This window comes from Lipophrys pholis, assembly GCF_963383615.2.
Source record: "Lipophrys pholis genome assembly, chromosome: 17".
Lineage (NCBI taxonomy): Eukaryota > Metazoa > Chordata > Actinopteri > Blenniiformes > Blenniidae > Lipophrys > Lipophrys pholis.
This window is the reverse complement of record NC_137643.1, coordinates 14,226,228-14,293,727: the sequence shown is the minus strand read 5'-3', so window position 1 is coordinate 14,293,727 and position 67,500 is coordinate 14,226,228. Positions and strand designations below refer to the sequence as shown.

At 42.3% G+C, this 67,500-nt stretch overlaps 3 protein-coding genes across 5 annotated transcripts; all 3 read right to left on the bottom strand.

Annotated features, from left to right (window-relative positions):
- Positions 1-11,605: 11,605 nt before the first annotated feature.
- Positions 11,606-13,490, bottom strand: snx10a (sorting nexin 10a). 2 transcript variants are annotated; one of them, XM_080484663.1, is made up of 7 exons: positions 13,389-13,490; positions 13,234-13,276; positions 13,005-13,091; positions 12,820-12,920; positions 12,636-12,734; positions 12,236-12,427; positions 11,606-12,141 (listed from the first exon to the last, which is right to left on the bottom strand). In XM_080484663.1, exons 1-7 carry the CDS (start codon positions 13,403-13,405, stop codon positions 12,048-12,050), a joined length of 633 nt encoding a protein of 210 aa, XP_080340789.1. In that variant the 5' UTR covers positions 13,406-13,490; the 3' UTR covers positions 11,606-12,047. The 2 variants fall into 2 exon arrangements, with proteins under 2 accessions (XP_080340789.1, XP_080340788.1); XM_080484662.1 differs by lacking the exon at positions 13,389-13,490 and having other exon boundaries at positions 13,234-13,380.
- A 3,085-nt stretch (positions 13,491-16,575) lies between these two features.
- Positions 16,576-20,007, bottom strand: cbx3a (chromobox homolog 3a (HP1 gamma homolog, Drosophila)). 2 transcript variants are annotated; one of them, XM_080485790.1, is made up of 5 exons: positions 19,920-20,007; positions 19,118-19,271; positions 17,786-17,942; positions 17,392-17,486; positions 16,576-17,181 (listed from the first exon to the last, which is right to left on the bottom strand). In XM_080485790.1, the coding sequence occupies exons 2-5, from the start codon at positions 19,261-19,263 to the stop codon at positions 17,055-17,057; spliced, it is 525 nt and encodes a 174-aa protein (XP_080341916.1). In that variant the 5' UTR covers positions 19,264-19,271; positions 19,920-20,007; the 3' UTR covers positions 16,576-17,054. The 2 variants fall into 2 exon arrangements, with proteins under 2 accessions (XP_080341916.1, XP_080341915.1); XM_080485789.1 differs by having other exon boundaries at positions 19,810-19,997.
- A 2,061-nt stretch (positions 20,008-22,068) lies between these two features.
- Positions 22,069-29,299, bottom strand: nfe2l3 (nfe2 like bZIP transcription factor 3). Its single transcript, XM_080484199.1, has 5 exons — positions 28,440-29,299; positions 26,814-26,897; positions 25,774-25,881; positions 24,526-25,003; positions 22,069-24,439 (listed from the first exon to the last, which is right to left on the bottom strand). Exons 1-5 carry the CDS (start codon positions 28,932-28,934, stop codon positions 23,667-23,669), a joined length of 1,938 nt encoding a protein of 645 aa, XP_080340325.1. The 5' UTR covers positions 28,935-29,299; the 3' UTR covers positions 22,069-23,666.
- Positions 29,300-67,500: the final 38,201 nt, after the last annotated feature.

Below are 67,500 nucleotides of genomic sequence, written 5' to 3'. Positions count from 1 at the left end.
AGAAACGTAATCGTATAATATCTGCTGAACAGTTTATTTCAGAGTGCAGGCTTATTGAAGGTTCCTAAATTTGTAAAAGGTTGAAAGAGAAGAAGAAACCTTCAGGTGGGACCAGCAACCTGTTTCAGCTAAGATCAAGCTCCAAACTTTCATGTTTGATAAGGTAAATAAATCAAATTAATTTGTTGTTGTTCTTTTTTTTACCTTCTCAAACAATGCAATGCACTTGCAACAGAAAAAAATGCTGAGAGATGATAGTGTTTTGTGGTATTGGTTTATTTCTTGTGTGACATCAGCATGAAACAGGGTTCAACAGCCAAGATTTCCTGCTGCAGGAAATTGAGCGAGAAAATGTTAAAGTAAAGTGCATTGCCCATGATGACCATGGTAATACAAGAACACGCCTTGGAGGTCAATGCCACACAGAAACAAGCGTCAGCAAGCCATGGATACACAACCCTTATTAGCATAATACATTAGCTGTAGCTTTTAATGGGATTTTACATTAAAAAAAAAAAATACAGACTTTTGTTTCATTCTTTGACATGGATCAGGTCCTATGACATTAGTTAACCATATAAGGCCTGCCAACAGAAGGTGGTTTAGGAGTGAGTTAAGTGTATGGCAGTAAATACTGTACATGACCAAGGACGCTGAGGTGAGATGATACATTATACGACGTGTGAAGCAGGAAAGAACATGAGGCAGAAGTGCAGCGAGAAAGAGAAGGAGAGTGATAGCTCTGCAGGGAGGAAGTGTGAGACCATCTGCTGTTGGCTACCTGCTGTTCCCCCTCTCCCTCCACTCACCTTCCCTCTCTTCTTCCTCCCCATTTCCCCCTGCAGTCTATGAAGGCACTCAGTCAGGAATTGTCAGAGAGCTGGCGTACACACGCCGGGAACTCCGTACATACGTTACAAAAACAAGCAAGACGGCTTTGTTTTGCTTAATTTGTGACTTTTTTTTAATGTTGAATTTATATTGTCTATTCTCTGCTTGCTCATTGCCTCATTGTTAGTGTTACTCTATCCTACTCGTTGCTGTTGCCTCTAAACATGCAGACGTGAGACACACACACACACACACACACACACACACACACACACACACACACACACACACACACACACACACACACACACACACGCACGGAGACTGTGAGAGGGCTTCTCTAATGGATTCTGAAGATTCCAATTTCCCCTCTGCCACCAAAGACAGAAAACCCTCTGAGCTCAATTACCCCTGTCTCGCACACAGCAGACGAGACCACAAACACACACATGGACACCCACTTGGGCGCATCTTCAGTTGTAATCATAGACGCAGTGCACATATCCATGCACACCTTAAACCACTATGACATGTTGAGAATCACACAATCAGAATCAGGCAGTAAGACTGAGAGGAGTATTAGTCCAAGCCAGATCTTATGTGATAGGAGATTACAGGACCAGGGAGGAAAAGAAAAATTGAGGGGTTGCTTGGGAGGCAAAGTGTGGGGGAACAGGTCAGGACACGCGAAAAGTGAGGATGGTCGCAACCGAGATGGCATGATGGGAGGATAAGATCAAGTAAAAGATGCCGAGAGAAATATGGGAGCAAGCAACAGTGCAAAGCTAAAGATAAATGTGAAAGAGATACTGTATAAGAGCAGAGTGGAGCGGAGGTGCAGGCCTCTCTGGCTTTTACAGAATCCACTCTTCCAGAAACCTTATTAAATTCTACAATTAGCTGCACGTCTCAAGCTATAAATAGGCTCACTTTTCCCATTCCGTGATGTCAGTCAGCAGGCCGGGCTTCGACTGTGGGGGAAACAAAACAATTTAAATTATAGCGAGGCTCTCTCTTTGTCTGGCCACCCTTTTAACGGGATAATTACTAGTCTATTCATTCGCGCTCGGCCAGGGCGATATATCACCTCACTGCGCTGCGGCCCCGCTTTCTGTGATAAACGTCCTTTACTGAGGAAGAGGGGAGGTGGGGTGAGGGCTGGTGGGGGGGGCTGAGGGTTAACGTGTGCCCGTTGTTTGATATCAGTTCACTGTCTGCTGGTAGTTTCCACCAAAGGCCTTGTCTGCCAGAGTGAATAGCTTCCTGCCAGAGTCAAGCAAGCACAAGAAGCACAGCACCTTGGTTTTCCAGAGTGACACCGACACTCTCCAATAGGGCCTGGCGATGAGGAAATGAGCGAGAGAGCGAAAGAAAGGGAAAGAGAGGGAGCGAAAGGCATCTATTATTCAGCACGGCCCCGACCCCTGCATACGCATGCCATTAAAAATAGGAAATCCATAGCGGAGACAAATGGCTTCTAAATGAAGCGCTACAGGAGGAGAGCGGAGATAGGGACCCCTGTCACATGCGCTTTAATTGTCTCCTGGGGCGATAAGGGGATTTATCAAATTCATCGTGCCAGTAAGGGCTGTTAGGCCCACAACGACAAGCAGTTGAAGAAACGTTGCAGCACATGTTTGTTCTTTCAAAGATACGCGCCATGAGATGGGAGCAGTGAGCAATTAGAGTGATCATAAATTGTGCCAAGCTGCAGCAACTCTGATGCCAATTTACTGTTAGAATTAAGTAAAGCCCAATGCAAGAGTTGAACCATAAAAAAGGCTGAAAAGGTATAAATCTGTTGTGCAAAGTTTCTGGCCAAATAAGTCAAGTCATTACAATGTATTTACTCGGGTACTTTAAATTGTCTTATTGAAATTATATGATCAAAAAGAAATATAAGCATGACGATGCACTTAAACAATCCTAACCCATGTGTTTTTCGTCTTTAGAACCAGCAAATACACTAACCTGACGTGATGTTGTGTCGTTTGCCTTTTTCCTCCCCAGACAACTAACTTCAATTTGTTTATTTAAGTACTCTGATGCTTTTTTTTATCAGAATCAGCATTAACCTCTGCAGCACTCTGAGCCGGCCAGTCTTTGCTCCCCACTCACGTCAATGAGCCTTAGCCGACCGTGATCCTGTCGCCAGTTCACCACGCTTCCCTTTCGAACCACTTTTGATTAATGCTGACGACTGCAGAGTGGGAAAACCCCACTAGAGCTGCAGTTGTGGAGATGCTGTGACCTGGCTGTTTCCTTCTGTCTGGCTTTCATCAAACTCTTTCAAACATTTACCCTGCCCATTTTACTTGCTTCTAACAACTGTTGTCTAATACGTCCCAACCACTAACAAGTGACATGATAATCTCAGTTATCTCAGATAATCTAGACAAGAAACAATCTGTGTTGTTCACTTCACCTGTCAGTAGTAACAACGTTATTACTGATCGTACATTAGCATTCTCACCCAAGCAGCACTAACATGAACTGGCTGAACTGTCAATAGGCCATTTGAAGACGCTGAAGAGCCAAATCTGTCAGAAGACTTGGTTTTGAGACACGGTGATTCCTCTGGTGCTCTGATTTCCCCCCACAGTCCAAAAACATTAATCTGATGCTGATTGGTGAACCTGAATGACCCAGAGGTGTGAATATGATTGTGTGTGATGTCTAGTTTTCTGTCTTTGCCCTGTGATGGACTGACCACCTATCCAGTACAAATGGATGGATGGATGGATGGATGGATGGATGGATGGATGGATGGAAAATGCTTATTAAAGTCACAAAGTAATTGGTCAGTTGTAGACACTAAATTCATCTAGTCATTTTCTATTATTTTCGATATTTTGGAATATTCTGACAAAAAACAAGGCCAAATCACTTGGTAAGTAATTGACTTTTAAAGCATGGACTAGAATTATCTTGTGATGTTTCAGAGCTTTTTAAGTATAGTTTACTAAAATTCACAAGATCAACAATGGTATTCAATTATAGTTTGTGAAGTGGTATCGTCTCCCACCTGTAGCTTCCTTTTTTCCCCATATTGATCAACATAGGATTTAATCCTAATCATCTCTGGTCTCGATCAAGCAACAATAGGAAAAGGATAAACAAAATAATTAGTAATGCCACTTCACACAAACTGAATTTACAAGTGAGAGATAGTTCTATTATAAAGGTGAAAATTGGTTATTTATACATTCTCAAGTGGAATAATACCTGGACAAAACATATGCGCAACAAATAAATGATTTACTCATAATTTGTATTTAGGATGTTTGATTAAAACAGAATGTGCCTTTTTTTTTTTTTTTTATAAAGAAACATCCCAGAACCTCTGCGTCAGACTTCTGTCCTTAGATGAACCAGCAAGGCATGAAAACATGTGGTATACCAATGATACAAGCTCAAACTCAAATTAGCGTATTGTTGACCCTCATGAAATTCTTTGAAAAATATATACAAATACTAAATAATGCAATTTTTTCGAAATCAAGCAAGACTATATAAAATATATATATTTCGCAAATAAGAATAAGAATAAGAATAAGAATAAGAATAAGAATAAGAATAAGAATAAGAATAAGAATAATCTGCATGACTTCTCTATTTTGAACAGGTCATTAATGGGAGTAAAAATATTTACTTTAAAGTTAGTGACATGTCCTCTGCTATGGCCTTTTGAGAGAAACACTAGTTACCAAACATTATAATTGGTATCTTGCTGTTTTTATTTTTGTTTTGGAGAAAGACCCATATTCAGTTTTTTCAAAGTCAGAAAGGCAACCGGCATGCATGATTTTGTTATTGAGACAATATAAATGACCCCATTAAAATTAATGACAAAAGTAATTAGAATTTAATTAGAAATTGAGCACTTTTTATGAGCACTACGATTAACCCTAACTGATGCAACAACTGACCCTAGTTGCGGCGTAGATTACGCCAATGTACCCCCCTGCTTCAGATGCTATTGCATTTCTCAGTGGCGATTACATCAAGGCTGTTTTGAATACACATCAAACTCCAAGTCTCTAGGCAAAATAACCACAAATTAATGAGGTAATAAACCACTAGGGTTTTTTGCAGTCACCACTCCCATTTAGATTTGCATGTGTGAGGCAATTCCTCCTTCCCAATACTTTTTTAGAGAACACTTGTGGTCAGAGGCAGCAAGTATGTAGAAGAGAAAAATGTATTGACAGACAAAAAGCCCATATAAAGCATTTTCTGAAATAAATGGAATTGAAAAATTGTTGAGCTTGTGTGTGTGTGTGTGTGTGTGTGTGTGTGTGTGTGTGTGTGTGTGTGTGTGTGTGTGTGTGTGTGTATGTGTGTGTGTGTGTGTGTGTGTGTGTGTGTGTGTTGTCGTCAGTGATGGATGAACGACAGTCGGCATGGCAGCTCATCTCCTCTCAGGCGGCTGGGTGACAGAGAGAGATGTTACAGCGCAGAGACAGTACAACTGCCACACTGGCAGGCAGGTGTCAGACACACACACACACACACACCCACACACACACACACACACACACACACACACACACACACACACACACACACACACACACACACACACACACACACACACACACACCTGGTCCAGCCTCAATATCAAGATCCCCTTCCTGTTTCTCAGGCTTTACTTGCCTCCCATTTCACAACCCTGCCACCTCTGTCCACCACCTCTGTCTGCCCATCTCCTGCCTCCCCCCCCCCCAACACTCAGTCCATGTTCCCTGTAAGTGAGCTGTCTCTTTGCAGGCGGCGGCCTCCCCATCTTCTTCGCCGCCTCAGACCTGAGCCTGTCACACACCCTCAACCCCCACCTCTTTCCCTCCAAATGCCTCCTGTCCCAATCAATGGGAGCACCATGAATATTTCACACACCTCAGGCAGGCGTGAGGCAAGCAGGAGGAGTGTCCTGGTCGCCTGAGGGGCGGGGGGATTGGAGGAATGGATGGAAGGTGGAGGGGGTGGGGGTGATTTAAGCTGTCAGGGCGCCAGTGTGGTACAGAGAGATGGGGCTTCTCTTCCTGAGTCAGACAGGGCCAATAACTCATTAGGGGGAGAGAGATGTAGAGGTGAAGATGTGGCAGAGAGGAAAAGAGGAGTGGGAGACAAGAGGAAAGCTTCTTGCCACCAAAGCCTGGAGATTTCTTGCTTCTACCACCTCTGCTTTTGCCTTTTTCAGTCATCTTCCTAATGTCTCTCATTTAGTTTTATTTTTCCGCCTCAACCTTCTCCATCCGTCCTTTGTTAAAACCCCATTATCACCAGCACACAGACACACACACACTCACACACACACAAGCACGCACTCACGCACACACGCACGCACACACACACGCACGCACATGCACACATACACACACATCCCCTTTTTCCTTCGGCAACTCCCTCGCCCCTCTCCTCCGCCATCCCCCCCTCATTCTCTCCTCCCTCCTTCCATCTGTCTTTCTTGCTGCAGTGCCCATGCTGCCAGGCAGTATAAATCACATCTCTGGGCTTGGCTGCAATGGGCCTGAAAATAAAAAGGCATAAAAGTGTCGGGATGAGCTACGGGCTGGGGGGGAGAATTCCTTTATGATGGGTCTAAATCCTCCTCCTACCCTTCTTACTCCCTGGTGCACACACACAAACACACACAGATTGCTTGTAGACACATGCACATGCACAAAATACAGTTCTACTCAGAAATTATCCCCTCCAAACAGCATCCATTTGGATCTCTCTCTCTCTCTCTCTCTCTCTCTCTCTCTCTCTCTCTCTCTCTCTCTCTCTCTCTCACGTCGACACCTGTACAACCCTCCAAACACACATACGCTCTGCCACATATCATATTAAGCTCTTTGTTGGCCGTGATCAGAATTGAGATGTCTTCTCTCCAAGCTGTCTTTAAAGGGACAGTTCAGCTGAAACTCCGGCCCATGTTGACGTAACCCTGTTTCAGTCTCCTGCCCTTGCTCACACTTCTCTATTAGCGGTGGCATTGACCCTGTACACCAACTGCATTTCATTTACTTTTTTTTTTTTTTTTACCCTGGAAGTGCAGGCACGATGAAGGATAATAGGATTGTCATCTGCAACCTTATATGGAGTCACTAAAGTTGATTCAAATGTGCACTGGCAGGATGAGAGAGGAAGTATGATACTTTAAGTCATCAGTTCTTCGTGTCCCTGCTATGAGATAAAGACCAAAAGTAAAGCATCCGTTTGAAAAATCATACACCATTTAGAAGTTGCAGGCAATGAAAAGATAATGTCTGTGTTGATAGGGACTTTTATATTTTGCTCGCTTTCAATAATGCATATTTTTTTGACAAAACTGATACATACAGGCAGTTTGCCGAAAGCCTATTTATGTGGACAAAATACAAGAAACGTAAGAGTAAATGTGTACGAAGTACCTAAAACATTTCTTTACTGCCTGAAATGGATTTTACAAAGGTTTTCACCCTGGATTATAGTACAAAGGAGAGTCACTTCACTGTGCATAATGGTAATTGTGGACAATTTATGATCCCTCTAGCCTTCATCTATGTATCGTTCTGAGTAAATAAACCAATAAAAAATGATTGAGGTGGTCTATAACATATTGAAATGAACCCGCAGGCAGAGATGCATTGTTAAGGTTGTCTAAATGATTATAGGAATGAAGATGGAGGTGAGTGAAAGCACGGCGAATGGAAGACTCCATCACCTGCGAAAATTAACCTATAGCTCAGAGTTCTCCTTTAATCTACGTCCTGATGTGCACTTTGTCAATTCTATTAGATCACGCTGTGTGTGGTATGAACGCACACACATACACATCCATCGAGCGATGATGATAATGGTGAACACCTCCCTAGGTGCAGCCTATTCAGACACAGTGGGAGCCATCTCAGACCTAATTATGCTTGGTTTGGCGTTTTTAACTGTATTGATCAAAAACACTGAAACAAACGAGAAATGCTTATCAAGCTGAAAAAGAAGAGCCCTAAGGAATTGGTGCCTGCCTGTGTGTATGTGCTGCATAGGAGTGAGTGAGAGTGATGGCATAGGTCTGAGAGGTGGTGAGATATTGGTAGTTATAAAAAATTGCAATTCTGAGCTTTTGAGTTATTAATTACAGCCTCCTCTCCTTCAACTTTCTTTTTTTTTCTTAACCAGTCATTAGAAATACAGCCGCACTCATGCACACTCCCACACACACTCAAACACCTGCACACTTCTACACTTATATACCCTCATACACAGGCCACACACACACGAAGGGTTATGCACACACTCCCTCACTCCCTCACTCAAATTAGCTCATCCATACCAACACTAAGTGTACAATACCCTGCTCTGATGAGCAAGCTCCCGTCGACCTTGGAACTCTCCAGAAAGACAATGCAAGGGGAACCATGCTGTGAAAGGGGGGAGGTAGGGGTGGGGGAGGAGATAAGGTGGCGGGAGGGATGGAATGAGGGAGACAATAGATGGAGAGAGAGAAAGAGCGAGAGAGAGAGAGTAACTGGGGCTGTTCGGTATAGGGCAGGAGGGCAGTGCTCCCTCCCTTCTCTCCATCTCAGCTCATCTTGAATGCAAATGTGGTTTCTATACGGTTCCTTTGTGCTGCTTCTAACTGCTCCAGAGAGAAGCAATTACAACTGCTCCATTCACTCATAGAGGGAAAGACACGCACGGATAGAGATGGGTAATTAATAAAGAGATAGGAGGAATGAAGGAGGAGTAGAGGAGGCGGTCACGTACCTGTGGAGGGTCTTCAAGTAGCACTGGAGATGGTATCGATTGTATAGACAGTGATATTGATGCAGAGAAGAAAAAAACAGTAACACGAAAGCTGACCTGGGACATAATTACATTATGAAAGGTCAAAGGTGAAAGGCCAATAGCATTACATCAAAAGTGTTATATGGACTGTGTGTAATACAATATTACGTGTTGGCCCTTAATAAATATGCTACATCTATCTTACAGTCGTTATTCTCCTAATCACGGCTTCAGAGAACTGAACCTACAGAATTTATCGGTTCAAAATAACTCCATCCACATATGACATCACCCTCCATTCCACTCCCCGTCTCGTGGACAGACACTTCCAGTGCCAGTGTCATATCCTATTGCAGTCACGGTGGCCAGGCAGTGCTGCAAGGTATGGTGGGAGTTTTTATGGCAGTCATTTGGGCCGCTAATATGTCATCTCCATTAGCCGACTTTTAACACTCCCAGATAGATGGCCCTGTGACATTTATCTGCGCATGGGTCGTATTTTAGCTGTTAAATGGCTGGTGATGTGCAGAGTGCGTGCGAAATGAGTGAGTGTGTGTGTGTGTGTGTGTGCGAGTGTGTATGTTTTAGGCTTGTGATGGCGGGATTGGGGAGGGAGATGCATTGACTTTTAATGATGCTCTGTGCAATAGCACTTTAGGGGTAATAATCACAAATACAATGCAAGTCATCACCTTTGACCCCACAACCACTACACTACGCACACAGTAACGCAGTGCAGAGAGAGAAAGAGAGAGGATAGAGACGAAGGGGAGTCAGTTGCAAGGTCGAGACCCAGGCCTACTTCCTCAATACTTAGACAGCTGAGGTACGGTAAGCCCGGGCCTGCAGTGTCAGCAGAAGTAAAGAAAAAAACACCCAACTACAAAGGAGAACAGCTAATTAACTTAGCAGCTTATAGAGAGATAATGAAGGCTTAACAGAAAAATGGAAGGAAAGGGAGGAAACTAAAGAAAGAATGACGAAGAGTGAGGGGAAGACGACATGGGTGCACAAATAGGTGCTCGGCCAGTGTGAGACCTACGCAGGCTAATTGTTCGTATGGATTTTGCCATTGTTGGCTTTTGTACGGTCAAGGAGGTGAAGCCATTCCCCGCGGTGGCTCTAGGTGAAAGTCTAAATGAGCTAATAATTTTGACTCATAAACTAATACTAATATTGACCGTCACTGACCGTCATATACTGAAGAGCATTAGAGAGATTCCTCCCATAAAATAGCTGTAAATATGATATACCTTCTTGTCATTTAACTCATCACACACAGCGGAACCTTTTCCCCCTACGCATAAAAGTACCATACACTTTGCTGCATCAAAAAGCTGAGAATATGCTCAGTGTCATTTTATGTGCCGCCTACAGGAGCTTGGTCACCTGTCCAAAGCCAGTGAAGTTGACTAATGTGACAGAAAATTAACAATTAAAAATATCACACGGGCCCAGAGCCTTAGCGACGTGGGCTGTTCACAACTCAGTGGACACCCTAATTGCTTTGAAATACAATTGGGTTTGGGCTTTGTTTGGTGTTTTGGAGGTATGAAGCGCATCAATGCACACTGGAAATTGAGTTATAAATTACCAAGCTGAAATAGACATGTACCGTGAATACTCAATATCCAAACGCTAGATGTTTCCCTCGACAAAAATGCAGATGCGTGCATGTACACACACAGGAAAGCACAAGATGCCTCCGCTTGCAGTTGCACTTCATTTTGTCAGAAAATTGACTGGCTCTGAACCAAGCAGTGTGTGTGTGTGTGTGTGTCATGCCGTATGCCTGTCATGGGGGTGCCTTGATAAGGTCAGCCTTAACGGCAAACAGAGATGGAGAGCTCCAACCAGAAACCAGAGGGACTCAAAATGACAGAGGATGAGGAGAGGGGAAAATGTTCACTCACCCAGAACTTACCCACCAGTGTCTGTATGCGTGTTCACAGCTGTCGGGTGTGTTTTCAGACACGCCACTGCACTGTGTGTACGCATGTGTCTGGGTTTGTGTTTGCTATATGGGAACAGCTCTGTGGCTGGTGTGTGAAGTCACTGACAGCTTCATCATGGCTCGCCTGGCACGCACAGCGATACAGCACCATCCAGGGGAAAGAGAGGACAGAGACACAGGACAGGCCAGGTATAATGTTTTTAGCTGGCTGCGTGTCACTCCAGTGGTTGCAGGAGGACGGGGGAGCAGTGGGGGTGGTGGTGGGTCCTGTCTCCTTCAATGAGCCTTTGCTTCTTTCATCAGCTTTCAATTTACAAGCCTGTCGAGCACTCCTGCATAGCTAACCACATAGCCACCATCTCACAATCTTGAAACACAGTTTCAAGCCGTCTTGTTCCTTTCGGGTGATTCCCAAGATCAGTCTAATGGTTAAATTAATTTGAGGCCCGCCTTTAATTAGACCATCTCATCTGGGAAAGCTGTGACACAGGGCTGAAATGTGACCGCTGCTGAACCTTTTCTCTGTGCCAATAACTGCTTAAACGCTTTAAATTTAACAGGGGTTCAGTGTAGTTCAATACACTAACTTTTGTGAAACAGTATTAGGTTGTTAGCATAAACCTAATCTAAACATGGGGTGATGGCAGGATGGTTTTTTTTTTGTGCCAAGGAGGGATATCCTAACTACACACAGGTTCAATTAGTGTGTCAAGAGCAAGACTGATTTGTGCACCAATGACACAGAAAGCACACCCTAACACTACACACTCATGTTTTGCATTGATGTAGAAACATGTTTTCAGATCTTAGCTATTTCGAAATGTGCAGATTCCTTTTCAAAGATTATATAATTCACCAAGTTATATAGATCTAGTTGTGTAGAGGATATTGATTCTGTTATTGTTCACCTATGTTCTGCTTGAAGGTGACATGAGGTCTACACTCCCTCTACTGGACTGCTGGGGTAATGCATGACCCACACAAAGTGGTGTGCAGACACCGGCTTAGGAGCTCAACAAGGACAGGTGCAGTGAAACCCTACATTCTTTTGAAAAAGACAATTTATTTATCCTTTAAATCATAAAAGTTACTTCAAATATTTTTCTTAAAACTATAAATTCAAAACATCCCTTGCCCACTTCAGAATTGCCTTAGTGCATGTTAAAAATAAATACATACAAATATTTAAGAAGTCACCATTACAAATGTAGATTTAGTATACACTTTTTTTAAAACATGAAAACTTTTCTCAAGTACAGAAAACTTAAATCAAAAAGAGAAAACTGAAGCACATCTTTAAAAGAAATATTTAGGTGGGGAAAAAAAATCAAGGCAACTTAAGTAAAACAAAGCTTTTGCACTTTGAGGGATTAGAATATCAGGAGTTCATCAACATGATGGTCTATACGGGAAAAAAGGACGAGTAAAGTTGATCTTGTAGACATTAAGGTTCAGTGACTTGGCTGGAGGACTCTGAAAGACAGCTGCACAGCTACAGATGTCTGTCCGAGGACTGGAAGAAGGGCCGGGTGCTGTGTTGTGATGGAGTGTCAATACTGAGTCCCAGTCCTGATGATGAAGAACTGCTGTGAGAGAGGAACGGGGTCAGTGCAACAACTGAATTATATTTGACAGTTAAAGGGGGAAAAAAAAAAAAAAAAGCTCCATTTGTTATCCTACCTTTCACAGTCAGAGTCACAAGAAGCCTTATCTACTGGACTGAGACAACCACTGCTGGACCGCTGGATTGCTTCAGCCACCGTGTACCTGGTCTTACCCAGAGCACACTTTGCAATCTTTTTTAAGCTGAGATCTGACTGGAGGAACAGATGGAGCCGACTGTCAGATAACAACAAGGGCGTATGAAGAACACTGGAGAAGAAAGGATATAAAAAGAGACCGTGTCCATCAGTGACCTTGATTATATAGAAACAGCTTGATTAGTGTCAAGGGAATGCACTTAATAATTCTTTTTTTTTCTTTTTTTAACAGTCTCAGAAAGAATGAGGCACCATTAGAGGGCAATGCCATGACTGCAGTGGTTAAAAAAAACAAAAAACAATGACAAGCAAAAACTCACATTTCTAAAAACTCCTGCAGGCCTTTCATTCTCTGGATAACTTGGTGAGAGTTTTTCAGACTGAAGAAAGGGTTCCAGGGTGGCAACTTAGGCAAGTCCCTGGTCACAATAATAAAGAAGAATCAACATGTAAGATTATTTAGGGTACTTCCAGTTAAATTAAATATTGAGCGGGCGAACGTACAGGATCAGAGCGTTTTGTTCCAGACACTGACGCAGCCAGACAAAGTCACTGTAACGCCGCCTGACATATGAAGTCTTCTTCCGAAAACACATGCTGTTAGTCTGCAAAGAGTCGTCTTTTCATTAGACCTACTACAAACACTTCAACAAATTAAGCCAAAATAAGATATATGAAGTGGTACTCACATGTATACAGATCTCATAGTCGACATAAGTGTGCCAGAGGTCAATTTTATGAAGCCTTGGATCTTGAACAGAAATGCTAATAAACTCCTACAAAATACAAAACCCTGCCTCAATTAGGATGCAATGGAGACTTTAAAAAAAGAAAATTGATATTTTCAACTTTCAAACTAGGTGCAGCCATACACGTGTGTTTTAAAATAAAAGCACAGATACAAAGTAGGCCACATACCGTTTTGGAGATGTCAACAACACTGTCCATATTAACACGAGACCTGCAAGAGGAGAAAGGAAGAGAGACAAATAAGCCCATTTCAGAGAGACTTAAGTCTGTTGCAGCTCTGCAAATTACAGCATTACTTTTTTGGAGAAAAACAATGGACTTACGCCGAGGAGAAAAGCATGTCCAGTCTTCAGTTCAGAACTGTTTTGTAAAGACTTTGCACGTCATTAATACTTGAAGGACTCAAAAGCACATTTGGAGCCAATGTGGCATAAAACTGCACAAAGAGGCTAAGGAGCAGGATTTAGCCTGTATGGAGAAATCTTGGCTCTAAACACAACATGGAGACACACACAAGCAGGCCTTTTTGCCCTCGAAGAACCATTAATCCAGGCTATTTAGCTCACTGACCATTTTCTGAACTAATTTATAGATTTATTGCACATAATCCCGGCTTATACAATATTACCATTTTATATTAGTAACTCGAAACAATTGTTAGATGCAACTTTTCATCTTATTACAACCACGCTCCCTCCAGTCGTAGGAACACCTAAAGGCTTCAGGAACGTGTTCTGTCCCCTCACACCATCCCCAAATGAACCAAGCAAAAGGCCACAACCTCCAAATCTGGATCTCCTGGGGGTGGTTTTTGGTAAAAGCAACATTTTTCCCCTTTCTACCACCACGTAGGTTTGTTCAATTTGAACTGTTCAGTTGGGTTGTAATTAATATTACATGAATAATATTGAACTGAATGTTCAGTTGGAGTTCAAGCAGAATGAATCATAGTGTACCGTTAATATATGTTATCATGAGCAACAACATAGTTTATACCTTACAATGTGGCACAAGCTTCTTGTGACATTTCATTTTGGGCATATGACAGTAGTCCTGTACAATGATTCGCAAGATCTTATACCATAAAGAGAAAAAAAAAACAAAAAACACTGCTCTTGAAGGAAATCAATAAATCCCACACAGTGTCCCGCAGCCAACGGGGGTGAACAGGATGCTTTATGTGAAATCATAGGCAAGGTCCATTTTTTAAACTATCCTAGCCTCTCAGAGCTGGAGAGCACAGCCAAAACACTTTACAGAAAGCTGCAGTTATAATCACTGTACTCAACCACTGATTTATGAGCAAACACCTATCTAATCTAATCTCAGACTATAATCCAGGTAGACTGGAATCGTAGTCTAATGAGCTGAATAAGACTAAACACGGTCAGGATGCATACACCACGGACAAGTGGTCAGTCCACCACAGAACAAATACAAACAATCACAGACAGCCAATTTAGAGCCCAGAATCCCCTTCAAAAGCTTGTTTTGGGACTGAGAGAGCAATCCAGAGTACCAAGAAAGAACAAGCAAACTCCACTCAGAAAGGCAGCCAACCTGGACAAACTGAACAAAATGAATTACAACAATCTTAATGATGCCAATTTGAATAATACTTCTGATGCAAAATACAGTGGCATCTTAATAAAAAGAAAGGAAATCACCTACAGCTGTCACATTATGCATGTTTTCACAAAGTCAATCTGACCGTATGACTTTTATAGTAATGCTTGTTTGCGTTTTGATGATGTAGCCGTCTTTCATGGCATCACCACAGAGATCTCAGCTCGGGTCTCAGGATTGTGTCTGCTTCTCTTAAGAAATTTGTGTTTTGGTGGAAAAAAACCACCATTTTCTTTGAAATTGTCACCATTCCCATGGTGGTTAGGTGGGCTGGATTGTAGCCTCTAGTGGGCCAGATTTGGCCCACGGGCTTTATGTTTGATACCCCTGCTTTAGAGTAACACAAGAGTTGTCAGTCCGACACACACACAATACTATGAAGGGCTCTTTTTTTTTTTTTTTTTAAAGCAATTTGATCCTACCTTTTTCTGTCTTCACCTCCAGAGGACCTGCTCCAGTGTGAACAACCTGCACCACCTCAGTGTGCTTTGGCCCAGCCTGGACTAATGCAAACAACTGCTGTGGATGAGTGGGACAACGTCCAGCTTTTCCACCCCGGGGCAGCTCAGCTGCTATAAAATATATTCTTTAAAAAAAAAAAAAAAAAGAAAACAACCCCAAAAAACACTTTCTTGTAAAGGCTCAGCCAAGCTTGGCCGAGAGAAAACAATCCCAGGTCCGCGTCGAGCAATGAATGTATGTTGTTTGCACACCTGTCCAATCACAATCAGAGTAAATGCTCTCACCTGGTGGGAGTCAAACTCAGAGCGACGGAGGTCAGTGGCTGAGTGAAGCCTTCATAACGTTTAAATCAATGCTTCGTTTTGAGTCCATCACTTTTTGTTGGGACTCGAATATTTTTAAAGATACTCCAGAATGCAAAGTAGACATTTCCACTTAATGTTATGAAAGTTAATCAAGTTAATGACAGTGATTTTATAAACTGTTATTTCTATTTTAACAAGTCTCCTAAATAAACACAGTTCAATACAAATGCATACAAATAATTTGTCACTCTAAGAAAACCAAAAAGTCTGTATGCCCGTTTTAAATGCCAGTCACAATGCATTATGGAGGTTTATGTTAAAAGTGGCAAAGCTACAATTGAAAATACAAAGTAAAAGGCCCCCGTTTCAAAAATAAAAGGGGGACATTCAATACCTGTACCATATTTATCACAGCAATCTATCAAAGTCATGCTGGTTCTAAACAATTGACTTGCCTCCTTCTAGCTGATTTTAGCTTCTTGCACAGGGATGAATGAGAAACTCAAAAATCATATGCTACATCAGATGTCAGTAAATATGTCAGAGTCTCTTACTGAAAAAGGATCAAACTGTTTTAATCCAGGTACTCCTTGCTAGTAGAAATCTGGACCTCCTTGGGCTTTCAGAACAGCCTTAATTCTCTGTGACATTGATTCAACAAGGCGCTGGAAACGTCTCACTGTTGCAGATTTGTCGGTTGCACATCCATGATCCCAATGTCCGGTTCCACTTCAACTCACATGTGCTGTCATATTGAGGTTTGATGCCTGTAGGGGTCATTGGAGAAGTCAAGGCCAAGAGACCAGTGAACTGATAAGCACTTTGTGACAGGGTGCCTCACACTACTGGAAGTATCCATCAGAATATAAATACACCATTATAAAGGCTGTGAAGAACTGTTAGCGTCAGACTGCTTAGCCATTAGTGTCAACAATAAGTTGTACAGGTACATTAACATGGCGAGTGTTTGTACATTTCACTTGCCAGAAATAAAACCTGTAAAAAGGTCTGCTCTGTCCTACTTGTAAAAGAAAACTGAACAAATGTTCAGTCCGATTCTCCTTCAGTTGTGATTTATATGTTCAGTGTAACTCAGAAATGAAGCAGTTAAAAATAATCGGGCCACATAAAACCTTTATTGACACTTCAAATAATATTTATAGACCGTATACAAAAAGTATTCGTGGAATAAAACATAACTGATGAACGGGGGGGAGAAAGCTTTTTTTACATAACATTGGAAAGGTGACAGAATTACCAGTTTTACAGATTCACGCAGCCATTTAAAACCTTAAAACATATGAACACGTATGAATGTGTGAAGTGGTGGATTCTGTCAAACAGCACAATCAAGATACTGGAAGACTTGTTTTACTATACAACACAATAACGTCACCCGCTCGCTTACAAACTTTAGCAAAAATGTGCAACGATGCGAGTGAACCAAACATCTGCACGAACAAAGTTGTTTTTTTCTCCTTTTTTTTTTTTTTTTTTTTTTTTTAAATCTAAATTGGTAACTAGAAGGCAAGCGAGGAAAGAATCCAGTCCTGAGGAAAGGGTGGAGCAGGGGACTGCAGCGACCAGAGGGACGAACTACTGAGCTTCATCCTCTGGACAGGAATGCCACGTCAGTCTCTCTTCATAAAACGATATGACCACCTGCGGGCAGCGAGTGTTGGCCTCACGGGACGGAACCAAATCTGCTTCATCCGAGTCTTTCCTGAAAGAAAGAAAGAAAGAAAGACGCATTATGAGCTGAACTAATGGGAAAGTCCATTAAAGCGGATTCCTATTATAGTTAACATTTAGACAAAATGTCCTCACAACTAGAAATTGATTTACTAATTAAAAGCATGGAATAATTTTGAACTGCTTGGAAAGGCTCAATAAGCAATCGTCACATAAAGGCTCATTTATCATTAGAACTCACCATTTCATCAAGAACATCAACTCTCCACTGCTGTCTGTCGCGCCGATGATGCGCTCTGGTTCGAGGTTTCGTGCAAAGCCACGTGGTTTCTCAGCCTGCGAGGAGGAAACACATCGGCACATGTATGAAAGTGGGACATTTACCCAGAACCCATTTAAAGATTGCCTTTAACCGATATGTACGATGGGGCAAATACAAATAAGGGTATTCTAGTACAGTTCTTTGTGCTCAAGCCAAAATATCCCGTCAGAACAAGTCACGTCACAGCAAGAAATAGAAGGGTTAACACTGTACCACAATAGGTTGAAATAAATCAAAACATCCTAGACCCTCATAATCCTGCGTCGATGAGGTACAGCTGAATGTGCATTAGATAAAGTATTGCACAACTCACAGCTTCTTTCTTCTTGGGGTCCATCTCTGACTCTTCTGTGGATGCCTTCCTCTTCACTGGAGCTGGTTTCTCCTTAATGTTCTTCTGTGCTTCCAAAAAGGCTGAAATAAGCTCGGGACAGTCAAGGTTCTCCTCTGGTTCCCAGGTATTATCAGCACTGTGGGATCAGGGACAAAGACAACACTCATAATAAAAACGGTCTTTGGCACCAACTTTCACCTTAAAGATGCACAAAATGTCTTCATCAAGAGGCTCGTATGAAGTGGAGACGTGCAGAACCCAACAACAGTTCTGACATCAAATGTGTTGGTTGCAAGACCAGTTGTCGTGTTTAAAGATTATTTACACTCCACGCAATGATAGGTGGACACGTTTATAATAATCACATGGCTTAAGACCCATATATACTACTGCATCTGCAGTACACGTCGGGCAATCACGGTTGTAGTTTACCGCCATAACTCTGGGGGCATACCAGGAAACAGCACGAAACTTGGTAGTGTTTATTTTCCGGTCACTAATTTGGCACAAAGCTCTGCAATGACGTGAATTTTAACTTTGGGTGCAAGCGAGCAGGCTGTAGTGGCTACCAGCTAGTTTCCTGCACGGCGGTGTGCAATGCATTGTGGGTGCCACTAAAAACAGTTTTGTTTTGCCCTGGGCAGTGTGTGCCGCTTATTCTTGAATCTAATCATCTGGATCCCATGGAGTTCCCTAAAAAGCACGACGATTTTGTAGAGCAGACCAATCATAGCCTCCGTAGTCGGCATACTTTCCTCGGCATTCTGTGCCGCGTTGAACACGCAGGCAAGAAGCTGAAGGAGATGCAGGTGAAGTCGGCGCAGAGGCAGTTGGTGGCAACGCAAATCCTTCGCGTATAGAGTAGAAAAAGGCTTTTGGTGAAGATGCACTAATATCTAGTAAAGCACTGTAGAATGATTTGTAATGAATGCAACTGATAATTGTTATCTTTGTTCCCTTGAAATCAGTGCTCTTTAAAACTGTTTGAATTAATTTTGTGTATCATTAATTCTCACTGAGATCAAGTCAGAGGCCGGATTACAAAATAATTGAGAAAAAGATAACATATAATCTTGAAGAAGTTTGTTCTGCCACAAGCTGTGCCAGATTTGAGTTTTTCCCATGATAACAGAATGAAAAGTAAAAATCAATGGTATCACACATCTTCACCATGGTGAAAAAAAGCTGCTTTTTCATGCAACCAGAATTGAAAAAAAAAGTCGAGCACAGCCCCATACCAGGGCAGCACTTCCAGCTGAGCGGCAGCATAAGGAGAATGGGGGGAGGAGGGGGGGTATCCCAGGAACTCACTCTGTGAATCCTTTCCACTTCAGGAAGAACTCCACCTTCCCATTGACGAGACGCTGGTCGAGCACTTTCTCCACCACAAACTCCTCCGGCTCCTCTTGTGTCTCAGACGAATCCCTCTTACCCTTTGTGTTCTGCTTCTTGCCCATGTTGTGTGCTGTGATCGGGGAGAGTGACGACACAACGGGTGTTTAATCTCAGCGGCTCTCAAACATTAGCAGGCCTCATCGCCTCCCTGGGCGCGCAATCCGTGTTGTTAGTGTGTTACTGCGTCCGCTTGCATGCACAATTCACACAACCGACACACCGCAAAGCGCGCCACGACACGAAAAGTTCCAAACTTGTGTTGGGGAGCTGAATTTGATAATTCGCGGCGAGGTCAAACATTTTCAAAAGGTTAGCATATGTGCTAACGGGAGCGCGCAGCCAATTAAAAGTGTTGAAACGAAGACGAATCGTCCGGTCAACGTTCGAGGAGGTGATGGTTAACGGTTGTAACTCTACAGCCACTGATCAGGCAAATAAAACGAAACACAAAGCCGTTAGTGGCCGAGTAGCAGACTAGCGCGGTTTTGCATGCACCCAAACGAAGCTAGCGACCGGTATTATCAATGCAAATTGTACAGTAGCACATTAACAATGGAGCAGCTAATGCTGTAGTAGTGAGTCAAACAAGTGTAAAACGCGATTGTTACCAGACATCCGGACGTGATCGCAGCAGCTTTGTTATTTATTGGAAAGTTGGGCGTTCCTCTTCGAAGCGATTAGACTGATCTGCACACAGTCAGTAAACATGAAGATTTACCTCGGAGCTGTTTCACCACGCGGTCCACTGGCTCTTTATGAGCTCGAGGTCTCCGTTGCAGAGCAGCGCCAAAAGCTCGAGGAACTCCCGACGGAAGCCTGGAGGGGGAAAAGGCGATTCCCGTCCTCAGAAAGTCACTGCCCCCTATCGGGAAGATGGCTCCATTACGCCTTATCTACATACGTGGATGGTTCACAGTGAGGGAACGGTATCATTCTAGTCATTTTAGATGTTTGCTTTTTTTCCTAAATATATTTTAACAGGGCCTTTTCCCACACCTTTAGTTCTTTTAGCTATCTCCCCCTGCCATTCTTAGCCATTTTAGTTACTTTTGAAAACGTCTTTGTGTGCGCAAATGAAATCAAAACAAGAATAAATCAATATATTTAGATATCATTTTGTGAAAGGTTTGCTGTTTTATGTGGGCTGTTGAAAACTAAACTTGAAATTCTCTCAGGATTAATAAAGTATATCTATCTATCTATCTATCTATCTATCTATCTATCTATCTATACATACATACATACATACATACATACATACATACATACATACATACATACATACATACATACATACATACATACATACATATGTACATACATACATACATACATACATACATACATACATACATATGTACATTTGGCAGATCAGTTGTAATGATATTTCTACTCAAATATGTTAAAGAAGCTGTAAACCTCTCTTTCACCTTAAGCAAGGACAATGTATTATGCATCCAGTTTACATTAGATCTGAGTGGGCACCGAAGTCCTTGGCGCCACTATACTAATATGTTTAGACCAAAATAGTTCATTGTCAACTTCAACAACAAGAAGTCTGATATCTCGCATCTTTCTCAACACTGATGTCTTCAACAACAAGACTCAATTTGGGTTCATTCCACAGCATGTGTTTTCTTCCAAAAGCAATACTTTTTGTCTTACCAACATCTAGAATTAGCTTATTATTTGTGACCCACTCAAATACTGATTTTAATTCTTCCATTAAAACAATCTGAAGTTCTTGAACCGTACTTTGTGATGAATAAATTGCTGAGTTGTCAGCGTTGCTATTTTTGTCTTTTGTAAGATTAGTGGCAAGTCATTTGTGTATATAGAAAACAGGAGTGGTCCAGCACAGGAGTAGAAGGCCGCTGGAGCAAATCCCAGCTATAGTTGAGGGCAGGAGTCACCCGAGCTCACATGCAAGTTTTTAGACCGTGGGAGGAAACTGGAGTACCCAAAATAACCCCCATACACACAAAGGGAGAACATGCAAACTGCACACAGAAAGGCCCAGTCAGTATTTAAACCCAGACTTTCTTGCTGTGAGGCAACAGCACTAACCACTGTACCACCGTACGGCTCCACCAGACAAACATAGTCAACTGAAGTGTGTACAAGTCTGCCAAGCCTCTGCTTGATAAATGTTTACAGAGAAGGGTGTCGTGGCCTACAGGTTCACTTTTCTTCATGACTCAGAGGAGCAAATAGTTTCAAATCCTGGTCTCCTCCTTTTCTTATCAAACTCACATGCACCTTTCATTTAAGCAAAGTCAAGGAAATGATTATAAATACAAGGAAAGAACCAAATAGTGTTACCGCCTTAAGAGAAACACTGACATATTCCCAAAGTTTTAAATTGCACTCTTTACAAAACAGTCTATCAATAGGCACTTGTTACATAAGGTCCTTTTTATATTTCATTCCATGTAAAAAGTCTACACTGCACCAACTGTATCCCTGTGACCCCGAAAGTTTGAAGGGCAAGAAATATTTCTGCCCATAAGCAAAAAGATCAAACTTCCTAGTTCCACACAGAGAGAAAGAGCCTAAAGGAAGCTACTTAACCTTAATGAACTTTAATGGGTTAAAACTGACATGTGAATGTATATGAGTGGTGCACTGCATTAAAGGATCTGCCAGAAATCTAAACCATTAGCAGCTCATGAAGGAAAATATCTCAGTGACACGAGCCAGTTCCCTCAAATCTAAAGTCTAAATATTTTCAAATGTTCAGGTCTTAACGAGATGTTCTTCTCATGCCGTTTTACACAAAATTTAAATCGCAGGTTCTTGAGTGCCAGTTGAGGTAGTTCAAACAGCGGTGAGACAGGTTTAGGTTTTGTTTTGTTTTTTTTAATTCAGAAAGAACAACTCACACTCTCGGCAAAACCAGCCTTTCAACAATAACCATGCGATCAAAAAACGTCTGCCTTCAGCCAGCAACAATGAAAAGCATTTATGAAACTGAAATTTACACAGAGTAAACTCTTTGCCGAGACAAATTGAAAAGAAAAAAAAAATAAATCCAAGTCACGCTATTAACTACCTCATATCTCAATCACTCAGCTCAGCTGACCACATAAAGCAGTATCCCCATGAACAGGATGTCAACTTCTAAATAATACTGAACTCTCAGATAATCTCAAATATGAATAAAAAAAAAAAAAAGCTTCAACATTCAAACCTTTTAAATAGAGTTGGTGATTGTATTTTTTAAGAGATTGGATAATTCATGTATAGTCAGGGTCACATTAATAATGCAACGTTTTGTAATTAACGAGTGCACTTAGGTTCTCCCATAGATGGATTTTTCTTTAGCTGAAAATGAAGAGAAACGAAGGTGTGAGGTAGAGTAGAGTCATGCCAAAACTCTAAAAATAAAAGGGGCTGAATCGAATTGTGCTTCAAATTATTCACTCAATCCTTAAATTATGTAAACCCCTGAAAAGAATTGTAATGATGATGTGCATCTATGAATCATGTACATGCAAAACACTTTTTGAATGCAAATTAAGGCTTTGTCACTTTAATCATTGGTATGGTTTGTCATGAAGACATTAATTTTTTTTTTATTTTTACCAACAGTACATGCCCTTAAATGTCCAAAACAAATGTGTAAACTTGAGTTTCTCAATATTTTTTCTTTTTGACTTGGAAAATAAAATTACAATTTTGAATAAAGATACTGTTATTGAACAGTCTCCATATGCATACATGCTCTTCAGAGACCAAAGAACATTTTAATAAATACAATCTTTAACTTCCCCCTGATACGGTGTAGGCATACACTAAGAGGAAAGATTACACAAAAAAAACAAACAGACCCCCTCTTACACTGCTGTAACTGTCACAATGCTGCCCACGTTGACTCTGAGACAACCTCTGCTTGTCTGTAAAAAAATGATAAGACTTCAATGTTAACAGGCACAAAGAGACTGATAGCATTGTCAGCAGCTGCCCCCTTAAACCACCTTATCTGCTTTGTCTGTTTTTAATAAGCAAAGAAAGTCCAGTGTGTAAGCTACATTTTTTCCCATGGGAGAGCATATTTACAAAGAATTATTTTATTATTATTAAATTTTTAATGTTGAGTGTGTTTTCTTTTTGCAGCTCTTCCCAATTTAGTTCTCTCAAACAGTGGTGAAACCACACACACACACACACACACACACACACACACACACACACACACACACACACACACACACACACACACACACACACACACACACACACACACACACACACACACACACACACACACACACACACACACACACACACACACACACACACACACACACACACACACACACACACACACACACACACACACACACACACAAACACACACAAACACACGTGTACAAATGAGGAGGTCCCAAAACCGAAGTCTGGCAAATAAGTCCAGTAAGATCCAAAAAACCTAAAAGCTCAAGTCTCAGTTGGAAATAGTGCATCATTGCTTTTTTTCCTTCTTCCTCTTGTCAGTTTTGTTGCCAGTTGATGTGGAGACGGCAGGCCTCCTTATGGGCTGAATGACAACCCTCCCATTCGCCCCGCACTGCAGGGTGAACCTCTCCGGGTTCAGGGGCTGCCCTGAATTATCCCTCAGCCGGGCCAGCACGTCTCTGGTCAGCTGCTTTATCTGTTGGCCCACAGCGCCCATTGTCTTTGCTGTGAGCTGTTTCTCCCTCAGCAGTTTGTCCCTCTGAACTTGGAGCCGCTCCACCTCCTCTTGGAGACCGGTGATGGCGTCTAGTTTGCGCTTGCGGCAGTTCTGCGCCGCCAATTTGTTCTTCCCGCGCCTGCGGATGTCCCGCAGGAGAGTCACCTGCTCGGGCGAGAAGCCGTGGCCGTCGAGGACCTCCAGGAACTCTTCCACGGGCATGTTGACGATCTGCAGGACTGAAAATGGGATGCACATGGCGCGGGCGCGCATCTCATCGCGACTCATGTCCCGATCCTCCAACTGTGCCCCGTCGTCATCGCTAAGAGGCTCCTCTTTGATGCTTTTGTGGGACAGGGTGACCGACGGCTGGGTGAAGAAAGCAGGAGGGGAGGAGTAGCTGTGGTCGTGCCACACACTCTCACTCAGATCAACAGGAGACCAGGTGGTGGTGTAGTCTATGATGCCCTTTGAAGGAACCGACTCCACCTCGCTGCTATAGCCAGTAGCTCCACATTCATCCTCGCAGTATGAACTGGATGACGACGACACCTCAGACGAGCCTGGGGGAGTGAAAAGTCAAGCACTTGTTAGCGTATAACAAACTGCTTCATGGCTTCACAGAATAAGCAATAAGACGTGAACAGACCTGGAGAGACTGGACCTCCGGAGCTGCTCTCCAAGGAGAGACCAGAGTCCGAATCCAGGTCCTCCAGCACCCGAGGGTCTATGCTGTCCAGAGAGTCCATCAGCTGGTTGTCAATGCTGTCCAAGCTTTCCAGACCTAACTGATTGATCTGGTCAAACACGGCTTCATCCAGACAGCCACCCAGTGAGCTGTGTGATGACACGTTTCCAGTTAAATTGCATACGGATGCAAATGGGAGTGCAGCGAGACCCACGGCCATCCCTGGTGAGGCGTCCGAGTGTGAAGAGCCTGTGGATTCCAGGCGCAGGAGGGTTCGGTCTTGTCGGGGGGCCATCCTTAACTCGGTTCTTCCCGGCAAAATGCCAAAAGCACGGGAGCCGTTTACTGTGGCATCGTGCAAGCTGACATCCTGACTGATGGCGCTGGTAATGTCAGTGTCGAGGTCTGACAGCCGCTCAGTGACAAGAGAGTCCAGGTCCTGCACAGAAGACATACACTTAGGCTTTCTTGCACTTTTCGCTTAAAATTCTCAAGCACAATATGTCGATACACGTCGCAAGCCAAAACTATGTATGCTCTATATACTGTTCAGTTGTGTAACTGTCAGTTGATCTGTTATCAGTTCAGATCCCCCCCCCCAGGGGTTTGGCACACAAAATGTGAACAGCAGATTAAAAGCAAAGTACAGCTACAACAGCCAGCCGACAAGGCCCGGGTTCCCTCTGAGTCTTCAAGGATACAACCCGTACAGGCTTGTTATGAAGAGAAACTGAAAAGATACAGTTGTAGTCATTTGAACGCAGTCGGTGAACTGCCGATTTCTTTGTATAACTACAAGTTTAGAAAAACTGGTGTTTTAGTATGTTTGAACGTTTTTGTTAGGCATACTTCATATTATAAAACACCTAATGTTTCTTCCTGTGTGTGACTGGAGAAAATTTAAAAAAAAAATATATTTATATATATGTTTTGTTTTTCCTTCTTTTTTTTTATTTTTTAAATGACGGATATCTGAATTGCAGAAAAGTTCTCATTTTTAAGTTAAAAACTCAAATTTCAAAAGCAAATTGTCCAAAGAAACAAAAGCATTTCATGCACGGTCCAGCCAGTCTGCCTGCAGTTTGTATTTTTGCTGCTATAAGCAGATTAGTAACAGTAAAACTATAAGTTCTATTATCTGTCACACATCTGTATTTCTTTTTAGTGGCTATATGGGACTAATATAACAGAAAGGAGCAGGCGACTTACTTCAAGGTCTGTGACAGACAGTAAATTGTTCCAATGAGGGTCAATATCAATGGCGAGAGGGACGTGCTGTGCTGGGTTGGACAGTGCAGTGATGCCTTCAAGCAAACTCTGAAATGGAAAAGGGAAGAAAAAAATGTATAAATTGACAAGAGCACTAAGGTTTTGTTATAAAATACACCCACCTTTGTTGAGTTATTGCCTAGACTGTTAAGAAACCCTGGCTGAAAGGAAATAATAAGCTATTTATGCCACAGCACACACATTTGACTTGTTTAGGAGAGATTTGATTCACTTATCCAGGGCTAAAGTTATGGCTTGCTTCAAGACCAACTCTCCTTACCGTAATCAGATGTTGAAAAGCAAAACAAAGGACTTGGTTTATAATGTGCAACCCTGTAACATTTGTCTTATTTTAACTTTGTCACTGGCTACTCTGTACATTAGTACAGCTACACGCTTAAGTCAGGCAAAAGCACACAACCAAACAGCTTTTTCAACACACTCTTCTCCTCTTCAAATCTGAAAAAAGGAATTGTGATCCTTTAAGTTATATTTTTAGTGAATGTATGAGGTAAAAGCAGCTTGGTATAACATGACCTTACTCTATTACCTGCTTTAGACCAGAGAGTACAGCAACTAAACAACATACGTTCATGTAGTGAGTGGTAACACTTTATGGCAACGAGAGACACAAATTTAAGGATATGATCTGACATAGTTTGTGTTCATTCTGAAATATGATGAAGAACAACATCAAGATTCAAAGTATATATATATATATATATATATATATATATTAGAGTCATCAATACTGTCTCTATAAGTTGTTATAAAGAAGAACTTCTGACTTGCGGTAATTATGTTCAATGACTTATCATTTATGTAGTTAAAGAATAAAACACCAATTATATAATTGATATAATTGAAATGTCTGCAGGAATTGCAGCAAATTGAGGAACATGGAAGTATACTGTTAAAAAAAGACTCACTACAGCGGCTATTCAACATAAATGTTTCATCTACTGGTGCACAGGGTATACCTCTTGTTCCAGTGTGGAACTGTGAGCAAGCTGAGTGAGTGGAGCAGGATCCTCCTCTTCTTCTTTGACTTTAACATTGTCCTCCTGGAAGGAAAATGGAATCAGGGAGAGGAGAGCATAGGAAACAGAAGAGGGAAAAAGTAAATACAATAGATCATCAACCAACTAAAAGTCTCCAAAGACGATGCCATTGCTGGTTCATTCATCCTAACCAAGCTATTGCCGTTAATCAAACATCATATATGATTAATATACAATTCTTACAATGTGACAGAGACAAGCTGGTTAAAACAATGGGTTATTGAAACAGTTTGGCTCACTACCTTAAAAGCTGCTGTGACACAGCTACAATAATGTGGGTTCTCCATGTCCGAATGACAAAATGGGGCGGATTCCCCTTCTGTTCCAAAGTGAAATTTGCTGTAGCATCAGTTTATTAGGTTAATGCTCGAGGCACAAAATGACAAACTTGTCTTGTTCTGCCAAAGCCGTGTCTGAGCATGTCCAACACGGCTGGGGTATCTTCCTACATTAAACCAGCCTACAAAATGTATAGAATACCTGATCTTGAGTTTTAAATATCACAGCTACAGTTTATCTCCTTGGAAACCGTGTCCTGCAACAAAACAACTTCAGATCCCTAAAAACAGTTGGAACAGATCAAACAAACCAAAGTGAGACAGGAAAATAATAAAAGATGGGCCAAAATCATATTTTACATGTGAACAAGAGCCACAGGAGGGAAAGTGCTCAAATGTGGACCAGCGCTTTTGTGTAAGCAAACAGGGTGTGGATACAGGCCTTGTTTCTCTACTTCTCAAGGCCCACAGCTGGCGGTTAAGTCTGAAGAAAGGGGGTACGGTTACACAATGGATCAACTGCCCTCCGGACAGAACATCCACTAGGCAGCTGTTTCTACACCAGGTTAGAAAGACTGGATTACTCGAAAAAAGTTCAGTATTAACTGTCATTACATCTGTACAGCCTGACTGCTGTATGATTTAGGCATAGGTATATTTCTGTCAGTGACAAGCCTGATAATCAAAGACACAATTTCAAAGTGAACCCATACAAATAGTTTTACTTGTCAGAGTATCGTTTAGTGTGTTTATTACTACAAAGTGACAGGATAATGTGTCCACTTAGAGGTGACAGGTGCAGCAGACATACAGACAGCTGAATACCAACTATATTTGACAGACTCAAACTAAATAACCCGTTTGGTGAAGCAGCCAAGTTATTTGGGAGTTTGTTACAGTAATGTTCAGAGGACTGGATTGACTGGATCGAAATGTGGACCCTGGACAGGCAAGAGTTTCAAAATGAAAATGAAAGCACATGTCGTGTGTTTGCCATGGAATGATCACTTTATGTTATCGTGATTCTCAAGAGCAGGAAGGTGTGTTCGAATGAACAGCTCTCTGAAGAGGCAACCATCTTTGCATAACATGTTGTTGGTCCTCGTTAGCTCGTGATAGCATTAGCAAGCCTTTGCGGAAGTTCTTACTCAATCAGCTCAGATTTTCAAGCAGTTGAAGAGAGCGGCCAGTCTTAATGATAAATCACGAGTAACTTTGTGGGAGAGTGAGCTTTGCTTGGTGTTACATTATCCACACGCACACTTGCCTGTTTAACCAACACGCAGGCTCCAGTGCTACCAGGCTCCTGTCCCGGCTCGGGGCTTGTCTGGAACGCCTCCTGGCCGCTGTCAGACACATGTCCGCTAGCATCCTCTCCGGGACTCTCGGTGCTGGTGGAGTTGCTGGTCGAAGGCCCACAGTCAGCCTTCTCAGCGGCGGACACCTGGTGCACGAGCCACGCGTCGAGCTGCGTGGGGAACCGCGGGGAGCCGAGGGTCCTCACCTCGTCCAACAGCCGCCGACTCGCGAAGAAATAGTCGAGCTCGGGACATTTCGGGTGCACGCTGTACCCGTCGAGGTTGTCTCTTAAACTGTGGAAGGGTGTCTGGATGTAGGCTGAGCTCGAACCCAGATTAATCTCTGTCAGAGGCGTGTAGTAGCCGCTCAAGTAGCCGTCGATGTCCACGCGAACTCCAATCAAACTGAGTAGGATCGTCAACTGAATCAGGCCTTCTGTGAAGTATTTTTTCGCGTTTTGCATTTTCCAAGTACTCTGAAAAGTACAGACGATCGTGAAAACCCGAGCCGACAGTTCCTCTTTCCCGGACTGGACAAAGGGAAAAGCCTAACAAAAGAGCACGCCTTCCCCTGTCAGACAAAGAGCTGCTCCGTCCGTACCGGCGAGATGCTAGCTGCTAGCTAATGGCCTAAAGTTGCCGGTTAACGGAAAGCTCTGGACCAAAACATATTAATCTGCTCTTCGACGTGGCGCAAAAGGTTCCCCGGCAACACGACGCAGTGGAGATCTCTCTGACGCTCGAAAACACACTTAAAATGACAGATAAAGAGCTAAGTGCTGTCACCGGAGAGAGTACCACTACACCGGGGGAACTTCGTTCAGAATTTGCATGACGCGCGGTGATTGGATCAGAGCGCTCAGCACCGCGCAATCTGATTGGACAATGTAGATGTCTGATATAATTCTGGCCTATCATAGTTTGGGACGGTTGTTAACGCCCTCCTGCCGCTACCCCATGGTAACTCCACTTTATTTACTCAGTAAACTATGGCATAACTTTACAACTTCAAATTACATCACTTTGTATTAAAAATACTGATTGTAGTTTGTTTAAACGTCGATGTGTTACCGCTTCCGGCCGATTGACGACGAACTGATTTATGCACAGGCATGGCTGAACTGCTCCCCCCTGACGTTTGTGCTACTGACCTGTATATATCTCCCCTGTGGCCTACTGGTAAATAACTGAATTACACTTTGAACTTGTTCAACTATAATCTCTTAATTCTCCACCAAAAACGAATGCCTGCAGTATAATCATATCCTGTAACCTACTTAATACTTCACTGGACATCTCAGACAAGGGGGGGGTCATAGTCTATTTATAGTCACTGAGGAAAAGCAAGGAGATTACACAATTATTCAACTGGTTATATAAACTCAAGCTGCTCTGATAACAGTTTTACAGTTTTATAGATATGTGTGGTAAAACATCTTTACTTTTAACTAAAGTTTCAAATGATCTAATTTACGATATGCATCATTGTCGAAATGCTGAGAATGTAATTGTGAACAGTGGAATAATAAGGGATGGTACTTGTGCTTGTGTTTATGTACAGTATTTCAGTATTACAGTTAAGTTGTGTAGCCTTATTCATATTTTAGTAAAATTTTCAACATCTGAACTAAAACACCTAAAATATTCAACCACTTTTATCAAAATTTTTGTAAATAATTAGTTTATTTTCGAATGGAAAATCCTTCTTTTATATCTACATTTGTTTACATAAAAAACATTTAATATTTTGATTTTGATATCATTGTACCGTATTTGTCAGAGAAATGTGCTTTGTAAACTTCTTGAGTCGTCTTTCCACCTGTTGTTGATACTCCTTTACACTTCATACCAATTTAACACAAGACATACTGAGTTGAAATAAAGTTTCTTGTAGACATGCCAATTTAGACTGACACTGTTTTGTGATGTTGCCATTATTCTGATCTTGCTTAATGTCCCATTTTTTTAATCTTCAATGAAAACATAGTGCTCAAAACAACATGATAACATTTGCATATTGTTTTAATTTTCTCATTGAAGCAACAGAGGGAAAAAAAAGTGTATTGTTGCTTTACACCCTCAGACATCCAGGCTGTATATCTGGTCAAAGGTAAAAGCCAATTTAAGGACAGTTATTTCAGTTGTTACAGTATTTTTTATGACTCCTACAAAAAGCAGTACAGAATAAAAGCTCACAGTTCAAACATAATTCAGACCATTTCTGTGGGTTTATAAGGATGTAAATATTGACGTAAGATGTCACAGGTAGTCACAGGAGCGTGTGGGATGTGGCTCATTTACGACTCCTGCTGTCTTTTTGTGGTATTACATAGGAACGTGTTAGTCTGTTTTTCCACTACCAAAAGTGAATACAGCACAATCATCGCTGAAACAAAAACTTTGATTCTTGATTTTTGGCATTTGTTGTCAGTACGAATCCACTTTAGTGAGAAGAACTTATAAAATAGCCAAATAGAATGTAAAACATATGAATTTGGTTGTGACTTTTGAGCAGGCAATCAACAACAAAAATAGCCTACCAACTTTCATATACTATTTTCTGTTTCTGAATTTTTTGAAGAAGACGAAGACATTGATATACATATATATATATATATATATATATATATATATATATATATATATATATATATATATATATATCTTTTTGGAAAGCAATGGTACGCTGGATTAACCTTAGTCACTGCACATTTATCATATTTATTGGAACTTTTCAGTGCAAACAAATAAATACCTGTAAGCGTTTGGTATCAGCCTATTCTGCACAGACTTAAAATAGCCTAAAATAGCAATAACAATAAAAGTGACACAAGTTTAAAAACACAGTTTCTCTCAACCTGGCTCTCTCAGAATCACACACTCCAGCTGCTCAGGCACAAAAGCAGAGAAGTCCAACAGGGTCCGTCTAATACTTGTCAACAGTACAGTTTAGGATGCAGCTGCACCGTTGTTGCAGACTTAATACAATATTACAACATTCACACTGAGCACAGTTCAACTGTATCGTCCATCCGGATGAAATGTTGCGTAACATTGTCCTGTGCTGAGCCTGCATGCAGCTCCTGCAATGCATGTATAAATAAATAAAAAGTCCCCCGAAAATAACAAGTGACATTTGCGGTCCGCCTCATGCAAGTTTCACAGATCGACTCGGTGGCCCGACAAATCCAGAATCTAAACGCTCCAAATCACGTCTCTTTAAAGAAGCTGTGAAGAGTAATCTACTCCAATTGATCTGACGCCAGCGCGCAGTCACTTGATTAATCCACAAGTATTTTCATAACGATGTGAAACACATTTAAATCAACTTTGTGAAGTTCTGACAGATTTATTGGAGGAGAGCTCTTAAATCAGCCCATATAGTCCTCCGAGGACGAAGCCGATTGGCGGAATAATACATGAGGTGTAGAAAACCCGCGCGCATGCGCACATGTTAGTTCCCCGCAAAGCCTCACGGGAAAGTCTGACTGAACTCGGGCTGATTATCATGAGAATGTTTTGTTCTTGTTTTTTCTGTTTTATCTGGATTTATCAGTGTGTGAAAGTATCTTGCATACACGGACAGTGGGTTGTATCTCTTATGATGGGTATAAGGTCGATCGAAAAAAAAAAGAAGTCTTATTTTAATGAATCGACTTTTATTTTAGCTCCATTTGAAACCACATATCCTTTTCCAAAAACAATTGAAATAACATATATACAAGATTTACATAGTTTACTGTTAACAAACATATCAGCTTACAATAAATCTGTAATTGCCAAACTAGACATATATTTGCCATTTACTTGTGTGTATGTAGCCTTTCATGTTTGAGAATTTTTTTTTTACCCTAATTATCAACAAACGCCTAATTTTAAAAAAAAAATCTATTAAAAGAATATACGTGGATAAGACAGATTTGAAAAAGTCGCAAATTAAATTGCAATAGAAAACCATTCCATCCTCATTATTGTGAGAAGAGGGAAAACAATCTCCACCTTGAAAAACTGATTGAAAATATGTATGAATAAATATTTAAATTTAACGGTAATAATTGTGTTTATATATTTTGTTATATATGTGTATTTTTCTAATAAGGAAAGACTTAAAGCATAATTGTAATAAATTAATCAGACATTTTTAAAAATGCTGTGAAAAATTATTAATTGATGTGTGGATTTTGCCTATATTTATAGATATGTTTCCATTTATTTACGAAACATCTACATGGCATTGAATGGAATAGAAGGGTCCTGTGTGTGTAAGCAGCAACAGTGTGTGTGGGTGTGTGAGTGTGTGTGAGGCTGAGCTGCGGAGCTCCTCTCTCCATAGAGCAAAACAACAGACTGGCGGCTCCCTGCCTCCAGACCCCGTCCCTGCTTGATTGACATGTCAATTCAGCCAATGAAAAGAAGGATTCAGTATCCTTGTTTCCTATTGGCTCCCAGCTCCGGCTCCCCGGCAGTGTTCACCAGCCAATCACAGAGCAGAAGCCGCCATAAAACGATGGCAGAAGCTGTGGCAGACTCTGTGGCGCCCCGCAGCGGGGGCATATGGATGCAATTTTACTTCAGACCCTTTCCCTGCAAATGAAGTTGTACCGTAATAATGAAAAATGCATAGCTCTCTGCAGATATTTATTTCTTTCCCCTGCACCGTGCAGGTTTGTTTTAGTGCTAATGAAGGGAGCAGACTTTGTATTTAATGCGTCCCACTGGTCTGTAGAAAAATTCCAGTCAGCTGTGTTTTTTCGCCCAATAGCAGCAATCTTCAACTCACTTTAATATTTGACAGCTTGTGCTTTTTACAGCACTAAGCCGACAATTCCCGGCTTTTATGGGCATTTTTATTCTGTGATATTTAATTATGATTAAATCAATAAAATCAAAAGTCAAAAGTAAAGCATTGCTGATCACAAGAGGGCGCTGCTGTCCAGCTTTTGCGCACCATAGTACCTGTCTTGTAGCTCACAAACATCTCACAACTACTATTTTAAATGTTGAAGATGCATGTGGGGCTTCTTTGTGGTTCAACGGAGTAAAAACATTAGTAGAAACACACAAACTTAATTTCAGTTTTAAAATAAAACCCAAAATTTTCACAAAGAATTTGGATCATCTCGCCACCTTTTTTTTTCATTCCCTAGAGTGCAGCAAGCTGAGGTGGAAGAACATGGTAAAGGAACTCACAGTTTAAAAAAAATAAGAAAGAAGAAAAAAACTAGCATGAGACGGCAGTTGTGGATTTGATGTCAGAGTCTGAGATGGGCGCTTTGATAAAGTTAGTCTGGCCTGCTAAGATTAGCATCCTTCTCATTGGAAAAGAAAACAGAAAGTCTATGTAAACAGAGGAAAATGGGCCTGGCGGAGCTCAAAAACAGCCTCTGTGATGTGATATGGCCTCACATATGTACTGCACAAACACGCAGTGTATGTGCATACCGTCATATGTAGTTTGGCCAAGATGTTTACATGAGGCTTGAGGTTAAAATGTATGTTTTTTTGGCAAATCATGCTTGTGCAAGTGTACAGGATGTGTGTGTGTGTGTGTGTGTGTGTGTGTGTGTGTGTGTGTGTGTGTGTGTGTGTGTGTGTGTGTGTGTGTGTGTGTGTGTGTGTGTGTGTGTGTGTGTGTGTGTGTGTGTGTGAGTGTGTGTGTGTGTGTGTGTGTGTGTGTGTGTGTGTGTGTGTGCGTGTGTGCGTGTGTGCTTGTGTGTGTGTGTTTTCGTGCATATCATGCATCTTTGTCTGTTTCTGTGGTTGAAGGAAACCTCCCTGTGTCGACTGTGTTCCTGTAGCTATTGTGTCTGCTTCACTAATGGACTCCTCTCACCCTGTCTCCTTTCTCTCTTTCTTTCTTCCTCTGCTTTTTCTCCCATATCATATCCATGTATTCCCCTAGGGGCTGATTAAAAGGCTTTCTAGCACGGGTGAGGGGAGAAGAGAGGAGAGTGGTCCTTATTACCCCATATGTCTGGACAGGAGAGGGTGGAGTGGAGGTCCTTTTCCAGTTAATCAATAGAGATACCATCCTTCTACAGCCCCCGTCCCCTCTCTCTCTCTCTCTCTCTCTCTCTCTCTCTCTCTCTCTCTCTCTCTCTCTCTCTCTCTCTCTCTCTGTTTCCCTGTCTCTTCTTTCCTCCGTCCTCACACTCCCATTAGAGATAATGTGTCTGGTATTGATACTGTAAGGTCTGAGAACTATGACAGAAATACCGTGCAGCTCATTGAGGCCCAGCTCCACGTCAAACCCTGTGGTCAACAAAGTGACCTGAGTCATCGACTTGCTGTTTAACCCGGTTGACTGCGTCACATTCTTTGATTGTTGGGCATTCATTGTGTGATTCAGCACTGAATCTGCTATATTCTCTCCTCTGAAAATATATTGAAAAAGCTATGCATTCATCCAGTACTAACAACTCAAACTCTTATCTCAAAAATATAATTTGTTTTAAATAATTTTTAACGATTTTCATACTTTGTTACCTCACCATGACAATTTTGTTTATCTGCTGTATTTTAAATTACTCGTTATTCACACGATAAAAAATATATAACTAAGTAGTCATTGAAACACAATGACTGGCTTCAGTGATTTGATATTCTTCTATTTTGATTAATGTAATTTTGCATCTTCTCTTTTCTCTCATCTGTTTTTTGTATGAGCATTATCTACTTCACACTTGATAACTGTGATTCAGTGCTGAATGAGGCTGTGGGAGCTGCATGAATTAATGGATATTTTGTCACGAGACTGACACAACATGTCCATCTTATTATTAACCAGTGCAATCTTGAGAAAAAAATGTTAAAAACTGTACTAAATCATATTGCAATCATGCAATGACATTGCAGCATACTAAGAGCAGAAGAGAGGAGAACTGCTAGATGCTGCTTCTTTAAGATAACAAAGGGAAGCAATGTCAAAACTCACATGAAATTGATCACATTAAATATGAGACAAATTCATGTATGACGGGAGTGAAAACAATAATTATTTCAAAATTCAAGGCTAAACAATTAGCCCGCTAGACAGAACTGACTGGAAGAAACCATTGTTCAGTTGAATTCAGGGGGGTGGGGGATGTCTCTGTCTCCCCTGACTGCCCGAGGGTCGTGTGAGTGTCGCTCTGGGTAGCCGCAGGGCTTCAGAAGCAGAGCCGGAAACTTCTGAGAGCTGCCTGGGTTAGCAGTGGGGAGAATGGCCTCTGACCCCCCTGACTCTGTAACCTCTGGGGTCATAGAGCTTGGGGCTCGCGCAACGGGGAAAGGGTATAATTGATGTGGGGAGGGAGTAAGGCCTGCTGGAAGGCGGGAGGGACGGAGGGGAATCCTGAGGCCCCAGTGAGAGGTGGGCGTGCCAGGGCTCATGAGGGCTCTGGTCTGTGTCCACAGATCAGCACTGATGGTTTGGTGGAGTGGCTGAGGGGAGACCAGAACTTTAACTGTCCAAACCACAGGCAATCGTTATTAGTTGGGCTGTCTGGTTAACTAAACACAAATCAGGTCCAAAAATCATGTTTGATTGAGTAATTTCATTTTTTGCATCAAACTCTGCAGCTTGAATTCATTTGCTCGCAAAACAAATAATATATCTTTTAACTGGTAATTGCTGCCGGCATATTTGAGACAAATTGAACTTTTCTGTTGACTATTTTTGGGCGTCTTTTCAAGTATTTAAGTACACTAATCTTTGAAAAGACTAAATAACCTGAGGGGTTTCCACTTTGCTGCAATCTGCTGTAATCATTTAACGTGCAGCTGTACTCCCATAGGACCTGTTTCTTGAACTGTGAATCATGAGTCACATAAGTATTCCTGTTATGATAACGCTGATATATCCATATACAGCCCCACAGCTAAATCTGTGTCCCCCTTTTGAAATAGATGTCAAATAACTGAAGTCTTTGCTAGTTGTTTTGACAGAAAGTCACAGTTGTGCTCTCTTTGGCTGAAGGTCAGAGGCCAGGTTGAATTGCTAGGTTCTGCAGAGGAGGGGTGGATGGAGAGGCAATGGCTGACAGATGTTTACGGAGGCCTGACGGCAATTCTGACCCTAAGAAGGAAAAAAAGCATTTGTGTGCTTGTGCAATACCTAATCACTTGCACTGGAGATTAAAAAATAAATCCAAGTTCACTTCAATGCTCAACTGCTCCACTTCGCCGTGGCAAAAGTCTCCCGCTCAGCCTTTAGGCCCATCTGTCCTATCAGGAGAGCCTGGGTCTGTCTCAGCTGCAGCTCCGGCCCAGTGGCTTCTGTGTGGGCTCCAACGTACCGGCCATCCTATCGATTTCTTCACGCTCCAGCATGGGCTGCCTCCCTGACTGCCTCCCTTTCACAGGATTCCTCAGAGCTCCGTGTTCTAGCAGGCGGCTCTCAAGTTACCGGCAACACGGCGCAGATCGTGTCAAAGCTGTTATTTTAGAAAGCTGGGTGAGGAGAGGGAAAATGCGTATGATGTTTGTGAGGGGGAGAGATTCAGAGTTTCCTGTCCACATCATAGCACTCTTGAGGATTTGAGTCTTGTCACGGTGTCAAACATAAACATGTCCTCCCAAACCAATAAACACATGGTCAGAGAAAATAGTTTGGAGGTGTACTGGTAGAGACGAGTGTGGCTAATCCACTGTGTGCTCTGGGTTGTTGTTGCTTAAAAGGAATTTATAATAGACACATACCTCTGGGAATTCAGTTTTCACAGCTCCCATTTGGGGCATCTATCACTTTCTTTTTTTTATTTGATTATTCTTTACCTCTGGTTGCATTCTTTTTACTTACAAACCGTGAGAATATCCATTGGAATAATAGAGTAAGCTAACCTTTTTGTAAATTGCAAATAATCCAAATTAAACAGGACTTGAGGAGAGATTGTGGGCAGGATTTCACAGGCGAACATTAATGATGATCACCCCAGATTCGCCATGCTTGACTGGGAGAGAACAGTTGGTGTTATGAGGGAAAAACTATTTGGCTCCCGGACCAATCTCCTCACTCAAAGTGTGTTGGTTTGTTCGGCCACCGAGACGGTGCTGTTTGCATTCATCCATTCTTTATACCACATTGTGGAAAAATAGCTAAATGAACAAGCAAACAAAACACCACTGGAAAATATAGTGCAGGCCTGTATTTATTAAGATCTGCTTATACGTTGATTTCACTGCTGTTATGTGTCGTGCATTCAAAATTGATTTAATTTCTTCACTTCAAGATGATAAAACAAAACCCCGTGGGTTATGTTGTAAAATGAAATGAAGTGGAAAGAATGCATTCCACTTACGTAGAAAACGGTGAAACCTATAATGAAAATGAAGGAAAAAATATCATATACGCCCAGGGATGACTGAGAGGTATAAAAATAGAAAAGGATGTTTTACAAATGCAGGCAGGAGTGTTTGGGCTGCGACATTATTGTACCCACAAACCAATTCGAAGGAGCAATACTCCTAATAAATAAAAGACAAAGCCCCACACATCTTTATCTGCAGTTGTTACACGATAGGCTACAAAAGCACAGCCCTCCTCTGTTGTTTAAAGTGACTGATCCCCATGGCTAATATCCATGATGGAGCTCTCCTTGTGTCTCTTCAGCCGGTATGAGTGACACCATTGTTGGAGGGAAGGGAACAGGGCTCTGTGCTGGGGTCTGGGTGCTGGTTTCACAAGATTGTGACTGCTGGAGTGTAACGCTGATGAAGACTTCATCCAATCTGTCGAGTTTATGATGGGAGAGCAGAGACTGTCATCCCATCCCTCCCAGACCTCAAAGCCTCACAATTCTATCTCCTCACGTCGCTCTTCTTCTGCTCCTTCAATTCCTCGTCCATCTGTTGCAATACGCTATGTATCTGCATGCACATCGGGAGGGGGGTGGGGGTGGGGGTTACTGCTAACGCAATCATGTGCATTAGTGGCATCGCATCTTAGTGTCCATTAAAGATGTAACGACAGTATTTTTTTCCCTCTGTAAACTCATCACTGCCTATTTACTCTGGAGGTATGAACGCAAGCATGCGTATGTTCATACAGAGACATTTAAACACCTCACCCATGCATAACAACATTTACACTGCCACATATATGGAGCATATTTCAGCGCGGCTTTGTTTGTGAATGGTAATGGAGGAGCTCCTAAAGGGAGATGGAGAGGGAATAAATGGAGGATTTTCAGCTTGTTAAACGGGGCATTAGAGGGCTTGTGACTGGGAGTTGTAGGCTATAAAACCGAACAGTTCGGCTGCATTCATGTTTTAGTGCATTGGCTCATGGGTTGACAGCTTTGCTGTTAGGGTGTCGTTTTGGGCCATGCCTTGGGGCATGCTTTACGCTGCTCATTTGGCACAGGGGCACTTTCAGGATCCACTGGAGGCAGATTTAGGGAAAGACCAAGCCCCACGTGAAGACCAGCTCCCCTGCGTCAATCTCGGTGAAATGAAACAGCGAGTGGAGGAGGAATGTAAAACATATATCTCCCTCCTGCAATTCATTTCTGCCTAGGAGACTGTGTGTCTCAGTTTGTCCTGTGCTTTTATGCATCTCCATGTTGCCACAGGTTTGAAGCTTCGCAACCAGATGTAAAGCTAATTGGGTTAGAGCAAGATATGATTTGCCGTTGAAGTTTTTTGGGAAACAAGCAGGCATGTGTTTGAAATCTACACATCTGAGCTCTCTTCAAAAGCTGAGCCATACATGTTGAGCCTTCACGCATGCACACACACATTTATTTTTTTGTCCAGGCCTGTGTGCAATTTTGGGGGAATTTAAATGATCGAGGCAGCTGTAATGATGTCCGCATGCTGACATTTATTCATATTTTCAATGAAGTATACCTTTTGTCTGTTCTCCATATACTAGCTCGCCATCTGGAAAAACAACATCACTTCAGGCTGCAGAGCCAAAGGAGGAAAAGTAGATGAGGAAAAGAAGAGAGAAGGATGGAGAAAAAGTGAAAAAAATCTCATTTTTGTGTGTGTATGGTAGGAAATTGTCATCCAGCTTTGCATATATATTTAGTCTGCATGCAGATAGATGTCTATGATATGATTTTATTTACCTTCAGAGTAACGCAACGTCAGTAACAGAACACATAAAAAGCGAGCGGTTTGTGAGCAGCGACCTTACGTGATCCAATTGAGACGTTACTGTGAGCAACCACTGTGATCCCTCGGAGCATTCATGCAAGGCACTCCAAGAATCTGTGGACTGTCATGATGTATGAACAGCCCCCTGGTTGCTTTTGCCAGTGGACAAAACTGTCAGCAGGCAACACATCACAGAGAGGCGAGGACATTCAGCAGAGCAGTCTGTTCTCTACAAAGAATGTCTGCATGCTTGCAGCCCATTGGTGAAAACTCAACAGCCCGTCAGGTTCTACAGAGACAGCCATTCCAAATATATCATTAGTGTGCATAAATTCACCTGCAATCACTGGCATTGAAAAGAAATAACATTTTGAACTGTTGTAAAGTTTTATTTTAAAACAAACATAAAACATTTAGTATAATTTCCCTTTAAAATTCAATGTCTCCACAATGAAGCTCGCAAAATAAATTCTGATCTAACCTCCGATGTAGACAAAATGGTTATACTTTTCATGAATTAGTGCATAATCTATCTGTAACGCACGAGTAGTATATGAAAGTTTCTCTAAGGATATATAAGCACCAGTATCCACTTTCAAGAGTTAATCATAGTACCTGACGTTGCCTTTTAAAAACATACAACACATGTTTTTCTTTCTTCTCTGTGCAGAACAAACTGAAATACTGTAAGCCTATATGACTGTTCCTTCCTCCTTTTTTTTCTTTCATGTTTTTCCGCGACCCCTGAAAATGTTGCCTTTTGACCCCAATACAGAAAACCAGGCACAAGCCAAGGAGCAATCAGAACTCAGGAGATGCAAGCAAGGAAAGAAAGGGATTTCCTCTCAAAGATGATACAGTCATCTGTCATAATAGCTGTCACAGTGACATGGTTCAGGGGTTTCCATTCCCCAGCCAGTGTGTCTGTGTGTGTTGGGCATGTCTGTGCGTGAGTCTCCGTTTGAATACACATGAGTGATCTCACGGCAAGTAGAAAATTCAGTTGTCTTGCTTCCAGTGTGGAATGATTGTCTTGATGGAAAAATGCTAAAATGTGTTCTAAATCTCTTACTTATTTAAGTGAAAATATATCAGTAAACTGTTCTCAAAGTACCAAGAAAGACCAGTAACAAATAGATTGGATCCTATTTGTAAATTGGGCTGTATGGATTAAATCAGTGGAAACAAGAACTCGTTGTCCACATAATATAATACATAACATTTTAAATAATTACAAAATGTTTTTTAGGTTGCTTATATGCATTTTCATGACACGTGACTATACAAGTAAACACACTGAGTGACGCTGTTTCAAACCATTGATATAATCAGTAGTTAAATGGGCTCTTTCATGATTCTTCTAATGTATGAATGTTTGAGAGTGGGGAGTTAGGGTTCAAATCCCACAGAAAATTATGTCAGGAATGGTGTAAAACATTTGCCAAGTCAAACCCATTGATCATGATCTGCTGTGGTGACCCCAGAAGGAAGCTTCTGGAAACAATCATTTAATACACCCAGGTCATTCTTATGCATTGAAATGTTCCTCGGACAAAATTTGAACACCCGATCATTTCAAGGGTACAAGTTTTACATGGCAAATTAAAGTGAAAAGGCCATATGTACAAAACTGAAACTAAAAGCTAACTGCCATTTAATGATTGGATATCCGCGTTATAATCCATCTTGTGATGTTTGGAAGTCACATCAGAGGGTTTGTGACGCAATATCTGCAGGCAAGGGTTTCAGCCGCTTATCTTATCCCTTTGTCCAGTTAAGAAGTGGACTCACTCCTGTGCTTGTGATCACCGCCCCGCTGTGCCGGAGTCTCAGTTTACTGACTGATGACATGCTGTTTTCTTTCAGGGTTTTCTCTCAGGGAGCTGGATTTACGTTCCCCCACAATCAGGTCGTGAGGCTTTGAAACTATAAAATATCCATCCATCCATCCATCCACCCATCCATCCATCCATCCATCCATCCATCCATCCATCCAGCTCAGAAAACATCCTCCCAACTGTGAGCCATCGCTCCGCTCTATCAAACTTTTGATAAACAGCCTTTTCTGTAGTGTTTAAATGTTGTACACAGTGGATCTGTGAAGTCTCTGTAATCACTAGAAAAAAACCTTTGTAATTCTTACCAAAATTATGCATTTCAATTTCACTTACCACATTTCTTTTTGGTTTATCCTGCTGCTCACAGCTTTAGTTTAAGGGATTGTTAGGCTGAAAATAGCAGGTAGTAATCAGACGAGCTTGTTGTTTGTTTGTTTGTTTGTTTGCTTGTTTGACAATACAGATACTGCCTTTACTGTCAGATGCAGCTGTAAGTCTTTCCATTGCAACTACTTTTATGTTCATGTTTAAAATGCTTCAAATTAAAAGTGAGGCTTGTTTTAATATTCTTAGGAAATTTTGATTCATAATAATGCTTAGCTGATTGAGTCTGTATGCCTCAAAAATGTATGTAGTTGTGTTGATACTTATCTTCACCCATATAAAGTAAAGAAATGATCAAATGTGTATATATTTCCTGATCAGACCTTAATTCCTCCCGCACAGAACAAGTAAAAACAAGATGGCTCCCTTCATTGGTTAACAAGTACCCCAAACCCTACATTGTGTGGTGAAAAGCAACAGAGATGGACAGAGTAAATCATACACCCAACAACCAGCAGTGTTTTTCAGTTGACAGTCACTTCATCATTATTCACGATACAAGCCTTTGTCTTCTTTGTTTTAGTGACCATGTTAAATTAGCTTTAAACAGATGGGCGCTGTCTTGTTGCCAAGCCATCTCTGTGCAAGCTATGTGTGTGTCCTGTGCATGTTGTGTGTGCCAAGTTAAACGAGACAGAGTTTATTCACATACTGATCATCATCTGTGTTTATGTGTTTGCACGATTGCAGAGGGAGATGTGTCAGAAAATCTGTCTTTCCTTATTGGCTGTAAGTCCGGCTGTCATATACGTAGATAGATGTGTTTATTTGTGTGTATTCTAGTGTGCAGATGCCCCAGGGTTGTTTGCCTGCCAGTAACGAGGACTTTTTGGGGTGCAAAGTGGAGGGGAGGACAGCCAGAGGATTGGCAAGGCCATGAGTACAATCTACGGGGAGTGAATGTACGTGTGTGTTGCTAGGCAGCGAAAAGTGTTTGCAATATGTTGTTCTCATAGTATAAATTTCCAAATTTAACATAGATGTAGACTTGCACAGTTTGTGTGTTCCAAAGCTGATCTTGGATGATGTCATGTGCAGCTGCTGCGTGGCTGACAGACAGTTTCCGCACCACAACATGGGGCCCTATGGTCCGCCTGTCAGGCCGATTGACAGGTGAATGACACCAATGAGAGCCAGCCGTCCCTCCCCCTAGGAGTCAGGCACTGAGTGACAGCCAGTAAACAGCCAGAAAGAGTGTCTCTGAACCTGAAAGTAATCTTTTTTAACTCACTCCTCTTTTCTTTCTCCACACTGTGCTTCTCCCTTTCTCCTGCCTCTTGGACTCCCCTTCCTCTGCCTCTCTTTGGCTTACCCTCTTTTCATACACATCTCTCTTTTTCTTCCTCTCTCTGTGGGTATTTTTCGCTTTCCAACTGAAGGCCTCTGTTTTTCTTCACTGTCTCTCCTGCTACCCTCTTTCCCCCCCTTTCACTCAGCCTGTCACTGCTCTGTGCTGCTTTCTATCATTGTGTCACCAAGTCTTAAGGAGCAGCTTGACTGCCTCTCGGTTGTGCCTCTTAGTCAAATCTGAGCTGAAAAGTGTTTTAAACTGAGTCTAAATCAGAACAGGGTTGTGTTGGAAGGACTTAAGTGCATAGATGTATGCATGCATGCAAGGGAGCGAGAGATAGTACAAAAGGTTTTCCCCCCCAAGTTAAACGGTTTATTCTACCCATCTTCTTTTCTTTTCTTCTCTTCTCTTCTTTTCTCATAAACAACGTAAATGTAGTTATTTTTTGGCATAGGGATGAGTCTTTATGGCAGCATCGCATTGAGAATTCATTACATGGTTGGATTGCTTTAACTGGTTTGACTTTCAGAAACCCTCCTGTGGGTATCTCCACCCTCACCAGCCGAACCTCCACCCGTCTTCCTTTAAACCCGCAGTAAGCCCACCCAGGTGCCTTTCAGCCTGGCACTCTGCTCGAGACCCACACTCCTTATCTGACCCTGTCACCACAGGCCCAATACCCCAGCTCCCTTTGTACCCACTGACCCCTCACCCTTTGACCCACCGTCCCACACTCTCTCTTGCTTTTTCTGCTACTTCAGCAAAAAACACCATCACCCACAATTGACCTCTAAAATGTACAGGATAAAAAAAGGCTCACAAAAAGTTTGTTTTATGTGTGGGTGGTGCCTATATTTATGCGTTGGCTTAATATGTTGGTCATGTATGTATGCATTACAGGGGATAGGCTTTTCTGCTTTATTTATATGCTCACATGCTTTACTTGTTACATCTGTTTCCCCTCTTTATCTCACTTCTCTGATTGCCGACTCTTGTCCAGTTCTCCCACCCTGTCTCTTTATTGCAATATGCGTCTGTCTCATTTGTCCATCACGTCCTTTCAATCCATCTTCATCTGGGTGGCATCTCACTTGCTCACTTAGTCAATCTCCATGCCTTGTGAGTGTTGATGCTGTCTCCCTGTAAATCTCTTGCTGTCTGTTTCTGCCTTTTTCTTTGTTGTTTTTCTCTGTGTGCCTTCCTTTTGCCTTGTGAGAAACTCTTAAGGGTCTTTGTTGTGAGCTCAAGACACCTCCATGGTGACCAGCATTGACTGACAGCTCTTAAAGAGGTCTCTTCATTGCAGGGGCCAGGGAAGGCATGAAGGAATGTGTATGTGTGTAATAAAAATAGAGAAGGTCTGTGTGTTTGTGGGTGCATTTTACATCTCAGCAAGCACAAATCTACATGTGTGAGTGGTTTGTGCTCACCAATGTCCATCCTCTTGTGGATTCGTTTTTCTTGTCAAGGGCTTACTGCGATGTTTATCTCAGTGACATAGACAAATAAACCGGGGCTGTGGCAATCTGAGCCGTGCAATCAGGTCTGAGCCTTCAAAAGTGCGGCAAGGCTGTTTGTTTATCCATTATGTTTCCTTTGAACCCCCCCACCCTAAATATACACTGATATACAGTCTATGAACTCATATAACCTGAACTACAGATGAGTGTCAACACAAGGTAGCTACATTTTGTGTGAATATATATAAAAGACACATTTAAGAAAAGCAATCACCCCAAATTCCATGTGATGACCAGGTTCAACTAAAGTTGTGTCACCATGGTGCTATTCAGGCTGAGGTTACTTCAGTCCGGCTCAGCTGCAGTCCAAAAAGCCCTGCAGGCATTGTCTTGAAAATCTGATGCAGTCAAACAGAAGGAAGCTTTTATTTCAACATTTTGTAGCAATTATTTCAGTCTTCAAAATGCTCAGAGCAGAAAAAGGCTATGCCCCGCACTTTGTGCACTTTATCTTGGCTGGACTTTTTCTGGAACAGGCCTCATTATTCTCTGTCAGCCATTAGGAGCTGAATATCTTGAGCAGTGATTTTAATCAAAACGATAAGATCAATTGCTCTGTGGAATGGAAAAAACAATTGCTGAAAAGCAAAGCTGGGCTTTAACTACCCAATGTGAACGGTTATGAGGGACAGAACACGACGTGGTCAGAGGTTGACCTTTTGACTGATGGGAGAAACTGCAGTTTGATGGACAAAAGTGACGGACCCTTAGAGCCGGAGTATGTTGACTTGACTATCCGCTGAAGACCTGTTTCACTTTCCACATTTCTCCATGTCTGGACAATGTCTAAAAGATGGAAATATGTGTCCATTTACCTCATATCAACCCAAGTCAAACATCAGCACCCTGGCAGTCCGAAACTCAAGTCCATACAAAAACACCTCCAGGAGACATTCCATAGCACCCAGTGAGAGGGTCTGAACTGTTGCAAAAACATTTGCTATACAGGGAAACCCCAGAAAATCCAGGAGTAAGGCATTTGATATTTTTAAGAACATTACTTTGTGAGGGATGTGAAAATCGGGTATAAAAGCAGGTCTTTGCTCCTTTTAGTTGAAGCTTGCAGACCACATTACCAAAACACCAAACTGCCGAAAGAGAAGATTGTTCTGTGGTAAATGGCCAACAATCAAAGCGCTTATACGTCTTAGAAAAGCAGCAAGGAAAACCGTCTCGAACTGGCAGTGGTTAGAGCACACAGCAGACTGGTGGTCATTCATTTCAGTGTTCCAGTGTTTTGACTTTCAGTCAGGAACCTCCATAATCCAGAAGCAATGGAGGAGAGAATGCCAATGGACAGGCAAAAGACTCAAGCGGTCCTGCATTGTATATTTTTGGGGATTTCCCGTGTTATCATCAAGTCTTTCTGAAGTCATTCCTGGAAAAAAATCTGGCATTGATGATTTCAAAAAAGATGGAGGTAAAATAAAGATGAGTGTGGCAGATTTTTGAAAGTGACAGCTGACTGCCCCATCTCACTGCACTATCAATCTCGGGGGCATTCTGATTATACATAATTGGTCATAAGTGGATTTAATTGGCTGTGATTGGCTATAATTGGGATGATGGGCTAATCTGATTGAAGATCAAAGGACTGGGGCCCTGTGTGGTTTGTGACATAGTATTCCCTTGCCCCTTTGCTGACCCAAGATGTACACACCAAATGTATTTGTTTGTAGCACAGCTGTGATTCGGGATCAGACTCAGATCACAATCTTATGCTTTTCGCTACAGCCTCACTGGCAATGCAGATACTTTACTGGAAGCATATTTGGAAATCTGTTGTATAATGGAAATAAATTCCTCCTGGGTTAGCACATGCAACATACATGCAAATGCATTCATGCATCCAAACCGTCACGCATACAGGCGTGAGACGGCCTCAAACAGAAACTGAAAGGGTGTGAAATGGCAGGACTGATCATAAGTAAACAGTAATGTAATACAGCACTAATTTGAATCACATTTTCTTGCCCAGAGCTGCTGAATCCCTAATTGTGCATGAAGCTGTCCAGCAGTCATGCTGAATTATAATATCCTGGACAGAAGAGAAAAGTGACTCTGCAGCCTTTCGATTTGTTCGGACGAGGGACTAGAAGAGGAGGGGAGCGGAGGGAGGAGATATGTTTGTGTTGGAGGGAAAAATCCCTCTTGCTCTCTTTTTTCTCTTTTTCTCTCTTGCTCTCACTGTCTTTTGTTCCTGATCTCGGTCTACCCGGTGGCTTGACAGGCAGATGGAAGCGATTATACCGTAATAATAAACCATGGGAGGAAACCATGGGAGAGACTGAGAGATGACAGAGAAGTGGAAGGCGGAGGAGAAGGGGAGATCTTTGGAGCACTCACGGGCCAGTACACGTGTCGATCGGGCCCACGGATCACCGCCTGTGCTTATTTTCATCACCTTGACGGCTCAGACCTCCATCGAACCACCAGGAAAGAAATCAGAAATATGTTCCCTTCACCAAAGATATGCAATTCCTTTTCCCACACAGATGCAAAATCTTTGATCGCGGCTCGATGAGACTCGATGAGACTCGATGTAGTGCGCAGATGTTTCACAGTGTGATTTCTGCTCTGGAAAGATGAACTATGTTCTCTTTGGAAAAAAATAAGATACTTTCTCCCATTCCCCATCACCTGACTCCTCATGGCAGTGGCTCCATGTTTTTTCTCAGTTTTGTGCAGCGGTCAGGCTCTGACAGTAGCCCTGTCTCTCGCTCTGTCTCATCTCAGTCACAGTGTGTTTAACATCTGCCCCGCAGGCCTGTACTTCTCACAGCCTTTCAGCACACATTGCATCTCCTCAATCCCCTGCCACAGCACTAAAACAGCTCAGATCTGCTCCAGCTAAAGTGTCACTCCTGTTCAGTGCATCTCCTGTCTCCATCAAACATAGACCAATCCTCATTAATTATCACATGTCAGCCATCAAAGGGGGGGCTGAGCATACTGGATAAATGTCAAACCGTCGTTCTAAGACGGATCTGGAAATAACATGATGCACCTGCATGGAAAAGGGTGAAAAACAATTCTACAATCAAACAGTTAAAAAAAAGTCTCTTTTGAAAATAGAGAGAAATAGTTGGAGGTGGAAGGGACAGAGGTTGAGTGGGTTAATGCATAGAGTGTGCTTACGCATGAATGTCGGCATATGTGCGTATGCATCAGTGGCAGCTGGTATATGGATGATTGAAAGAGCCGTCATCCAGAGGCTAGCACAATCCCCTGCTGCGCTGCACCCTCCCCCTCACCTATAACCTCTCACCCCTCACCCTAACAGCAACATAATACGTCTGTTGAGGCATGCTCTCTGTCCTACAGATTGCCTTTAGTAGCACTGTGAGCCACGAGTGGGTAGTTTGGATGCCCAGTTTTGTCAGTTGTCACTGCCAACTGACAACCGTCCCTACCTTTATGCAAAGAGTTCAGTCTGTTTTTGAACTGGGTACCTCCTGATTTGCTCATGAAGAATGGAACAATAGTCTCAGAGGCAGCATTTTTATATACAATATCCATAAAGCAAAGTTGACCAAACATTGCTTCCAGGAACTTGTGACGCTTGTGTGATTGGTATATCAAACATATATTCAACATTTTACAGACTTTCTTACTGATAAACAAGACAATTACTGGCATTTTTATGTATTTTTTTTTTCCACCAGAAAATTGCAAACATTAACTTTTTTCTAATTACAAAGATTTAGGTTTGTTGATTTTATGTTGTTGTTTTGGGATTGCGAGACTGCAATTTAAATTTTTTTTATTTTTGGATGGATTGACTAAACAGATTGGTGGCTTGGAGTGAGTACACTCAGATAGTAGACTATAAGCAATGAAATGGCCCAATTAAGAGAACTTGGATGGTTTCCGCTCTTTTTGCAACTGGCACATTTCAACAACAAATGCCTGAAGATCACTAAATGCTGATCAAATTATGTTTGGAGTCAAAGATTTTAACAGCATTGAAGGTTTTCACACTCAGATGCCTTCTGTTATAGAGAGAGGCTGAGTTATGGATCACAGTACACAGAGCATTCATCTCTTCTTTCTTTTTTAAAAAGTTCAACTATGTTCTGTGTTTTATCAAGCTGCAACATACCTTTCCTCCTGGAAACAATAAAGCTGAAATCAAAGCATATAATTACACCATGCAAAAATGCTTAGACAATGGGTAAAATGTAAATAAAGCAATAAACTTCAAATCTAGTTGACACATATGTTTTTACAAGAAAGACCAGAAATGTTCAAAATATGGCATTTTGCTTTACATAAAAAATAAAACAGGCAGTAATAAATAAAAAAAAGAAAAGAAACCCTAACGATGAATTATTTGGTTGGTTAATAACGCGTCTTACTTCTCCAGTCTTATGTTGCTCTTGTCTGAACCTTTTTTTTTTTTTAAAGATTATCATTACATCGCTAATAATTTTCATGAGATGTTCCAATGTTGTCTCTGCATACAATGTTGTGAATACACTATGAATTCATGACAGTTTTAAGTCATTGCATCCTTTTATTATTCACATATTGCATGGTGTCCCAATCTCCGTTCCAGTTTCCTGATGAGAAGTTTAAAATCAGATATTGTTCTTAATTCCCAAGCATCTTATATTTGTTTTGTTTTGGAAAACTAATTTGGATTCTTGGTTTGGGCAGGAAATTAATAATGTCATACTGTACTTGAAACATGCAATTTCAGTATGGAAAGAAAAGGCGTTGCGATGCTCTTCTCTTATATTTGTGACGGGTACACAAGAAAAAGCTCTCAGTGCGGCGGAAGGCAGTTTTGAACCCAATGTCAACAGACATCTATTGGTCACAACAAAAACAACCCAAAATTTCAACTCCTCAGAATCATCGAAGCTGACATTTGCTCTCTTATCCGACTTGGATCTGCTTTGACTCCGAAGTTCAGGGAGTCATAGCAGCCATCATAGCAAAGCAACCCTGATTTCACCCAATAGTCCTGTCATGTTTCAACAGGCTGTTTATTAAAAACCCTCAGTCAGCCAGCAACCGCACCGCACACTCTTAGCTACAGAGTCCAGAAACACTCTCCCACATCACAACCGTCGCTTCCAATCTCTGTCTCTTCCCTTGTTTTCACGCTACAGCTCTTATTTTCCCTCCTGCAGGTCCCAGTGGTGGTTTCCTAAGTATGACATCATCACTCAGCGCCTGAGTGAGGGCTCAGTGACCCCTGATGCTCCACCACATCATTTTAAGTTTAAGTTTTCCTTTTTTTTTTTTTTTTTTTTAAAGAGGGACATTCTTAGAAGATTTCATGCATGTGGTGTTGAGTCAAAGACTGTAACCGGTGAGTATTTCTGTCACGTCCGTCAACAAGACGCCCATCACCGAACTCAAAACAAACACCCAGACGACTGAGCCTGGCATTCAGGATAGGGTGCTACAGTAACTGGATGTTAACTTGACCGAGGACGTGAATGGTGGTTTTCCTTTTCCTCTGATGAATAGATGTCCGATTGGAACTAAAACCAAAGAGATCCAGCTGTACGGCCTCAGACAGGCACTTCCTGGAACAGGGTTTCCTTCCGGCCACGGCAGGGGCCTCAACTTTGATTAAAGAGTAGGGGGACAGGGGACACCTGAAAGAAAGACCAGCTAATCAGATAGGAGATGTACACGCGAACACACACAGGCAAGTCGACACAAAGGAAAAGTGAACATGTCCATACTCGCTGGCAACGCTGAGAAAGAAACATGTCATCAGCAAAATCATACATCAAGCATGCAGCCTTTAATCAAGATGGGTACTTTTCTTGCCAAATGTTTGGGAAATAATAGCGTGTGTGTGTGTGTGTGTGTGTGTGTGTGTGTGTGTGTGTGTGTGTGTGTGTGTGTGTGTGTGTGTGTGTGTGTATGTGTGTGTGTCTGAGCTTGATTTCCCAATGCCTGCTACTCCGGATACCACAGAAAACACAGTACTGGCTCCATTGTCTGCCTCCCAAGGAAATCCCAACCTCTCCCATTGCTTGATTAGCAGCTCCCCTGATCGCGTGATCCTTGCTCGACCGTCAGAGTTTCCCCATGTCGAAAAAAACACATGTTGCTTTAACATTACACGATCCGAGTTACAGAACCTCGGAACAAAAGGTACTCTCTTTTTTTTACTTCAAAGATAAGCACAACAGTGGAGGAAGTTCAGGAAATTTGAAGACCTTGTCAGCATGAAAATGAACACAGAAAATGTTCTCACAGCGATACATGTCACAATTTATAAGGTTGCTGTGTATTGATTACCTGGCATGTGGGAGTTTATTTAGATGAGAGTCTTTGGGCCTCAGTAGGATTCAAGTGGATTAAGGCAAAAACCTTTTGAATCATGTCTTTGCTGAGTTCTGCAGTCTTTCAAACTTTTACTTCATTCTGAAGGCTTTCCTTTGTCTTCTCTAATTGCAATTTACACCTCTTCCTTTCAACTCTCAATTGTTCCATCCCGCTAACCATCTGGTGCCCCTTCCCCACTGAGTGGAGTTCACAGCTAACAACCTACAGCTGGGCTCACACACACACACACACACACACACACACACACACACACACACACACACACACACACACACACACACACACACACACACACACACACACACACACACACACACACACACACACACACACACACAAAGACCCACACACTTGGACACTTAATAATTTATTCTAAAGTTGGTGGAGATCGCCAGCAGCAAATGATCCTCAAGTCTGACTGTCAAATGTTTAGTTTGGGAGACAGGATGGCCTGAGGGTTGGAGTGGCACCGGGTAATGTTGTCCCACCGTTACTTAGGCCTTGTCCAGGGTTGATCGCTGGCAGATGCTGTTTGTGTAATGGCAGAAGGTCACAGCGGGGTAAACCAGAGGCGACAGGATTGCAGCAGATCTGCAGAGTGTAGGAGAGACATTGATGTAGCTAACTCTCTCTGAGGCGAACATAGAGCAGGTCTTCTCGGTCACGAGCTGAGATCCGAACCCCGGTTCCCTCTCCTGTCAGGATCTGACGCCTGGACTCTGTCAGCCACCGGAGGCACACACACACACACACACACACACACTCACACATACACAGAACGAGTATTGTAGCTGACTGGGTCCTTGTTTGAGAACTTTCACACTTCTTGGAGCCATTTTCCCCAATCCAAATCTAATGTGTCATGAGGTCAGAGGATTAATTGTTAATCTTAACAGCCGTCATTATCTGGGATAATTCTAAATTCTTTCATTTTCTTTTTGCCAGCACATGTGGCCCGTCTGTTTGACTGCTGAGGAGATCCAGAACACTTTCCACCTCCTTTAACTTTACCCTTTCTCTTACACTCACATTTTTCTTCTCTTTTTGTCTTGCTTTGAGAGTCTGTCTCCCTCCTCTTGCTTCCTGGAGCTAATTTTCAGAATGATTTCATGGCCGCAGAATGTCCTAATTGCAGAGAGCTGGTCTCCTTCGCTGCGGGGCTACTTTTTAGGCCTGGTAATTCAGCGCGCGTGAGTGTGTGTGTGTGTGTGTGTGTGTGTGTGTGTGTGTGTGTGTGTGTGTGTGTGTGTGTGTGTGTGTGTGTGTGTGTCAGCAAAAAGGGAGGGAAACTAGGTTTTGAGGTGGGTCACAGAGTTTTAAGGCTGGGGTACCTGTCATTTTGATGGACGTCTGAGGGACCTGGCTGCCCTTGCGCCCCTGACCTCCTTCTTCCAGCCCTGCACCACGCCAACATCTCACTCTGTCAGACAGTTAAACCCAGGTGGGGGGACAAGATGTGTGTAAGGGGGTGTGTGTGTGTATTGGCCAGAAAGTGACACAGAACAGGGGCTTGTTCATAGAGAGACCCCAAAAGGACGCAATAACACACTTAAACTCTGTTCATCATGTCTCCGTCAGTAAAGTAAAGGAACACAGAGCTCTGTTCGCATGTTGTGCACAATGTTCTGAATTCCAACTTGACAAAATCAAATAAGACGGACTATTATCTGCTGTTTGTAATTATGTCAATTGGCGGCAACCCTAAGTGTTCAGTTTCCTTTCTCCAGTCGCTCAGTTTGAAGATAATGAGTTATGTCTCATGGCTTATGCAATAGTGTCTAAGTCCGCACATGTTTGTTCATGTGTGTGTTCTTCATGTTAAATGGCATTATTTATAGACGCTCTTTCTAATTTCACACTTCACACACTTTCTGTCATCGGCTGGAAATAGAAAATGAAAAAAAAAAAAGAAGGCGGCAGCAGTTGATGAAAGTGAAATTGAAAAATGAAAAGGAGTCAGGTCGCAGGGAGAGAGGGAGCGCTGTCGATGGTTTACCCCTCGAACGTGTGATGGAAACCAATCACCGTGGAAACAGTGTGAATCAGCAGACCGTATCGTAAACCCTCACGCATACACACGCATGTGTGCGCGCACACACAGAAACAGTAACCTCGGTATTGCTTTTCTTGAGATCTGTACTGTTGAATGAACACGATGGGTTTCCCCAGCTGCTCAGAGGTTCCATTAAACACCCACAGTCAATCTGACACAGAAGCACACGCAGACATGCAACCAACGCACCACATCAACCGCTCCACCAACATAGGCCTTGTATGTATCTCTCTCTCTTTCTCTACATGCTATTCTTTAACGGCCTTTTTCTCCTTTTCACCCTCAAAAGTGCCTGACGTTTTGTTGCACTTTTTGTTTTTTCATCTCGGTTCCGTCCTTCCTTTCCTCCCCTTTACCCAACATTTCCCTGTCAGATAGTTGTGGCAGGGACTCTGCTGCCTTGTGGTTGGGGTCCTGTGGTGAAAGGAGAAGGGGGGGCGGGGGGGGGGGGGGGGGGGTGCTGTCCATGTCTGTGCCTGACAGGAGCAGGGCTGCCTTTACACTATCCAAACGGGCCAAGCCGTCACTCCTGATTAGCCCTCGTGCTGCACAGAGCCAGGGAGTCGGGGATCTCTGGAAGCCATTACTCAGTCAGTGAGTGAGCACCCTGTCCCCTCCTCTCACCCTTTCAAACCCTTCCACCACCCCCTCCCCTCTCCACTCAGCTTAATCACTCACAGCTGAGGAGCTGGAAAAGGAGGAGGCAAAGGTAGGAGAGCTAATGGGGAGGAGTCATGTCTTAATCAGCAACAAGTGCGATGGATTCGTTCTTGCGTGCGTTGACTTTCTATTCCCTTCGGTGAGAGAACACACACATGCTGACACACATCCACTCACAACAGGCCCATTTGCCCCCAATGGTGAGCTGCCATGTTCTCTGAGAGGAAAATCTGCCTCACAGGAACAGGAAATGAAGGAGTAGACACATATATAGGCTGCCTTGTGTCACTGCGGGTACCAGCCTAAACACACACTCACACTCACAGTGGCCTATGTCCACCCTCAGCTGGAGCTTGTTAAAACTGAGACTGCAGGGCCAGCTTGTCTTTGTCAAAAACCTGATGTCACATATAAACTGATGGCTTGGACATTGTGTGTGTGTGTGTGTGTGTGTGTGTGTGTGTGTGTGTGTGTGTGTGTGTGTGTGTGTGTGTGTGTGTGCGCGCACACGCACGCGCACGACACTGAAGGACACTGAGCTATGGTGACACATCGATCCCAGGCCCTTATGCTTTTCCACAATCGCTCCCTTCCTCGAGCAGCTACCCATAATGCCTCCTGGGTGGGCAATGAGTCAGAGAAGGAAACTTAAGCCCTCATGAAATACACACTAATCAGCCACATGGTCACTAACAAATTCACAGTTAATATGGATCAACACAAGAAGCTAACGCCTGGTAGTCTGGCATGTGAAAACCGTAGGAGAAACTGTATTTAGCCGTCATTTGAGCTCCGAACGCCTCCGATGTGATTAACACTGAAATTGCTTCCAGAGCTGCCGCGCAGTGGAGGGGGGGTTGTCCCACCAGAATTAAATGACAAACAGCAGCAGCACCAATCATTTCATCAAAGATAAGAGACTTTTCTCTTAATCAAAGAGAACTATGGTGACTCCCGTTTCCAAGAAGTGATGCCGTTTCAGCTCCACATAGTCAAGGTGTGAGTGGGTTGGGCTGAAGGGATGAAACAACTAAAACAACAAATTAAAATTGGGTGTCACCATTAACTTCCTAAATCCAATGCATGATTTCTCAAGGACTATAGTTGTTTACGAATCTAGTCTGTGTGGTTTTCACTTTAATTATGATGACGAATGTCACCAAAAAGCTGTTGGTGTAAGGTATTATTATACCCAGTGCATGTTGCCACATTTGCAAGGAACATGCAGTTCTGGGATAAGCGCCAGAGCTGAGTATGTGGGTTGTGGCCATAAAAAAAAAACCTACTAAAATCTACCCTGCCGATGCCAAATAGCTTTTCCTCACTGTTGCATCTTGATTATTGGATTATTGAAGTCTAAAGGAATTCAACATACTCAGCTCAGCCCCTCTCCCACAAATGTAAGTTCCTTACACATGTGGAGCAACTGAAAAGGGAAACAAACAGGCTTTATCTTTTTAATAGCTATTTAATAAGAAATGGTCTCATAAACAAACCAAAAAAAAGAAAGTTTAATAGTGGTTTAAATTAAATGAAGATCCAAGAAAAAATCTTTTTTCTAATCCAACGAAACTCCAACATGTCTCTCTCTCCTTCATATGAGTTCGGACTTTTCCTGCATAGTTTTGAACCAGTTGTAATTTGTCAATTACGGCTGTAATCCTATGAGGGCCCTTATCGAACCCAACCTCTACCACAGTAATGTCAGATCATAAAACTGATTTATTTCCCCAAATGTCACATAAACGTTTGGGAAGGCGACAGACAAATGATGGCGTCCTGTTGATAGTGGCGCGAGGTCAGCATGAGCTTACTCGTGTCGCTGCTTTGATTCAGGTACACTCCACAGGAACGAGAGGGGCTCACGAGCCGAAAAGAAAAGAGGCGTGTGATGATGGATCGTATTTCCCGCTCTTCTCCTCCTCTCATCTTCTGTCTTCTGCCGTCCACGTCTTTTCATCTTTAAAGTGCTGAGCCCAGGTGCAGAGTTAAAAAAAAAAGAAAAAGCGTGAGGTGTTTAAGTGTGTATGTGAGGGACAGAGGGAGAGGTGAATGAAAACATTCCTCACCTGTCGGCGGAGGAGCATGGTTCAACTGACAGCTTATAAAGTGTGACCGGGGATCAGTTTGTTGCTCTTTGGGGTAACGGTTCAGGAGTCAAACAACTGCCTCAGAAAGGGTGGCGCCGGGGGGGAAGAAGGAAGATTGAAGAATGGGAGGAAAAGAAGGAAAACTGTGTTTTATAGTTACAATTATTGTGGCTTTGCTATTTTTATCTGTCATCATGATAAAATCTGGTTTGAAAGGACTTTTTTTTTTCTTCTTTGCTTCATATTCTTAATATGACAATGTAACTTTCTTGACTGCAAACTAATTATTTTGGGAGAATAAATTTACAACCATAGTTTGCTTTCACTCCTAAAGTTATTTGTGTTTAAGAATACATTTTTCACTACTACATTTAACATGGTGCATGCAATCAACGCAAAGGTTATCTATATTCTTACAAATTGAAAATAATGTTTCTTTCTCTTCCTTTCTCTTTTTCCCATTCTCTTTTTTTTTTTTTCACTCTCTTGGGGTTATTGGGCAGACAAGGTCCCTGGCTGCCTCGGGACATACTGGCCAATTAGTGCTGAATTTGAGCGTTGTAACGAGCCTGAGGGGAATAAAGGGAGTTTGATTACAACACCTAAACCTTCCTGTCACCCTCAGCCAGCAGCCCAAATGTCTCACTGACAGCCAAGTCACAGCTGGGGACACAGCTCGGGTAAAATACTACGGCTCACACAGCGCTCTCTGTTCGGCACAATTTGTGTATGAACAGGCCTGGATGTGGAAAAACGGGGGGGAGGAAACTATTTTTCAGGGTTTTCTTTTTTAAAGCATTGTTTGCATTTATCACAGTTCCACCACCGAGAAGTTAAATTTATCTTCCAGGAGAAGAGATTTATTAAAGGGACTTCAGACTGAATGAGATGGAGAGGGAAATATACAAAGCATAAGTGCCTGGTTTGTTCAACATGCCTGTTCGTGCGCACGCCTTCATTTGGAATTCATGGCGTAAAAACAATAATAAACGGTGGGATTGAATCATTCAGCGGCGCTGATTTGCTTGGCCAAACGCGGGCTCGCAGTTTATTTGTCTCTGTTATAGTGAATCAGAGGCTTGGAGGGGACTGGATTCAGTCATCCTTGTTGAAAACAGATTTCAAGCAAACGCAGGTCTTCAACTATTTCGAGAGCTTTGTAAACAACATTGTAAAAATGGAGTGTATTGGCAGCTCATCTATCTGCTTTTTTCTGGAAATGTGACATGATTCCTGTTGTCCAGCTGACAGCGCCACATAAAAAACATAGAAATATCAAATTAGAACTCCTTTTGAGATGTTATTTTTGTGAGTATAAAAGTGGAGTGTCCAAGCTTCTCAAAGTTTATCTTCTAAATGCTCACAGAGGCCAACTGCTTTCATTTCTTGGATACGGTTCAAACCTCTGAAAAAAAAGCAGGAAAAGATCCTTGGGATCATTTGGGAATGCTCTGCCCTCAAAACGACTCGACCTGGCTACCTCAGATGTCATCATGTTCCACTGTAATCCTGATGTGATACCGGCACCAAAGGATTTTGTTGATGCCAATATTATCCTCAGTGTCAGCTCGGATCTGCCGTCAGCTTGCTCCTAATGCACAGTGACAGGAGCCCCACTGTGAGGACCCCAGTCTGTCTTCTGATCGGGCAACCAGATGGACAGCTCAGCAGCAGGGGGGGGACCTGATATCAGTGTCAGCAATCAGATCTCACCCTCTGAGAGCTTGTTTGTGTGTGTGTGTGTGTGTGTGTGTGTGTGTGTGTGTGTGTGTGTGTGTGTGTGTGTGTGTGTGTGTGTGTGTGTGTGTGTGTGTGTGTGTGTGTGTGTGTGTGTGTGGGAGAGAGAGAGAGAGAGTGCACAGTGCCAAGTGATTGTTGGGAGCATATGTGCTGACGGCAGCTAGAGTGTGTGTTGAAATGAAGATTAATGAATAAGAGACTGGTATAAGTGTGCATAGACGAGACTGAAGGGTCAGCGGACGTGTGTCAAACAGTGCACAAACTTGAGCTTGTGTATACCAGTAGATTGTGTCTTAACTGGTTTTGTACAGCGTGTGCGTGTGTTTCAGTGTTTGTGTGCCAGGTTATACTGTATCTTTTAAGTTTTCACCACCACTTGTCCCACAGCTGCGAACTGCAGAGTGACACGAAAGAAACTTAGACAAGCTTCACTATAATATCATTATTCAACAACTCTAAAGAGTCTATTCCTCCTCCTGGGGCGTTGTATGTGTGTGTTTGTCCATTTTGTGTGGGAATGAAAAAGACAGAAAATAGAGGATCATTATTTGCAAGTGTGCATTTGTAACAATTTCAGCATCGAACCAATTGGGTGACTAGTGAAACAGTGCAGCTGTTGCACTTTTATCAATAAGAAGGAAAAAAAAATATGTCCTAATTTTAAGAAAAATATAGTTACAGCTGTGATGAATGAAAGAGTCCCTGCTATGAATGAACAAGTCGATGTATAAAAAAAAGTTACAGCCAAGCTGGTTCATGCTGTATCTTTGGCAGATGTTGCTCTAAACAAACTGTAAATCAAAATCATGTTGAATAATCCCTAAAGGACGGCAATGCTGCAGCTCCAGAAGGCCAAAGAGCATAAACTGTAAGTGTGCTGTAAAACTTTATCTTTCTAGCACACAAATAAGAGTATAATGTTTTTGGATGTGATTCTGCATCTTTGACCTTTAAAACTGCACACAAGTGTTGCACAATTTGAAGAAATGACATGTAACACGTTGCCCAAACTGAATGTGTTTCCTGATAACACCGGAATAAAGAGACGGTAGCGTGCTCTCTGCATTTTCTTTGCCCCTGCAAACCTTCTTAATGTCTTAATTTTTCAAAATCAGAATATAAGACTTCTAAATATTATAAACATCTGTTCAGTGTTTGTGAAATCTTTGCTGCGGAAGCAGGTTAATTCATCAGACCATGATGGTCACATCAGACAGAAAACAATGAAAAATAATTGACTTTTGTAGTTGCAGTGGATAAAGGTCAGGGGAAGTGTATTTATCTGAAGTGAATCCACACAAAGGTCTCATCATTTCCTGACATTTACTGCAGATGATAGGGTTACAATAGCATTGATCCGAGGACTCAAACCTTCTTTTGCCAACAATACAATCTGGAGGTTCAGGTGGTAGTGGCATAATGGCATAATGGTGTCTAAAGTGATGTTTAACCACACTTTAAGCCCCTGAATAAAAATCAGACATCACCTGAATGAGTGTTATTACCGGACATGTGCATTATGCCCTCAATTTATGTCCACATTTATGTCCTCAACTGACCTTTTTTGTACTGCTGGGTACCCTCGGGCATGACAGTGAAGCAGGTCACAAAGCAAAATGTTTCCAGTGTCTGGTGGAATCTACAGTACAAAGACTTCAAGCTGAGTTGTGAACAAAGAAAGGCCCTACCTAGTATTAGAACAGTGGGTGTATACTCTCAATAGCCCAAATGAGTCATACTTCATACCTCTGTGTGAAAAACAGTGGTGAAATGTCTAATACAGTTAGCATAGGCTATCCATTACGATAAAGCAGGCACTGACAACCCGTTTCAGTAGGTCTTAAATCAACCAATATATTCAGTCTGTATGATTCGTTTTTTTTCACTTTATTTATTCAGTATCCTGTTAGCTGCAACCTCTGAGAGTTCATATGAATTAACTGGTGAAAGTGCAGCTTTAAGAGTAAGCTCTGTTTTAACTGAGACATAACTACGATAAGTTAAAGAGTGAGTGAGGAACTCAGCCGTCATGAATCTACTAAAAGTCGAGCTGCTTGGAGGCAGTTGAGGTGGTTTGAGCATCTGATCAAGATCATCGTGCGTGTGTGTGTGTGTGTGTGTGTGTGTGTGTGTGTGTGTGTGTGTGTGTGTGTGTGTGTGTGTGTGTGTGTGTGTGTGTGTGTGTGTGTGTGTGTGTGTGTGTGTGTGTGTGTGTGTGTGTGTGTGTGTGTCAGACGATAAAGAGCAAATGATTGTCAAGAATATTTCCTCGCTGGCAGCCCCGTTTTACTCCGATTTTAAAAGAAATTTGTTTCGTTTTTTTTGGTCTGCTGATGAAGAAGCTGTAATCACCATGAAGGGAGGATACATTTTATCTCCTCAGCAGCAGAAGTAATATTGCAGGAGAGGGAATACATAGACCAGAAGGTGGAGTTTATTACTCCCAGTGAATTTCACCGCAAATGCACTACACAAAAACACGATGCCAGTTCACAGTGTGAAAAAATATATAAATTGTTGAAGAAATCATACTTGAGGAATTTTTTTTTCTTCTTTCTTTTTTTATTATGTAAATGGAAAGATTTCAATATTTATTTCAAGGATGAGTTTGCAGGGAAGCAAAAAACAGTCTCTCGCTATCGGTCTTTTAATCATATTTATGAGTAGATTTTGCTTTGTCGATGTGAAATTCTGGGGGTTGCTGAGCGTTGACAGCATGAACAAAAAACAGAGTAGCTCGATGTCTGTATTGTGTGTGTGTGAGATCAACAATAAACATTCACCACAATGATTAATATTACAGCCTTTGCGTGGCAGTTTGTATCAAATGACAAAAAAAAATGAGACAACAGCAAAAACAAATGGGCACCAACAAGGACATAAATAGCAAGATGTCAACACTTACAACAAGAGCCTGACACGAGCCTTATGAAGCCGCGCTTCTTAATTATGAAGTACAGATGAACAAGTAAAACTCCCCACACCCTCACCCTCTCCTCAGTCCTGTGTGTGTGTGTGTGTGTGTCTCAGAGCTCTGTGTTTGCTCCTGTGTCTCCCCTGTCAGCCGGAGCTTTGATAGATGTAACGGAGCGAGGCAGAGCAAAAGAGGGAATCTGTGCTTTTTAACTGCGAGGAAGCTGAGGCATGAAAGCTCCCTCCCATACCCCCAACACCACCCCACCTTTCTGCCCCTCCAGTCGAGCGTAAGGGATCGGAAGCCCACGTCAACAGTCCACTCCAGCGGAGAGCCAGGGTCTAGTTTAGATGCTGGTTCTCAATTACTCTCGAAGCTGTCAACACGTCAGGGCCTCAGGTGGAGCCATAAAATGTTTAAGGATAAATCTATTTTCAGAGCTATTAGTCAGATTTGGTGGTCACTGTTCCCATCACTTAAATTCAGAACATGATGTCTTCTTTTCCCTGTTGCTTGAAGGATAATCTGTTGCTTTCATTTTTCTCTCATCTCCTTTTTTTTGTCACTTTGCATCTCTATGGATCGGTCTGCCTCTCCATCTATCTGTCAATCCAGCCATTTACCCTGCAGCATCTGTCATTTCTCTTGTCACTTAAATCATCCCCCCCATTAGACCATCCATCTTTCAAGATATGCAGTCGGCGCTTCCCTTATTCATTCATCTGTCCATCCCGCCTTTTGTGCTCGTTGACGCTGTTGTGGCTGCCGCTGTGATCTTGACTTCTTTCGGCTGAAATATGGTGACAGATCTGAAGTACGAAACGACTCCGTTGGCAGTGCGCTCACGTGCTTTCACACCGATAAGACCAAACACACCTGTGTGTGCCTCCCAGCACACAGACTCACACAGAAGCATGTTGTTTCCCATGACCTCCTGTACCTTCTGTTTTCGTCCTGCGAAGCCAGGTGTGCTGCTCGTCCTCAACGAGACACACAGGAACAGCTCGGCGGAGAGTTTCAGTGCGACGTCAACAAGTTGTGTAACTTCTGTGTAGTGAATCGGGGGCTGGCTGAGCTCGACGGATAGAGCAAATGAATTTCGCTACGTGTGTGTGAGACTTTGTGGGGGTGCGTGTCAGTGAGAGAGCGTGTGTGTTTGTAAGTGTCTGCATGAGTTTGACAGGGGGTTAGAAGTCAGGGGCCTATCTCGATCTCTCTTTTTAGCAGGAGAGTGACATATGGGCCTGGTTGTCTGGCAGCACACTGAAACTAAACAATCAGCCTCACACACATCTCTAAATCCTCACTGTTTTAACACTTTTTTGTTTTCTGTTGTCACAAATTCTCACTTTGCCTTTAACGCTATTTCACTGCAAGTTCGTACTTGGTTTGCAGCTCTTGAGCACACAGAGTGGTTTCTCTCATGTATAGGCAGGTTTCGATATTCTGAGCACTTGAGCTGTTTCTAGGTTTGTCTCTGTGGAGCAACTGTTTGGTGCAAGTTTGCCACTTGTCCAGGTGAGGGCTGAATGTTGAGAGACGGGACTGTTAAGTAAAGAGATCATACAGAGACGGGAGAAGAAAGGTGTATGGGGAGTGACTGTCGATCATTTATTATTGTAATGTTTTGTCTTTCTGTCATTTGTATATACACCCATCCGGGCTCGTTCAGCCATCACTCACTCACTTTCCTTGCATCGGTTCTCTTTATCTATCGTTTCCTTGTCTGTTTGTTAGACAGCTGGGAGGCCTGCCACCATGCCATACCTGTCAAAGCCTGTCACAAACCTCTTTCTGCCCGGCGGGTAAACACACACACACACACACACACACACACACACACACACACACACACACACACACACACACACACACACACACACACACACACACACACACACACATGCGCGCACACACACACGGCCTTTTTCTAACTTTTCCTGTGCAGTACAGTCGCTGGTCACTAACAAATCAGAGTCGTTTGAAAGCCAGCGGAATTTGGAATAAAACAGCATGTTGTTGAAAGGATGATTATCTGCCTGTCTACCTTGCTTTTGCAACAAATTTGATATATTAAGCAGATTTAATCCAGTTGGCTTGCGGATTGAATATGGACCAAAAACTGTCATCACATTTACAGCTGCGCACTGGATCCAGCTCCGGAGTCATGCTTTCAGGACATTTCCAGGAAACGTTTTTTTGCGGCGTTAACTGCAGGTGGACGTCTTTTCGTTGCCATGGAAAAGTTTTCTGTGGAGGCTTCGCCACGGATTCATCATTGAAATGAAATCCCAGATTTATTGGCAACGAGGATGTTTAATGACTGATGTAAATCACTATGGCATGATTTGAAACCCAGATTTGCCTCTATGAATAGGACATCAGATCAAATAAACAAGGCACTGACACAGCTTGAACGTATACACCACCAAGAACGTCTTGGTGAACTTTAGCTCCCTGCAAAATCCAGCTGCTGCACCGTATCAAAAGTCTCAGTATGACTCCAGATCTTGGCTGTCCACGTTGTGCCTCTGCTGTGCTATCTGTCTGAGCTTTAGTTGAATAGTTGCACACAAGGGAAATACAAGAAAATGAAATGAAAGATACATTTCTTCTTTCCCCCCCGATGCTGCTGTCCTGCTGTCGTCTTCATAACTCCAGGCCAATACGAGCGGAGAGAACACAATCCTTCCAATGTACTTCAGTGCAATAAATCCTTTGCACATGGAATAATCTAATAAATACATAAAGGTCACTCAGATCAGCTGCAGCTGACAGCCGGATCTTATGTGTTACTCTCAAATTGAATGAATTTCTTATTTTCTTGAAACGCATGTTTGAAAATACATGTATTCCTTACTTCTTCTCTTTTGTCTACGTACAACCTCTAGTCACTGAAAGGCCGCTGAAGCCCCAGGGGCCAGGCGAGTGAGCAGCGTTGGCCTTTGGGAACCAGCTGACTGAGAGACTGCTTCATTAATCTGAGGTTTTTGACAACTGTCTGTCAGCAGATGAGGGGGATTTCCACACGTTGTGTCTATGGTTATGTTTTGAGAATAAAACCACTCGTTAACGCGAGGCGTAAATTTCGACACGGGATCTTTCATCAGTGGCCGCTTGATGTCTCATAGAGTCCTACAGTGAACTCAGGTGTTTCCCCCTCCGCGTGTATGCCGCACACAAAGAAATGAAGCACGGTTGAGTACACAGTTGTACGCATTCGCAACCGCCTTTGGGTAAACAATCCTCACCAAATCACTTTAAACTCAGACCCGAAAAAAATGTCGACCTGTCTGCGCAATCTAAAGAGCGTAAACAGTCAGCGCCCGTGAAGAATGGATATACAAAAGCTTTTAGCTGACAGTGTTGACACTGAAATAATAGAATCTGCAAATACAAACTGCTGACAGCTTGTCATTGTGTCTGATACTGTTTAACAAAAGCTGCTGATGACAAGCAAGTGTTGGTCCTGCTCTACAAGTTTCACTGGGGCAAGGCTGTTGTGTTTCATGACATGTTTCTTTTGATGGTAACGCACATAAAATCAAAGGGTGAATGTGACCATAATCCGAAGGCCGTAAAAAGCTGTAAACACACTGTTAACCTATAACTTGTGTATTTACTCCACATATCCAGCCAAGAAGAAACACCAGACACGTGCCATTGATTCTGCACGGCTCTATTTATGTTTCAGACACCTTTTGAAATGCTTTTTTTTTTTTCATTAATTGCTAGAAGTTTTACTTAGAAGAAAACTCTATTTTGCAATTTTGTGCATAAAACAAAAAAATGGCACGGTGGGGTAGTTTGTGTGCCTTCTATTTCTCCACGGGGCAAGTAAATGTCATCGATTAGCCTCATATGTATGTGTCTAGGGCGGAGGAGAAACATTGTGCTCCTGCACAAAGGGAGAACATGCAAACTGCACATAAATTCAAAGCGAATCATGAATTCTGTAAAGCAGTGGAGAAGATGAGCTGAGCTTCCAACATTTTGGAATCCAACTAGTATTCATTATAACAGCGTGGCCTTTAGTGGAATATTGCTTAAACAACTCACAGCTGAAACATTGAGATTAATTGTGGCATCAGAAAAAGAAAATCAGAAATCCTACTGTTACAGGAAAAATGTACAATCTTCTAGCTCTTGTGATCAGTTGGAAGATAATTATGGAAGATTTGTGTTTCTCAAAGGCGGAGGCCGACCTCTTTCATCACATGTTTGGCTATTACAAGATCAAAGTGTCAAAGCTTAAACTGTGTGTCTGTATCCATCGTATGCCTTTGAATGGGTCCCTTATTTGGCCTCACTGGAGGGAAGACATTCGAATGGGGAATTCCCTGGCTCAAAGTAGGAAGATGGACAGTGTGTGTTTGTGTATTAAAGGCTTTCATGACTGTTGTTTGTGATCTGCATTCACATTCGTATCTTTATTTCCATATACAGGTGTACTCGATGAATCTTTATGCCCACACATCTAACACACTTATACACCGAAACAACAGTAGATTAAGTTTGCGAAACAGAAGTTGAGGGACATCGGTTTTGTTTTGTCTCCCACGCGTCTCTTTGTTCAATTCCCTCCGCATGATGAATGACTGCTGTTATTTTGCTGTATGTGTGCATCTGGGCTTGGATGCTAAATGTATGGATGTTTGCATGCATCCACGCTCCCTTTCTGTCATCCTCTCCCCCGCTGTTGTAACAGTTGCCCTGCTTTCACCATTGTTGATTGGAAAAAACGTCGCACATGCTCTCGCTCCCAAACGCTGGAGGCTTCAGGGCTTCACTTGTCTGACTCAGCCACCGCCATCCATTGTATTAGCCCACATTATTAAGTGGCTCATCTTCATTCATATTTTCCATACTCCAATTCTAATATTATGCTGATTTTGGACTACCAACCTGCTGTAATTTGGAGTTTGTGGGGGTCTTGGAGGTCCAGGAGGTCCCGTCTCCCACTCACTCTCACCAAGAGCAGATGGCCCTGGCTGGGCTGGACTGCGTGAATGAGCCCCTATTGTCTCTGGATGTAGCGTAGCCGCCTAGCCCAGATGGCTTTTGTACCTTTTGTGCCTATGCTGACTTTCTGCAGAGTGAGACAGTGCACGCTGTCTGCTCCAGTGGGTGGTAGCCCTCTGCTCGCTTTCACTGGATTCACTCTTTCTCTGTCTCTTTGTCTGTCATGCTCTTGTTTTTCACCGTGTCAATTCAGTTCCCTGGCATGACATTGAAGTAACACTACTGCCAGAACAAAATAAACATATGTCACCAGGAGAGCAATATTTTACCCAGATGACAAACGAGTAAACAAATCTGGATGCTACATGTATGCTTAGGAATGAGTCTTCTCATGTATGATTTGTTAATGGAATGTAAAAGTACCTTTACTTCCCTGGAAAGGTCAGTTATTCTTGAGAATTTCAGCGAGACTCATGTAAAAATTAGGCTTTGCCTGCCTCATGTTGAGGCATGTTGTTTTCTGTAAACTGCTGAGAAACGTTTCTCTAAAAGACTCCTGCATGTCGGTGTTGCTGTTATCTATGAACAGTTAAGCGGCCATAGATTACTACAATTGCAATCCAAAGACAGAAATTACACAAAAGTATAGGGTCTAATGTTCCCATGTACTTTTTTATGATTGCATACCACATCATACTAAAGTAAATAAATTCTGCCGATCTGTTTTCAGATTCCGATTCAGTTCAACTTCAACTACCTGTAGGCCATCATATGGTGGTCCGTGCAGTTGTCACTCTTTTAGATGTAATACACCCAGTTTTTATTCATGAAATGATGACATAATATGTTTTATCCAACTGGTTAGATTAGTTCACGGGCCACGGACAGCCCAATTTCATCTTCAGTGTGTGGCACCAATAAAATGAGATAATAATAGCTTCTACTAATTATACCTTTAAAAGTTTTCCTTTGATTCAGTTCAGAAGGGCGCAAGTGCATTATGAGAAAGTCTAAGTCACAACCTTTTTATAAAACCGGATCAACTTGATATTTCTGAGGAAAATAAGTGCAATTTCAACCTTTCTGTTTTTCTGAACGAAATTAATTTCTGTTCATGCCAAGTTGGCAAAAGCCTCTTTTCCCCCATTAGAACGGGAATTTCTGCTCTCAGTCGAGTTCACATGGATGCAAATAATCAGAATGAAAATGCTTCAGGTAAACACTGATCTAATAGTTGAAGAAATATTTCACTTCAAACGTGAAGGATGGTTTGGTTCAATCCAATTCAACGATGTCCAGGTACTTAATCGTTCTTATCATGTCTCCCTAATTAGGATTGAATTACTCTTACTGTACATGCGTGTTTCGTGACGTCACCATGCGACGTTTCACACATGCTGGTTTGCGAAAAATGGCAGTGGCAAAGCACAACGGGTCTATTCACAAGACAACGCTGCTTTTCCAACACATGATTGGCTGTTCCTGATCAGACTGTGAACACGGAGAATGTTTCTTTAGTGACAAACACAAAACAAAGCTTAATTAGATGAGCTAACGATTCCATTTTCTGCATGGGCAGGTCAAGCTGGGTGTGAATGTCACAAATGATCAACATCACAGTGCAAAGCATCATAAGTGTGAGCCAGTCACTGAAACAGGGAACTTTCTTGGTGCATAATAAAGCACATCAATCTGATCTTTGTCAAACTGAACAGTCAGATTGACAACAAACAAAAGACGACTGGGTTAGATCATTGATCATCCATTCTTTAAAATAAATGCATCAATCAGTTAACCTTCCTAATTAGCATTGAGTTACATGGGTCTTTACAAGACAAAAGGTCAGACGACATCAGTGTTTATTTTTATATATGAGAAGTTTAAAGCTCAATCATGCTTTGTTATTATCGACACTAAATGTGACAATCCCACACAAGCAGCAGCTAATTCAGTGTGTTGCACATCATTTATTTAATGTCTTCTGTGATTGTTCATGACACATAGTTTGTTTAGAAGAAACAGGAAGCATTGAGGGAGTTACCAAATTTGGTCGATAAAGGTTCAAAGGAGTTTAGAGGGCTTGTGTGGGAATGATTGCCTAAATTGTTGTGTACAGCTGCACTTCTTTGGTCCTCAAGCTTGACAACTATATGCATACAGATGTGTGCACAAAGAAATATTCAA

Excerpts from the sequence above, each read along its gene's own strand:
- snx10a (XM_080484662.1), bottom strand. The coding sequence starts at position 13,314 with ATGGGCTTATTTGTCTCTCTTCCTTTCTCCTCTTGCAGGTCTCGTGTT. Across the intron at positions 12,428-12,635 it reads CTGCAGGAGTTTTTAGAAAT|TGTTCTTCATACGCCCTTGT; the intron begins GTGAGTTTTTGC and ends TTTCTTCTCCAG. Across the intron at positions 12,142-12,235 it reads TGTGACTCTGACTGTGAAAG|CAGTTCTTCATCATCAGGAC; the intron begins GTAGGATAACAA and ends CCTCTCTCACAG.
- cbx3a (XM_080485789.1), bottom strand. Across the intron at positions 17,943-19,117 it reads AAGTGGAAAGGATTCACAGA|TGCTGATAATACCTGGGAAC; the intron begins GTGAGTTCCTGG and ends CTGATCCCACAG. Across the intron at positions 17,487-17,785 it reads ACCCCAAGAAGAAAGAAGCT|GCTGAGAAACCACGTGGCTT; the intron begins GTGAGTTGTGCA and ends TCCTCCTCGCAG.
- nfe2l3 (XM_080484199.1), bottom strand. The coding sequence starts at position 28,934 with ATGCAAAACGCGAAAAAATACTTCACAGAAGGCCTGATTCAGTTGACG. Across the intron at positions 25,004-25,773 it reads TGTCTGTCACAGACCTTGAA|GACCTGGACTCTCTTGTCAC; the intron begins GTAAGTCGCCTG and ends TCTTCTGTGCAG. Across the intron at positions 24,440-24,525 it reads CGGAGGTCCAGTCTCTCCAG|GCTCGTCTGAGGTGTCGTCG; the intron begins GTCTGTTCACGT and ends TCACTCCCCCAG.